This window comes from Haliotis cracherodii, unplaced genomic scaffold, assembly GCF_022045235.1.
Source record: "Haliotis cracherodii isolate W230 unplaced genomic scaffold, xgHalCrac1.p SCAF_7, whole genome shotgun sequence".
Lineage (NCBI taxonomy): Eukaryota > Metazoa > Mollusca > Gastropoda > Lepetellida > Haliotidae > Haliotis > Haliotis cracherodii.
The window spans coordinates 4,851,873-4,923,961 of NW_027266330.1; the positions used below are offsets into that span (position 1 = coordinate 4,851,873).

General features: G+C 39.7%; 2 protein-coding genes and 1 long non-coding RNA gene across 3 annotated transcripts in view; all 3 read right to left on the bottom strand.

Moving 5' to 3' along the window:
* Positions 1–15,912: 15,912 nt before the first annotated feature.
* Positions 15,913–21,346, bottom strand: LOC139449103 (uncharacterized). The gene is made up of 3 exons (XR_011652105.1): positions 21,185–21,346; positions 19,761–19,860; positions 15,913–16,293 (listed from the first exon to the last, which is right to left on the bottom strand). It is a non-coding gene; the product is annotated as an uncharacterized lncRNA (long non-coding RNA).
* Positions 21,347–27,056: 5,710 nt separating this feature from the next.
* Positions 27,057–30,608, bottom strand: LOC139448025 (myotrophin-like). Its single transcript, XM_071229527.1, has 3 exons — positions 30,544–30,608; positions 28,038–28,079; positions 27,057–27,742 (listed from the first exon to the last, which is right to left on the bottom strand). Exons 2-3 carry the CDS (start codon positions 28,075–28,077, stop codon positions 27,327–27,329), a joined length of 456 nt encoding a protein of 151 aa, XP_071085628.1. The 5' UTR covers positions 28,078–28,079; positions 30,544–30,608; the 3' UTR covers positions 27,057–27,326.
* Positions 30,609–65,096: 34,488 nt separating this feature from the next.
* Positions 65,097–72,089, bottom strand: part of LOC139447992 (putative ankyrin repeat protein RF_0381) — a 12,441-nt gene continuing 5,448 nt past the window's right edge. The window contains exons 4-5 of the mRNA XM_071229491.1: positions 66,652–66,670; positions 65,097–66,154 (exon numbers count right to left, since the gene is read on the bottom strand). Coding sequence (XP_071085592.1) covers positions 65,097–66,154; positions 66,652–66,670 — 1,077 coding nt within the window. The remainder of the gene's footprint in view (positions 66,155–66,651; positions 66,671–72,089) is intronic.

The following is a 72,089-nucleotide window of genomic DNA, read 5'->3' on the forward strand; positions in this document are numbered from 1 at the left end:
TACAAAAACAATTAACTTATTACTTGTTATATAAACTTGGATATAAAAAAAACTACACGTACTAATGAAGGTTTGAATAGTGAATATGAGTTGGTCTTAGACATTTCAAACATAAAATAATGGTATTGTTGTTTATAACAGTATCTTAATCCATACACAAACTTAAAACATTGACATTATCAATACACATATCACCAAATCCAGGAGAGCACATTAAATATTTTTACCCTTTGATACCCAATTCACTTTCACAGACTGTGCCGGTTGAAGAACATAATACATATCTAGACACTTGTAAGCTTATTATTTGGGTTCAAATCTTTGCAATCATTTTATAACTACTAATGGATAACATACACATCCACATAAAATATCATGATTTTGACGATTTGGCATGTACAAAGCGTTTACATGCTGCAAACTGCATAGATCCGATTGTATTTACTAGAATATTATCAAAGCTTAGGAAATGACCCATGATATGTACATTTTCTTTAATGACATTATAACCTTGGACATATTTTTTATTATATTAATAATGTATTTTGTGTACATTTTCTCAACATGTATGATACTCAATGTAAAAAATTAACAGTTGCAATAAGCCATCTCATTTGATGTTTTAGGCTATCTGACCGATGCGGGCATGCCTCCATTAGATCTGTACGAGTTACCTCCCATGTTTGAAAAGGACGAAGACACTGTGTGGTGAATACAAACCAGTCCAGTTACAACCTACAGTATCAGGCTGAACATGCTACCACTAAGTACAACCGGGTCCGAATGGGGTCACGTGCTGCTTGTTCAAAACAACTGCCAGTACATACATTCCATATATAATGACATCACACACTATTGTCGCACATGTGATATGTGGCATGTGATATATGTATCCGTGGTGGATAATATTATATTCAGGCATAACAGTCTGTAGTGTAGGGCGTTACATACGGGTACAGTATTGGATGTTGTTGGGGTTTAATACCCACAAACGTTGATGTATAACTTTCTTAGTCCGCGACGCTGAAATCTCGTAATGTAGTCATTCATAAAAAGATCAATGTTAGATTATTTCGGAAAATAGTGAATATGATTTTATCAAAACGTTCTGTAAATAAATAAATTGAAATGTTATTCATGGATTCATTTTTGTGTAAACGGTCGCTCTGAAGCATTCGTCTTCATTAACGTCTTCCGCGAGAAAAGTTATCCACTTCTTATTTGAAAGTTCTGCCCACCACTGTAAAACTAGAGCACAATATGTTTTTGTAGAATTTCTGGAACAGATTATATATGTGTGTGTTACGCATATTTCCACTCTTTCAAATATAGCTGGAACATTGTTGACACCAATGCAAATAAAAATCAATTCACATTCTATTGTCAGAAATCACCATTCGCTGACTGGATAATCTTAGTACATAAATGTGTCTGTATGTTTGTTGTTTCACGTCACCCTTCTGCAACATTCAAGCTATATCACTGCGGCCTGTAACACAATCGAGTCGGGACCAACGATTGGTATGAGGAACATTGATGCCTCGTCATCGAGGTACGATGCCACACTACCCACAAAGTCACCTAGCCTGACCTAAGGATCAATTATGTCGCATCTTATGAACAGCCAAGGTTACTTGGGACATACTCTTATCTGATATTCCCACTTGGGCTATATATTGTTAAAACAATAGTAACTTCTACCCAAATAGAATAATCAGAAGTACTCAGTGAACACGCTGTATAATAATTTCAGTTGAAGTTACTCATACTGCAGGGGCGGTCGGGTAGCCTAGTGGTTAAAGCGTTCGCTCGTCAAGCCGAATACCCGGGTTCGATTCCCGACATGGGTACAATGTGTGAAGCCCATTTCTGGTGTCGCCCGCCGTGATATTGCTGGAATATTGCTAAAAGCGGCGTAAAACCATACTCACTTACTCACTCACTGCAGTTGAGTACACGATGCAGTTCACTTATAAACTTTACATTCATATTTTGTTTGTTTGTTGTTTAATGTGTCAGCAATATTCGAGCTATATGACGACGGTCTGTACATAATCGAGTCTGGATCAGATAATCCAGTGATGGGCATCATGATCATCGATCCATGCAATTGGGGTACAATGACATGCATCAACCAAGTCAGCGAATCTGACCGCCCGATGCACACACGATCCCGTAAGCATAGTCACCTTTTACGGCCAGAATGGGTTGCTGAAGACCAATTCTAACCCGGGACTTCACGGGTCTCACGTCAGTAATCTATCTGTGTACGTTCAAATGTGTTATTACTCCCTCGCGAAGTGATAACCCGTTTTATAACAATACACCTGTATTAAACACTGTGTAATAACATCACGTGCAGATAGGACTATATTTGGGCATCAGGTGGTCATTCAAATGGGGGCGGTAGGTTACAACTGCAACTGTTCTCTGCAACCTCTACTCTAATCCCGATAGACACTACTATTTTTCACTTAACACCAGTGATGAATGTACACACCACGAATGCATCTCAAACTGTATTTTTGACATTTTATATTTGAATATGTGTACGTGGGTTTTTACAGTTGCCTGTGATCTATCACAGGACTAGAGAAACCAATGCGTTGGAAATAGAGTATTCACATTGTGAATGCAAGCATCGTGGTAGTATAAAGGTTCAGAGCATCATCGTCCCAGTTTTCCTCGCTGCATCTATTTACGACCTTTACCTTCATTTTGCACATGAGAGTAATCGCCCTTGATCCAAGTGGACAGCCGTTGGAAATGTCCTGATGTCAAACGATACAATCCAATGACATCTACACTACCAGCTGACACTTATAAAATCATGACATGACTGATTGACTAGGACTCCACTCGTTTACACTGAACCTTATGTTATGAAGCCAGATTTTGTCTTTAAATGCAGGTGCTGCTGACGAGGGAATGTTGGTGTTTATGCAGGGATACACCAGTTGGTGTGATACCCGTGATAGAGTGGATGAACTTCAGCTCGCCATGACCTGTACAAGGGAGGCTACTCCGTGAGGTAAACCATCGTGATCATTAACAGTGTGTTGACAGCTCACATGCCGGATGCAGGTAACGTTAGTCACAATAAGTTCATTCTCACCCACACTTTCACAGTGTGGACAGTGCATGAGAGACTTGTTTATGGACACTACACAGGCAACATGTCAGGCAACAAACAAACACTTCCTTTTAATCCAGATTGTGAGAGCGGCGGGCGTTACCGACACGGCACCAGATACTTACCAATTCAGGGCACACCTTGTGTTATCACTGATTCTCAATCGTCCATTCATGTAATTGTAACCGCTCTTTTTGTCTTTTTTTCGCTAACTGACGGATTATCGAGACTGATTATGCTCTGGTGCGGAAGTGTTATTTCACTGTTAGGAAGATAATACGGATTTGTGCTGGTGTCATGGTGATAATTGTAAACAAGTAACGTCAGCTGTGAGACTTTCAGATGTGACGTGGTGATTCATGCATGTGTGTGACGTGGCGATTCATGCATGTGTGTGACGTGGTGACGTGGTGATTCATGCATGTGTGACGTGGTGATTCATGCATGCGTGTGACGCGGTGACGTGGTGATTCATGCATGTGTGTGACGTAGTGATTCATGCATGTGTGTGACGTGGTGACGTGGTGATTCATGCATGTGTGTGACGTGGTGACGTGGTGATTCATGCATGTGTGACGTGGTGATTCATGTATGTGTGTGACGCGGTGACGTGGTGATTCATGCATGTGTGTGACGTGGTGATTCATGCATGTGTGTGACGTGGTGACGTGGTGATTCATGCATGTGTGACGTGGTGATTCATGCATGTGTGTGACGTGGTGACTCATGCATGTGTGTGACGTGGTGATTCATGCATGTGTGTGACGTGGTGATTCATGCATGTGTATGACGTGGTGATTCATGCATGTGTGTGACGTGGTGACTCATGCATGTGTGTGACGTGGTGATTCATGCATGTGTGTGACGTGGTGATTCATGCATGTGTAACCGGGTTTTGTGATGGCAAATACAAGGTCCAACACAGGCTACGGGTGTGAGTCTTTATTGCCTTAGTAGATAACAATGACACCCTGTAATGTACAAACAATAAGATTATAAAAACAGTAGTACACAGGTTTCATACACACATATATTAATACAATACAAAGGGACCTTTCATTTAATATAAACATAGTCTATATTCATTACATCAACATGAACTTAATAATCAATGATATATAAAATCATTATCTTACCCTGAAGTAAACAAACGATTTATCAAGGGCGATAACTCGATCCCGACATTACTGATAAGATTACAATATATAGATGGTCCACGGTTCTAACATACAATGAACTTTACAAATACAATTACCACTTTGTTGAAACTACTATATTAATTCATTACCTGATCATACATTTGGTATGATACACTATTTACAAGATATACTTCATGACACAACAAACATGTAAATTATGCGTACCCTGTGGGTGACACTGGGGTGTTTGTCCTCTCCAGGCAGCCGCCTTGCGTGGTAGCTATGTAGCTGTCAGCACGCTCCTAATTACAGCATCAACTATGAATAAATGTAACACACAGACTACAATTGAGGAAACATAACTAACTACAAACTATCATACAATGATTGACATTGCATACAAATTCAGTATTTACACAATGATAAAAATCAACGCATTCATTCAAACATTCACACAAAGAAAGAAGAAGGATGAAAAGCATTTATAGTGTTTACTTAGCCTTATTTGATTATTAACTTAGTAATATGGTGACACAATCACCATACCAAAGATAAGCATGTTAATAATACTGAAACAACATTCCACATAACTTAGATAACATAAGTTATATTATTATTTAAATACATACATAGAGATTAGCTAGCAATTTTATAGATTACTAACCTTAATAATCGAATTAGTTATCCCAGATCTGTCCAAGTCCAAATTGTTGACTGACTTCTGAATTGGTGTATTGTCAAGTGCAAGATGGATGAAAAGTGCACAGGTTGAACAAGCCAATGAAAACAAGGCTTGGGTTAGAACAAAGAGGAGAAACAATGACACAAACATAGACCAACCCAACCACCCTCTACATTATCAGTAAACTAATCCAGAAGCCCATAATAGATATTGAACTAAGAACCTACTTTCCTAACAACTTAAAATGATATTACAAACCTAAAGGACCTCAAATAGATAAAACATATGTACAACAAAACTGTATGTTAATACTTGTGTCTGCCACACATGTGAGTGACGTGGTGATTCATGCATGTGTGTGGCGTGGTGATTCAAGCATGTGTGTGACGTGGTGACGTGGTGATTCATGCATGTGTGTGACGTGGTGATTCATGCATGTGTGTGGCGTGGTGATTCATGCATGTGTTTGACGTGGTGATTCATGCATGTGTGTGACGTGGTGACGTGGTGATTCATGCATGTGTGTGACGTTGTGACGTGGTGATTCATGCATGTTTGTGACGTGATGATTCAGGAGACATTCTAATAGCCTGAAATCAATTTCAAATTCAAGGTGCATGTCAGTTTCCACCAAATACAATTACTAGTTATCTAAATGTCGCGACTACACACTATTATCTTCTATTTGAGCTGAAGTTAAGAGTGTCACTGGTACTAATAGACGTCGTCGCCTACCCGTTTCAAAGAAAATAAAGTGCATGCAATTCAGCGGCTTTTGTTAATGTTACCTTTAAACAACGACGTTGCACATTTTGCTGATGGTCAGTATAGAGATGTGTTCGAAAAATCCAGTTTGTCGAAGATTTGTTTATATTTTCTACATGATGGGGCGAACTATATACAGATAAGCTATCACACAATAACTATTTTTGGACGTGACATACCTCTATTACTCACTCATTCGCTACGGTAACACTTTATATCCAAACTCTACATTCAATATCATATGTTTTGATAGCTGAGTGAAAGGGCATCCTCGTTTAAAGTGAAAGGGTTTTCATTATAACATATTTACATTGGATAATCTGTTCCAAATCATGATCACTGCGTATGCGATACACTTACAGTACAACATACGTCCAGCAAAGGTTTCTGGGTTATGAAGAACTGCACGCGTACGTGGACTTGATGCTTCTTTACCACACGACGAGAAGCGTACTTTGTGTCGCAGTGATACTTGAGCAGTAAATAACAACATGACATTATTGCATATTTCAAGTACTTGACAACTCAAAGAGTTTTTCAGAGAATTGATCGTGGTCTTAGTCTCGAAATAAATACTTCCTTGTACAATGTAAGCAGTGTGAATACATCACGATCGCGTGGTATGTGTCAGGTTTGGGTGTTGATGTTCATCATCTGTGTGCCACTGACCACAAACACACACGCAGGCACGCACGCAGGCACGCACGCACATATGCGTGAACGGTGTGAGAAGGAGTTTGAAGCTAAGGTGAGGCAACATTCGGAACCAGTGGAGGTGTGATGTGCATAAAGGGGTTGTTTCCCTTGCACCGTCGACAGTGAGCACGACAACACCTCTCTCACTGCGACATTGTTAATATGACTCATCAAACCGTACTGGCGTAACCCGCTCGTGACTGTCAGTGCGATGTGAGCGGCCAGTGTTGTGTACCTGAAACTGACGGAGTAGTCTCCCTTGTATCGTTCATGCCAAGCAACATACACATAAACACATACACACACGCACGTACACACTAAGGTTTTACACGAAAGTGTGAATGAATGTATGAATCAGGATCCCATTGGTGATGTTGTCACAGCAACACAGGGCCATTATGTAATTGAATCTGTATGGGTTAATATTACTCAAGTTGTGGTCTATGCATTTGTATTATCTACAGGGCCTTGGCGTAGAGTCTTGTGATGGTACATGCAAGTTTAAAACTTGATGATTCATGCATGTGTGTGACGGTGATTCATGCATGTGCGTGACGTGGTGATTCATGCATGAGGTGACGTGATGATTCATGCATGTGTGTGACGTGATGGTTCATGCATGTGTGACGTGGTGATTCATGCACGTGTGTGACGTGATGCTTCATGCATGTATGTGACGTGGTGATTCATGCATGTGCGTGACGTGATGATTCACGCGTGTGTGTGACGTGATGATTCATGCATGTGCGTGATGTGGTGATTCACGCATGTGTGTGACGTGATGATTCTTGCATGTGTGTGACGTGATGATTCATGAATGTGTGTGACATGATGATTCATGCATGTGTGTGACGTGATGATTCATGCATGTGTATGACGGTGATTCATGCATGTGCGTGACGTGATGATTCATGCATGTGTGACGTGGTGATTCGTGCATGTGTGTGACGTGATGATTCATGCATGTGCATGACGTGATGATTCATGCATGTAAGAAGTGGTGATTCATGCATGTGTGTGACGTGGTGATTCATGCATATGCGTAATGTGGTGATTCATGCATGTGCTTAACGTGGTGATCCATGGTTGTATGTAACATTATGTCATGCGTATATGTGTACAGATTGTTATATTGAATGTATATTGCGGTGATAGTGATGTATTTTCTTGTAATTTGCTATACATTACCGGTATATATAGCCCCTCCCCAACCCCTTCTGTTAAGGGATGGTATGTACTGCTTGTTTCCTTTCGTGATTTGGGTGCAGTATTGCTGACTGAAGTGTGATTCACTCGCACAGAAAATAGATAGTCAGTGTAATTTGACATGTTATGTCAGGGTAGAAAATGTAGATAATGTTACAAGAATGTCATATATAGGCAGAAGGCTTTTCCTTACCAAGATAGTATGCAACCGATCATATATGCCACTGTAGTACAGACCCTTGCATAATACTGTGAGGTTATCAGTATACATTCAGGTGAAATTGACATAATGCCATCAGAAAATCCTGTGATTGTAATGTAGATAATAAATATATACTGAGTACATGATGCATTTGTATAGATACATAAATGTATCATAAATTGTATACAATATCATATGATATGTTGACAATGTTATGTTTGGAAGGATGTTAATAAACTTCAATGCTGAGCCGCCTGCTGTCTGACCAACTTGAGAAAATGTCCGAATAAACGGGATCAATTATATACCTTTGTATTTCCAAAAGAAATAGACGAATATTGACCTAATATACCTTGTGTTGTGTTACGTACAAAAGATGAGAATGTGTGAGGGGATTTATTCATGAAGGATTTGAGACATAAAGTAACGCCATATCGATCGCTTCCATTCCTTTGAAGCTCTAATGTTATTTCTTAAATTACCTTAAAGTTTGAACATACGTCTTTCCTGTATGACATTTTTATGAGTTAATTCTTCGTCAGTTTAGCTTCAGATGGTTGGATTCATAATGACATCACGATTAACAAGAAAAGTTAAATGGTCATCATGTATTTTATCCCCGATTATTGTCAGTGTTATAGAGCGGTTGACTGCATGTGACATCTCTACTGTTGTTTCACTCAGTGGTACGTGTCATTTTACTTCACTGAATTATCGATTCAGATAAATATGCAGTCATTCTAATTTGTATATTGTAAGGTTTTCAGGCCAACAACACAGAGGTACGAAAACAAGATATTTGCTAGACAGAGACAACAACGAGTTAGATTACAATGGAAATCAGATCCCGCGTCACGTGCAGGCACACACTACTGTTAGGGAACCGTTGAGGTTGGGCGAAGCTGTCAAATACTGGTAACAACCTCACACACTGTAAAATTCTAACTCTCAGGCACAATATTGTAAACATGAAATAGGTGGAGTAAGATTGAACACAGTTTCAATTGGCCAGCGCTTTCAACTCGTACCGCGTACATGTCTCATCAGGCCATAACTGAATAACGGACATGAAGAAACATGTAGTTATGTGACGTCATAACATTTAGGAGAACTTTGACGTCATAATACCAAAGTAACAATGGACAAAAAACTTACGCCTTAACATTCTACTCAGGCGCGTTACATGAATGAAATGTTGCTCTTTTTTATAATAATATAGCTTCATGATAAACATTTAGCTTTTATAGCGGGAAAACTAAAAAGTATAATATAATGTTCCGCCTAAAAAGCTCCAAATTCCGTTTTAGAAATTTCAATCAGTCATACTACGAACGAGCATTAGGTGATTAATTTATTAATGAATGTAATGGTATCTACTTTCTCCGAAGTCGCCAGGGGCCTACAAGCTATGACGACACAAAATAAATTAAAGTTTCGATAATTCAGCACATCTGGTAAAAATGCTGGCACTTCACTAATATGGTGCAACATTAAACTTATACAAGTAGGTGCATCTTAGGACATTTACATACTATATTTCACTTTATTGACCTTTTTGATGATTTCATCATTTCATATGATTTGTGATTATACCTAAACGTTTACGGTTTCAATGTCGATAGGTGTTGTTGGAATAGTTTCGTTCCTCGTGAAGATACCAATACAAGAATACATTATAGTTATCCACAGCAATTCTCAACGAGAAAGGTGGCTTACAATGGACTAGTTCTGAGCATAGCAGAGTAAAGCCCCCACTTCTTGTTTGTATATACCCTTTGTCGTCTTTTGACGTCATTGAGGATAATCTATGTTCTTCGCTTATACAAATTCATTGGATGTACCATTATAATAATCAGATATAAGGCAGTATTTTGTTTCCGAAAAGCTTTTTTCGTTGCTAAGTACTTTTATCAATGTATTTATGCATCAGGAAATATCTGACAACACTTAGCACATTCTATTTTTCAAACTAGTGTAATATAATTTTACACCATCAGATGGGAAATTTAGTATTTTTCGTCCCCGGGTAATTTTAAAGTCAGAGGTAGATCCAGTTCCGCGCAACTGTACTTCTTGCAAAAGTTCAATTTTCAGAACTTGTGCGTAATAAAACAACTCGGCATCAAGGGGTTAAACTCTATTGAAAAAAATGCATCCGAGAGAAAATTGTTATATGGCAGTGCAATTTGCTGTTAAACAGGACTGGCACTGTATTACATTGTTTCTAATGAGATTTAGCAGAAGCTCATAGCATTGTGTTTTGACAATGGTTAGTTGTCAGAAATGTGGTATTGTTTAATGTAAGCAGTGGTGAGGAAGTTACTATATATATTCTAATGTTGACAGGTGAAATGTGGAGTCTTCTGGAATGTTCTACTACTGCTGAACTTTGTGGGTTAACATATTGTTTCAATTTTGACACGTTACAATACTATATCACTTTCTTTACGTACTTGAACAAACAAATAACGAATGATCTATCAAATATAACTAAGTTTTAAACACTAAACGCATAAATCGAGTGATCTACAGTTTCAAATGGGGCAGGTTTTATCCGGCGGGTGCACTCGGCAAACGGCTTTGGTACGTACCCCATTTTCGTGTTTCGAATTGCATGTGTAATCTTGCAGTGACAACTTTTTGTGATAGGTCGTATTTGTTTCTTGATGTCGCCATGTAGCCTTAATATGAAGACTGAAGGGGCTGGGAATAGTTATACCTAATATAGAGAAGCTTAGATTGACGACATTGCTGATACCGGCGATAGGGTCGTAACAGGGTGGGACAAGATGAATGGGCCAGCTGACGAAGATCGTCAACGGTTGTGACATATCTCTTAGAATATTACGTTTTCGCTTCTGGAAATGTAATTATTAGCATATATATATACACATTCCAAGTGTTATTCTTACCGAGGTGTCACTGGTGGTTGTGGAGATATTGAGTCCGGGTCGGCTGGCACAAGAGGTTGTGCGGGTCTTCTCATGTTCATCGTTTCCATGCCTGGAACTGGCTGATGTTCATTCATGTGCGTATGGCTTTACGATTTCGTGATGGTCAAGGGAACTTCTTCGTAATCAGACAATGTATCAGATGCCATGTTCACGCACCATAAACTGATATTTGATATATTTTGCGTTGTGACTAGACATGGACCCAGTTGAATTGGCGCCAATTGCATCCTAATCTAATGGGTGATGGTATGAGTGGATCGCATACGAAGGCCTCATAACGACAAAACACTTCCACACTAATTATGAGCTTCATATTTTCACTCCGGACGAGAGTTAGTAGGTGTCAAGTTTGCATAAGAAACATATAACATGGTTAAAATATGGTCTCTTGTTTATAGTATTGTAAAACATGAAGGCGATATTGATAAATCAACAAAAGGGAATTTTGGGCTTTTATCCTAAAGGCATGAATAAAATGTAATATTATTGTTTTGTATTATTATGGAAGTCAATTTTGACATACTCGTGCCTTATAACTGATTAAATGGTGCTACATGTATGTTTTCTGCGGCGAAGACGTGAGAGTTTCATGCTCAAGTTTGCGTTATTCTCTATCATTGCACAAGAAACCTATTTACGTCCGGGATTGCCTGAACAACTCTTTACGTGACAAGGCACAAACTTAGTGTAAGAGAGATTGGACAGGAAAGTAGTCCAAAGCATCGAAGGATCAGAAATTCATTAACTGTACAATAACAAAATTACTGATGCTCAAACTATCTGAGTGTAGAAAACTGGTTGGTCAGAAACTAGCAATACTGATGTGCTTTGTCAAGTAAAGAGGTCCTATGATCCCAGCAACTGTGATTATCAAATATGTCACTGCCATCAATCATAACTTAATGTATTTCTGGATAATAGTTCCTACGTTTGCAGCATTCTTGTGATGTATTGTCAATACAGCCAAAAAATAGTCATGCATTTTATACGCTTCTGATTCCTTTTAGATGAAATCCGGCCAAACTATGTTTTAGTGTTTTCTTCTTTTTAACAAAATGTCAATTGTTTTCATTATCTGAATAAATGTAACAGAAGTCTAGAGCCCCTGTGAGGATGAGTTGTGTTTGATACCTCGGATCTCAAAATACTATCTGACGGACTTCTGTGCCCTTCAGAAGCTTTCTTCTGGCATAGAATACTCATGTATATAGATGAAGTTTGTATGCTGGTCTTGTATGGTCGTTTCTATTAATGTTGTATAGTACAGATATGACATTTTTGTCTCTATCTCTTCCAGGCATATTGTTTCGTAAGCGCCAAATTTCTACCATCCCAACCTCTCTGCTCTAGTAGTTCTTCTGGGGGAAAAAGGCATAATGTGCAATGTTCTGAAATCAATAATTGATGAATTTATATAAACATTTCATAAGAACAAAGTGTTTTACACAAATACCACTTGATCTCGTTTTTATTAGTCTCTGCAGTAGATGATGGAGCTCTAGGGATAAGCTGCTGCATCAGGGTCCACATGCCAGTTATGTCACAGCATGTCAGATTACTGGTTGAGGAAATCCCAATGTCATGCAGGTCTTATACGTTCAGTACTTTGGTTGATGTTGGTGTTATTTGCTGTTTTACGCCGCACTCAGCAATATTCCAGCTATATGACGACGGTCTATAAATAATCAAGTCTGTACCAGACAATCCAGTGACTGACATTATGATCATCGATCCACGCAACTGGGATCGATAATATGCGTCAAGCCATCGAGCCTAACCACTCAATCCCGTTAGTCGCCTCTTACTTTGAGCATATTAGCTAAAACCCATGAGCATGGTACGGTGCATAAAAGGACTGTCCCAAACTGAGAAAATAATAGTAAGGACTCTGAACCTCTTTGCATCGCTACCTTAACGTTTGTGCTGTCTCCCTAAGGCGACAGTAATGTGCTGCAATTTCCTGTGTACCGTTGCGTCCCTCTGATGGGCCAAAAGCCGGAGATGCGAGGCCTGGATTTGACCTTTTTCATGTTTCTACATTTATCACATTATACCAAGGTAGAATCTATAATCTGTGTCACATGAAGTCGACACAACACACTCACTATTCAGACAACAGTGTGTTTTGTAATGTTCTTTGTTTAATTGAGAGGAAAAGCTATTGACTTGGAGTTAACAACGAATTTGACAGTATGAGCACATATTATTTTATGGCAATCAAGATGAACACCTAAGTATGCAAGTTATGTATGTATTCATATCTAATTTCAATTGTGGATGGACTTTTTCGGCTTCTTTGTATTAACATTGGATGAACTTTCTGAACGTAATGTATAATCAGCTGAGCTGCAGATCTAGAGCCTCAGGCCTTTATATTATATTGAGGATATGAATATGAAGATATGATATTTAAGATAATGTATTTTTCATCATAAGACGCTCCTTAATATAATCAGGTGTTCAAATTTCTCTGACTTGGTTAATTTTGTGTCATCGCTCCAAGACGGCCCAGATCGCTGCTCGTGCTGCCAGCCAAAGGTTTAAGTGGCACAGGCGTGATTATTTACAAGCCGCCGTAATATAGATGGCTGTGGTGAGGAAAAGTATTGACACATAAGGGCCATGTGTCCTTGGTATAACCTTGTAGACGACATACCGGTCATGTTGTCTTTAAGACATATCTTCCCTCAAATGACCGCCTCCGTCATCTAGTGGTAGGGCGTCTGCCCGGAGAGCGGAAGGTAGGGGGTTTGATCCCCGTCTGCGTCATCAATAATATACTTTCATAGATGGAACTTGTTGTTTCCCAACCTGGCGCTTAAACAACACACACACGTGCATGCACTTCGCTATATAAATGGAATTATCTTGGACGCGTTAAGCTCCATTTCACGCACTTCACCTGATTATCGGTGAATTATTGGAACTTTCAACATTAATTCACGAGAGAAGATAGTCCTTAATCCTGAGTAGGCTGGTCTTCATTTTACCCATAATCTGTGGATTTCCTGATCTCAAGTGTTGACATTAACTCAGGTTCTCTATTGCTTGGTTGACGTCACATTATATTGTCATGACGTCAAGAAAATATATGACGTCATCTACAATTATTTGCGACAATGCAACAATCTTACACGGGATGTTAAACCCCATTTCAGATCACCTCACCACCTCATCCCTCAAATGTTCTGATACAAGTTGTCTTTAACGGGTGTTTTCATCGTGCAAGATGTTCGAGGTCCGATGCCACTTTTTTTACAAATGTAAAGTCGAGTTTAACAAGAAATTAGTCAAGATGTATCTGTCTCTGAATGAATACAAGATACACTTTAGAAACAGACAAAACATGATCACTTGTATATAGAAGCCTGTTAGGGCCATTTGGTTTTGTAGCATCTTGAAATTTCAACATAGCATCTTGAATTTTCAAGTTAGTATCTTGAAATTTCAAGTATAGAATGGCCCTAAAAGGTTTCCATATATTTACATGATTTAGGTCATATGTCAATATGACATACAGACACTGACATTATCCCAGGCAGTGTGTGTTTGTCAAGTCACAAATAAACATGACCCAAGAACACGACAATAATTGTACGCCAGTTTCGTGTGGACATTTCATTTTAGCAAACTAGGGTGTCTCTGGAGAAGTAAGATGTGTCAGTTTCTGATTCACAAGCAAGAGATGTCCCACCAATCCAGGTAATGACATAAATATTTGTATTGAATACGTCCCCGGGCTACATCTTGTACAGCGCCAAATTACAACAAGGAGTGATTCTGGAGACTTTTGTCTGCGACCTTTAAAGATAAACAAGCTCGACGAATTTTAACTGTGGACGTTTACATAAGTGTTCCGTATTTGGTTATACTTCAGACAGGCTTTAGAGTGTGTGTTTTTTTCTATATGAAATATCTTTGTATTGATTGTACTAACACAATATTATGTCTGGTTGGTACGCTTACACTACACTTTATGAATGAACTAAAATGAATTTGCAACAAAATAAATTATTAAAATATGTCAAGAATGTTTCTTTAACACTGTTGAACTGCAGAAACATACCTCAGAATATTTTCTGATCAATCGACCAGGACATCACATACGTTACGTTTTTCTTGCCGTCTCTGCAAATAATCAACACAACTGAACTGAACTGAACTTTATTTACTCTCGGGTTGCTAGCAGCGACATTAGAGACGCAATTCAAATACTGGTTGAACAAAAATGGATGTACATAAAACAATATTACAAACTCATAAACATAACCACCTGTCAAACAAACATAATTGACCAATAAAAAAATCCGTAGTAGCACAGAATCCGTCATTTGGTCAGAAAACTTTAAATCTGTCGGATTTTTGTAAAACGGTAAATGAGTTTCAAAGCAACTTTAAGGAAATTGCTTTCTGTGTTATATTTGATGTGTCTTGCAGTTGCCTGACGAAAGATCAAAATCAAAATGACTTCTAACAGAATATTGCTTAATATGTATCTAGACCTATTGCAGCACACGGTCGGACATCATGCTTGCAGGGACCCACCGATATTCTAGGATAATGAAAGGAGGCGTTGAAAAAACAGTGTTGTCCACAATGATTTTTTTACGACATCCAGCAAGTCAAGTGAACAATTTATTGTCCTCTCCTGCTTGTTGGGGGCATGGTTAATGGGATCGAGAATAAGGCACATCTAGTTAAATTGTGGCAATTATGAATATTTATATTTCACAATTATTCAACAATTATAAGTTGTTAGGGACCTGTGCTATTACCGGGAATCATGTAATGTAAGCAAATATACATCGAATAGTCCTGACATAGAAATGATGTGAAGAATTTAATCCTGACAATACAATAAGGTCAAAGAACAAGATCGTCTTCCACGTACCAATAGACATTCCTTAACTTAACATCAACATTATCCATTAACTCGAGTTTAACTATCCCGCTTCGATTAGTTGGCCAAAGGATTCCATTCGACTCAAATACCACTCGTGTGCATCCAGCTGGGTTGAACCACCATGACGCGTTTCGGGTACTGGCACAACCGTTGACGTCATTGTCATAAGTGCCAAAACGGGCCCCATTCAGGTTCTTGGCAGCATCGCCCGCGCCACCAAACCCATCGAGATATTCACCGTTCTTGGATTCCCTAGAGTTATCCCAATGCCAGGCATAGCCTTCTTCTTCGGAGTCCACTCGAAAGTTGTTATACCAGACCCTACCAAAATTTACATCACGAACCCATAAGAGAGTATACATATCGTATCTACCCTGTTTAGTTAACTGGTGGAGGTTTTCAAGGCCCATAAAGTGAAAATCCGGGACGTGATTTGGCGTGCCAATTTTTATTTGCTTCCATGACACTTTAAAATTATAAGTATGCCTGTCGTCAACTTTCAGCACGTGCATAAACCTTAAAGGTTCAGCATAGCATTTCCATTTAAACACACAGTCCGATCCCAATGGCTGCATGAGGTAGTCAGCATTGCCGCCCGGTGTTTCCGTGCAATCTGCATTTTTAAAGAAACAGATATGACCATGTGTCAACAAAAGTCTTGACTTCTAAATGAATGATTCTGGGCTAGAATCGATCCCCAGTAACCTATGCACAGTGCCCCAAGACATGGTTGATGATTTAGCGTCGTGATAAGCTGCTCACAGTATCCATTACTTCTTTGTCTGGTCTAGATGTATATAGTTAGTAGCCTTTTGGGGCCTTTTGTTTTTATTGTTCTTTTCTTGAAATTTTAAGATACTAACTATTATTTTGAAATTTCAAGAAAAAAAAAGAAAAAAGAAAAACCAAATGGCCCTAAAAGGTTTCCGTTAGGTAGGCTGACGTCGTATAACATGAACATTGCTGAGTGGGGCATTAATGATAAAGATGCCCCATTAGCTGGTGCTAAGGTACCGATATTAATCATGCGTGGACATGGTTCCATGCTAGTAGGGCAATGTGTTCCAGAACATGATGAAGACAAGAACACTGATATACACCTAGTCACTGTTATTTTAGGATTTGAAGTCCTGGGACTTACGCCATTGGAGAGTTTGTATCATATTCTTTGAAAGCTAATGTGGCATCTCCCACATGTGCTTGTTTCAAGTGTTGACTAAAATGGATCATATACAGGGGGAGACTCTGTGAATTGTCTCTGCTAAATGTTCTCATCATTGATACGTAAAAAGACTAGGACATTAAAAGCCTTCGCACAAGGGTGAGCATGTTCTGCCACACCGGTGACATCCATCACATTTCGAAATGTCCTCCACATCTACATAACATGTAAAGAAGGCCTTACTAAGCATTTGTTCCTGCAGCGAAAATGTTTCTTTGTACTCTTGTATCCAGGGGAATTATTCTGATGGAACATATTATACTATGTGTTTTAGGCCCTGTATACATTTACTCGCACAAATGTGCACTAAGCCTAACTTTTAAGAAATATAGGCAAGTTGGAGTTATTTATCGTACAATACAACTGTGCCCCCTCCTGGTGTATTGTACAATAAACAATGACCATGAGTCGTTTACTTTTTTAAATGAGATATCAACATTATTCACATCACCCAAAAGATATTCAAAAGAAAAGGTATTCACTGTGTTGCCCAGCTACATCAATTGGGAACAACTCACTAGACACTTCCATCTCAAAGAAAACGTCATCCAATTCACGACATCATCGAGTTGCAAGCCCATGTTAGAATCTCCAGAAATGACATCATGATAGAACAATGTTTTATCGTGAAATAAAGCCCGTTTCGTTCTTCATTGCTCTTCGCGATTTATCGCGTAGCTATCTTATATACACAAAAAAGGTAAGCACACCCTTAATATATTTCATTATTGTTTAGTCCCAATATTTGTAACAGTCATAAAAGATATAATTATGGGAAGAATTGTTTTTCGAGATGATGCAATCAGTGAGGCTTGACAAAAGCTCACGTGCCATGCATGGTATGCCTGTGCAGCATACTACCCTCGAGTATCTCTAAAAGCAGTATATCCAAACGTTAAAATTGCTTTCTCAAGCTCGGTTTTAAACAGTTATTCCATGCAATTGTGTGACCATGGCACGGAAGCGATTATCAAAAGCCACAAGATGGCAACTAATCGGCATGCATAACGCAGGAATGTCTTGTAATGCCATTGGTCGGAATTTGGGGTATCATCACACTGTCGTAAGCCGTTTAGTCGAGAGATATGCTCAGCCCGATGATGTACAGGACCGTCCCAGATCAGGAAGACCTCCTGTGACGACACATCGCGAAGACAGGGACACTCTTCGTCTCATACGCCGAGAACCCTTTTTAACAAGTGCTCGTCTGAAACAGCTGTGGTTGCCCAATCGTCGTTTCAGAACCAGAACCGTCAGGAACCGGCTGAAAGCAGCAGGACTGAGGGCTAGACGAGTCAAAGAGTCCCTTGTTGAGAGATCATCCCAAAGTTGCTTTTTTAGCATGGTGTATTGCGCGACAGAACTGGAATCTGAGAACTTGGAGACAGATCCCTTGGTCAGACGAAAGTCACTTTCTGCTCCACATTACTGATGGAAGATCGAGAGTCTGGAGGCACAGGAACACGGCCTACACCCACAGGAACATTACACTGACTGTTGCATACGGCGGGGACTCGATAACGGTTTTGTGTGTATCTCTCATGATCGCAGGTTGGATTTGGTGACCATAAGGGGCAATTGAACAGGGGTTCAGTACATCAGGGACGTTTTGAGGCCAGCCTTTTTTCCTCATTTTGACAACCAACCTCTTGCTACTCGACCTCAGTACATGGATGACAATGCAAGGCCTCATCGTTCGCATGCAGTCGTGGATTACATGACGGCCAATGCAATAACGACTCTACCCTGGCCAGCAATGAGCCAAGATTTGAACCCCCTTGAACATGTTGGGGATATTCTTGGGCGATGCATACAGGCACGAGATCCTCCTGCACAAGATTTACGCCAATTGGAAGTTGCATTGCATCAGGAGTGGTTGTTGTTGACCCATCAACAGATCCAACGTCTGACTGGAGGCATGAGACGTAGGGTGGAATGCGTCATCCGGGCACATGGCGGTTATACCCGCCACTGATCTGTTTCACGCGTCATGTCTAGTAGAGACTTTAAGGAACATATTCAATCACAACACACCAAAATCTTCTTTAGCTGTTGTCAAATGTTTGTTCTATCCAATGCCATTGGTATCGCCCAGCTTCTGTGGTCAGTCATCCCATGCCATGATTTTTGCCATTTGTCATGGTTCAGAAATAGGTGCGTGCTTAACTTTTTTCTTTGTGTATATATACATGCAATCACATGGACCTTGACTATACAAATTGATTTCTTCGAAACACTGAAATTGTATTCCTTATGCATGTGTTCGAGATGCATTTACACTGGCAGTATTTGTTTCAAGTGGAACAAATTCCATGTAAAACTGAGAAATATTGTATGACGCTCTTCGTAGAAAATGCCTGATAGTACCTCAGAATTTATAGTACCACCTCAGTGGTCTAGTGGTACAGCTTCCAAGCGAAGAGCAGAAGGTCCGGGGTTCGATCCCCGCCCGCATCATACCGAAAGCCGTTAAAAGATTGTACTTTTTACCCTGTCTGGCGCTCGGCATTAAGGGGCTAAGACAAGCCTGGTCGGCTTTGAGTCAGTATATTGTGTCTGAGTGGGGTATTAATGTTAAACTGTGGCATAGTATCTCCGTGTGCTAGCACAATTAATCGGCATCTTTTCGGACTAGTACAAGAAGACACACACACACACACACACACAAACACACAAACACACACACACACACACACACACACACACACACACACACACACACACACACACGTGCATGCGTGTCGCTATATAAGTGCAAAAATCTTGGACGCCACGTTAAACCAAATTTCACCTCACCCCTTTCACGTGGTTGTAATGGTATGATCTGTTTGACAGTGACTGTTTGAAGTATTACCAACCTCGGTAGCGCCTCTGACAGTAAGCCCCTACAAATCCCCCGACACAGTGGCAGGTCCTGTTCTGCGGGTAGAAGACAGCCCCATTCTCGCATGGATTTATCTGTGAATATTAAAATTGTACAAACATTTATACCGTTGAATGTGTGCATAGATTGATGAATGAGGTGTGAGTGTTGACTCGTTGCAGTGTCTGTGATTTTAATGTATTTCATAACGTTTCGTTTAGTGTGTACAATGTATAATGGGGAAGGAGATGTGTTTTTAAAGAGGATGATTAAGGTTCAGCCAGCACTGCGCAAGTTTCATCACGTTAACCTCCGACACAACATGAATCTGAATCCACACGGGTACATGGCAATCAAGATGAATGAATACACGACTATCAGGGGCGTGACCCAGTGCTATGAAACATCTCAGATAATGCAGAATCATGTCAACTCGCTACATTAATCAAGGATTGATGCGATGGCGTTCATACAATGTTATATGAAGGTTCATACTCTAGTGAACTGACACAAAGTGAAAGTCAGTTCATATAGTTTGTATCGCAAGTTGCTATTTCAAATTATGGAGGCCTAGACATATACACACTTTTATTTAGTACATGTGAGTTCATGTTTACACTAACAGCAATACAACAACCAACTGTGTTGCGGAATAAATTAAGTAAAAAAAAAGAGGTGACAAGAGTGAATATACGAGTGCACAACTTGCTCTTCAGGAACATCTGACACAACACGTGTATTTAAAACATATCACCATCAGCTATCACCATCTTCATCTTGTTCACAAGGGTAGGTCGTCGCGAGGTTATTTGTAAACGGTCATGCAGTCAAACTCTGACGTTTATAAAGGATCAAAATGATTAGAGAGAACGTTTCTGTTTGTATCCGTGGTAGGGAATTCCAAGGGGTTCCCCCAGGAATGTGGAAGAAGTCCGTCAGTGTTTACGTCATTTTAAAAAAAAGGTCTCGTAAAAAAACGTATGAACGTCAAAATGTGTCGTCCATACATACATGTATGAACGTCAATGTCGCAGTCATGTGACCGACCTCTCCTCCAATGGCCGAATATCTTGTAAACCTTCAATTAAAACCTTATAGTCTGTTCACTTACACACGTTCTGCATATTTAGTTTCTTGATAACGTGGATTCAAGGAAACTATTAAATGTACTTGGCGTGTCAACACGCTAGAAAAACAAAATACTATTGATCAGATAAATCCCAAAATGCTATTTAGTGCTTCTGTCATACGTCACACAATATATAAACTTCCCATCGACACATTGTATGTCTGTAAGTGATAATGATACAGGCAGAGTTTCATATTTTAATAGGTGGAAGCAAAATACTATCGGCATGTATGTGATGAATAATGTTGACCTTAGAATTTACATTTGTCACATAAATCAAACCTACTTACTATTGCCGTTTGGCCGCAGTCAGCAGTAGTTGGTGACCCTGAACAGTTTCCCTCTGTGTAAAACCGACTCAGCTGACACGTGTAGCCACCTGAAATCTTGCAGTAGGAGGCTGACAGACATTCTGGGTCATTCAGGCAGATCACCGAGCACTCGATCCTGCTTCGGGCTCGCTTGGTTGTCAAAACGTCACTGTTTGTTCTTGTGAACGGGCAACTCCGGAACGAAACGCGTCTTCTTTCAGCAAGGATACGTCCAGAGTACGCCTGCAGCAGCAGGAAGACCAGGAGTGGCTTCATCTTCGTACAGTCAACCGTTGTCTAACTATGTGACTTAAGCAAGGCGAGGAAAAACACAATTATTTTGATGCAAGGATGACAGAAAACAAGATCAGTTTTGAAACGAATGTGCACACAAATTGATACAGAAAGTTATATATCCAGATGGCGATTTTGATAGCGATGTATATCTGTATAAATGTAATTCCTAAACAAGTGTGCGCACGTACATACAGCTACAACATTGTTTATGTTGCTTGTTACATTTGTGTGTTATAAACAGTTTTGAAAGCTTAACAAGTTGGGGATACACGTTTTTATAATTACTACTTCACGAAACAACGTTTGCCTGAGCCTTTGTTCACCTACTGGATGGATGTCTGTGTGTGTTTGTTGTTTAACGCCGCACTCAGCAATATTCCAGCTATACTGGGGTTATCTGTAAATAATCGAGTCTGGATCATACATCCAGTTTCTAACATCATAAGCATCGATCCACGCAATTGGTATATGATGACATACATCAACCATGGCAGCGAGCCTGACCACCCGATCCCGTTAATCGCCTCTTACGACAAGTACAGTCGCCTTTTACGGTAAGCATTGGTTGCCGAAGACTTATTCTATCCTGGATCTTCACGGGTGTACTGGATGGAAAGAACGATACGAGCAACTTATTTTGGAAGATACATATTATTGTTTTAAATGTCTGTGTTATTCATGCTGAAAGATACATCAAACAATTCAATCGTTCAAGGCGCGTTTTTACAAGTTTCAGCGTTTCTGAAGTCGAATATATTATGACGAAGCATTACCAACTTGTGAATAATAGCTTACTAAATATGATTTAAATATTTATAAATACTTTGACACTTTTCTAATGATAAAAAAGCAAACTTACAGTTTTGTAGTTGAGTGGCCAAGAACTGCAACACTACCGTTTCAAATTTGATGTTTATAGGGACGTATCTCCTAGACGTTCTCCGCGCTTGCTGCTGATCCTCCTTATAAGGAAATAGTAGTTTATCCAAGCGACACAGCTAAAGAAGAGACAGTCAGTGAAGACACAGCGTTTACACAACATTGCCTGGATGTTGTCATAATAAAACAAAGTACTTGTTTGCTTTAATCTCGCTACTCTGTGTTTCCCATCTTCCCACTGCCGTTTGGCATAATTGATAAACCCTTCACATAAGAATTGATTTTCACATTGTGCGAGTTCGGTGGAGTAAGGTCATTGTGTGAGCGCAGCAATGTAGGAAAGTCAGAGCTTGCGATGTTTATTATCACAAAATGTAAGTCAATTCATATTTTTTCATATATTTTTGTTGTTATTTCGTAGGAGATTTACATAATATCATTCCGTACGTGTGACATACTGTGTCTGAATGTGTGGAAAATTACTACCCATATTATCTAGTACTGAAGTAGTAGAGCAAAAGCTAGAGATTCCATGAGTATTTGGACCCAGGTGAAAATTCTTCAGCAACATATTTTTTACTTAAGTGGCGACTATATATGCTTGTCGTAAGAGGCGACTAACGGCATCGCGTGTCCAGATTCGCCGACTTAGTTGATGAATGTCATGTATCCCACTTACATAGATCAATGCTCATGATGTCAATCACCGGTTTGTTTGGTCCAAACTCAATTATTTACCGACCGCTGTCATAGAGCTGGACTATTGCTGAGTGCGGCGTCAAGCAACAAACAAAACAAGAAAAACTATGTTTTGGGCCTGGCGCCTGATCCCGTAGCAGACCATGCTTCACGTTAGGCGATAACAAAGCGTCAGGAGCAAAATTCCAGCATAAACCCAGCGGGGGACACCAGAATTGGGCTTCACATGTTGAACTGCTCTATTGAGAACATTTCGGGGGACTTAGCGTGCCAGTCTCATGTCCGTATGCCTTCTCGGCACAACGTGTTCTGGCTTTGTCATTTAGCATTTCAAGATTTCAGCCGATGATTCAAGAGAATGGACAACGACAGGACGCACAATTTCGGCAATATATGGCTGGCAAGTCAAATGTCCATTCATGATAACCAAATCAGTTCGTCTGTCATGGGTGATACCGCCCCACACCATGACACTACCGCCCAAATACCGATCATGGTCAAGAATTTTTGCCCTGACTACCTCTCGCCGCTACGTCGCCAACAACTTTTTCTGCCATCGGTGTTTCGGAGGCAAAACCATGATTCGTCTGTAAACATCGTGTAATGCCTTTGGCGCACAGCCCGTCGCTGGTTTTGCATAGCCCACCCCAATCTTTGCCAACTATAGTAAGTTGTGAGGGTCACACCCTCAACAGGACGCCTTAATTTCAGGCGGGCAACATAGAGCCGGTGTTTAACGATAGATGTTGAAATTCACCACAGACGAGAACTTACACTTTTTGATTTGCCAAACGTTCAGGCACTATGGGATACTGATATTCCCCCTCGCCATTTTATCTGTTCACTTTGGCTTGTGTGTGCACGTGCATAACGTGCTGTCCATGCCATGATGTAAACTTTCAGTGTGTGATTAGATGTTGAGCTCGCGTGCAACACCGTGGTATTGTAACTGTCGACCTGAACGATAGCTCATTCAAATAATGAGTTCCCTTACTCTTTGTCGGCAGTATACCATGACCTTTAGAGTTTAGAATTTACATGAAGAGAGACATACGGAAGAAGAAAAAGAACATGTTTATGCTCATGATTCACGAAAGTAACAAAGACAAGTTTACAATGTATACACGTTACTCTTATACGTTGTTTTGAAATATACTTTTAACGTGGTGTTATTTTTCAATCAATCCGCCGTCTGTAGTAATTATGTATACGTTGTCATCAGTCATCTGAGATGACGCGTTCCAATACGTCCCAATAAGTAGATATGCTGGCTCAGAAAGTTAATTTGACTGAACCAAGACACTTTCTAGTTATTGTTTTATTGGATAAAGGATGACATGATCGTCAAGGGGAAACAATTCGCTGTACAGAGATGCGTCACTTGGGCGTTCCAGAACTATATAGTCGAAGATTTGAGTACAAACTTTGATCTGAGGATGCTGTAGGTTCTCCACATCAACTGCATTTACATCTAACATGAAACACGCGTGGTTGCAAATTGATTTGAAAAACAACACTCTACTTAAAAGATATACATAAAAGCTACTTAACATTTACTCATATCGTTTGTTCCTAATCATTTGTTGCAATACACGAGCTGGTAGAGTATTTGTCGTGTATGCACACAACATGAACGAGCTAGTCCTGGTGGGCAAACTTACACATGTCACACACATCCTGGACTTTCCAAGGGCTCCAGGATCACGTAGGTTGCAGCTTGTTTCAGATCTGGATTTCTATTAGCAATTTCCCATGCTTTGTGTGTGTGTGTGTTTGGGGGGGGTGGGGGGGATAACCGGATGCATTTGTTTAAAGTGCATTAGGTCTTTCACAACTTGTATGACAGCTGGGGAATGTACCATGGTTACTAAAGCTGTTCAGGAATTGCTCCAGTTTATATTTAGCCATAAAACGTTTAATGTCAGGAACATAACCCATGGACGTGGTAGAACAATAGTAATTTGAGGGGGAAAGCCTAGTACTGAAGATTCTTTTCGGAAAGAAACGCTATTCTGCTATTGCATAGGTTCCCTAAAAACAGAAGTTTTCTCTTGTCTATTTCAGAGTCCAATCGTGTCCCTCCAATTAGGGCATACAAATATCAGTCCGTGTGCTTCAAGGGAGGCCTTGTGCAATTTTTAATGCAGCTCTCTGGGCACGCTCTAATGATAACAGTTCAGGTTTGCTTAAGCCACACCACAATTCACATCCATACAGGGCTCGTGGTACACAGACACTCTTTAAGATGTTGGAACTCACTAGGGGGTTCAAACCTCTTATGTGGACTCCTGTTCTTAACAGCACGATTGTGGTAGATCTCATCTTTGAACAAGCATCTAATGTCTGAGGAGCTGTATTTCGAGTCAAGTAAAATTCCAACATGCTTAATTTATCTTGTAGTAGGGATTTTTGACCATACAATGTTATATTGATGTTAGCAGCACTTAATGGGCCAAAGGTCAATAATTTGCTCTTTGATGGAGAAAATGTAAACCTCCATTGCCCACTGTATGTTTCACAAATAGACACCATTTCTTGAAGATGTGCTGGCACATGAGAGATCAAAGTGATATTATCAGCTTGGGTGGGAGCTGTAATGCTGACGACCAGTACAACAGATCCCTTCTTACTCCTAAGATTCGCAAGAGCTCATCTATATACAGTAGGTATAGTTTTGCAGATAAAATGCTCCCTTGTCGAACACCTCTGTGAAGCTGAAACCAGTATGACTTCTCGTTGTTTGCTAGGATGCGACTTCTAATATCCGTGTAAATATAATCAAGAATTGTCCAGAGAGGATGTGACACTTCCACAGAGTAGAGTTTCAGGAGAAGGCCAGGCTGGTTAAAAGTGTTGAAAGCCTTAGAGCTATCAAGGAAGGCTACATGAACTACATCAGAGCGCTAAGCTGTTTCTTGTACCTGAAATGATGTGTGGAGTGATGACATTCCTTTTTGGAAACCATACTGTTGATTGCATGGGAAGGTGCAAGAATCAGTGATCTGTGGAAGTCTTTTTGATAGCACAAGTTCAAACAGATTAAATATAACTGGAAGGTTTTTAGATTTATCTCCGCCTTTAAATGTGGATACTATAACCCCATTCTTCCAATCTCTTGGGATATATCCTGATTGTAATATGAGATTGAATAGTAAGGCAAGACATCTTGACAAATATTTTCCCCCATACTTCAACTGTTCATAGGTGATTTTGTCTGCACCTGCTGCCTCGTTGTTTTTAAGTTAGCGGAACAAGCGAAATACCTCCTCCTGTGAAGTGAATAGAAGTTCAGCCTAGTTACCTTCTGCTTGGTTGTTTGACGTATTTTATCAACTTCTTTGTCAATGTCCCCTTTGAACTCATCATTAAAGTGTGGTTCAGATTTGTCCATAAATACATCTTTGAGATGGTCTGCAAGGGCATTGCAATTGCATATCTGTTTTGGGTGTCGGACCTGTTTGACTTTAATATTCAAACATGAGATCTGTTGTTTCCTTTTTCCTCGTCGTAGCAGGGCCAAGAAGAGCTTCTGGTCAATGCCACTTATCTCGTCGAGCTTGTTGAACTCATCAGCCTTAAACTTCAATGGAAACCTGAGGAAAACAATGTAGACCCAGCTCCGGATGTCCGCCTAAAAGTTGATATTACTGTATACTGGATAGCGTCAACAAAACTGTTGCCAATTTGTTTGGTTTAGGCAAGTCAACATATATATGAATAAGATCGTCCTTTGGCGTTGGCATTTACGTTCATATGACAACATATTTTCAGCCCAAATTTGCATAGAAGTAAATTTATATTTGCATCTGCTCCAGACATGGGCAAATTTGCTACTGGTGTAAAAAGATGGACATGAGTAAACGAATTCATATGCCAAGTATACTTACGTCCCTTTATTTACACACGTATGCGAATATACACATATGTATAAAGGTGCCTGTAAACGGGGCATTATTAGATAACAAAACTGACAGTAAAATAACTAGCGTATCACATATTGGTATTTATAACTAGCATGAAACTGTAAAAAAAATGGTATTGTTTGCCAGTAATCAAGGTAACGCAACGACACTGAAGACCATGGGGACTTACAGTATCTCTGCTACCTGCATGGAGATCCTCAAAAACAACAAACAATCTCACCTAAGTCTGCAATGAAAAACGCGAGGACGAGAACGGCAAACGCCACGTCAATGTCTGTAACAACATGTCTTTCTTCAATGTCAACACAAACACTACAATCACTTCACTGAGAGACACTTGACACCAGGAGATCCACCACTTCCTGATATCCCCAGAATCTCGCCATGTCGGCCGCTGTCTCCCCATCCACGTTCCTAGCGTTCATTTCCGCCATGTTTTGTGAGAGGACAAACTTCACCGTCTCCATATATCCTCCATCACAGGCCCAGTGAAGGGTGTTGTTGCCGTCATCGTCCACAAGCGAAATATCAGCTCCTTTCCTCACAAGAAACTGTACTATTTCACTACGTCCCCATCGTGCTGCCTCCATCAACGGCGTCCTCCCGCCGATGTTGCTACTGTTGATGTCAACCAGACCTGCTGCCAGGATCCGATTCACAGCTGCCAGATCCCCTTCCATGCTAGCTTTATGGAGTTTGTAGGCTGCCTCGGAGCAATCACGTGCGGCTTTCTGTTTTGCTGTAGCACAAAATTAACTCTGTACACATGTCTGAGGACTTTATCTTACAGTTGCATTTTTCACGTCTTTCAATGATGATAGAAAGGCAGTAGATGTATATTTAGTCTTGTAATGTGGCACACATCATGAAGGTGATTGTAGAGGGAATGTTAAGAGCTGATTTATGTGTTTTAACTGTTAGGTATTTACATGCTTAGAATGTTTCTGAAACATTTTACAGTGCTGACAGCGTTTAGTTTATGTCTGGAGAGTAGTTTGCCAACCACAATACATGGAACGTTGGTTCCAACTCACCGAGTGTATTAAGTCTTCTGGGGATCTCAGACTTGCTCATGACTGTGGAGTGGAATAAAAACTATACTGATTAGGCAGTATGTCTGTGCGGCTGATATTGCCAATATTTAATATATGCTGTCATATTAAATTATGATTATCTACTTCTGAAATTGAAAAGAATATGTGTTTAAGGAAGGGACATCTAATTACAACATCATTTTTTTTATTTTGAGGAAAGCTACAGCACATGGTCGTCGTCTGAGACGTACAAGACTTGACATGAAAGCATCTAAAGATATTACTGCAGTTATATCTGACAACAGCTCCTTAATCTAGGAGTGTCGTTTACAGCAGCCTGTAAAGTATGTTTGAGTGCAGCAATCATATAGTTAGATCTCTAGACGACGGGAATTGAATACGTTAACACCATGATCACTTTATATGTTGCAAGATTTGACTACAATTTATTTCTGTCCATTCACATGTTACTGTACTTCATCAGAATATTTATTACATTTAGAATTGACATTTACAGCAGCCTGTAAGTATGTCCCAGTGTTGCAATCATATATTTAGGTACTACAGACGACGGGAGGTTAAATTAATCGGTTCGCATCATTTTGCTGTCTTTCAGTAAACAGTTCAACGAAACAAGATCCCACCTAACAACGACAAACAAATACACAAAAGAAACTGACCATCTTAAGACTTAAGACTTCAGTAATAATTAACCCTCATTAAACATAATTACACATACCTTGATTTTGCCACATATTGTATTATCTATTTTTGAAATATTATAACAGTAAAGAGGAGGGTTGTTCGTGCTCAAGTATGATACAATGGGGTTGGATTGATCTGTGGTTTGGAGCTGATGCACTTGTTACGTTTATGTCGTATATATTGACATAAAGTTTGTCAAACATAACTGATATTCTCATCACAATGAAGCGGCAAGGACTAAGGGGGGTAACTCGTACGGGTCACGTGACCACGAGTATGACCCTGCCTTTCCGCCGAAGCCAAATCCCTTTCGTACTGAACTCAAACAACAAAGCAAGCGTACTTCAGGAGAGATGTCACGCGTTATAAAACAGGCCTGGCAGACAGCGGTGAAAATGAAGACTGGGGCAGCAGAATGGGAGACATGTCACGTCCAACAGATAGAACAGCGGAACTGGCATCAGAGCCAAGTAGGAACCGACGAACGGGAGACGTCAGACATGCAGGTATGACGAGGTATTTCACCTGTTAATGTTAATATTTGAACATTTTAATCTCCGACAGGACAGGGAAATAAATGTTACTGACAATACCCGCCCTAACAGTTACACCTGGCCAGTCAGAGGTGAAAGCCCAAGCGTAAGAACCGCTCGTAAAATCCTCGCGGCTGATCACCGTCCTGTTGATAGTACCCCCAAGCAGGACATGCAGAGGTGATCTGACGGCAAAGATGTTATGTTATCGGAGAACAGCTTATGGGCTTTTCTTTTAAAAAGTATTCGCGACGACATGCACCAAGGTTCTTATAAGGAGCTTCCGTCAAATTGATCATAAAACAATACTTATATGGGATTGGGTAGATGCTCCAAAGGCATCATTGAAATATTTCGGAAAAAATATCAATGTATGAACAACAGCGGTTCTCATTTTTGGGGGCATATGCTTGGAACGATGTCCAAATTAGAGGCAGCACTTGCTCAAGTACATGAGCACAGTTAGGTTGGCAATACAGAGGGTAAGGGTGTATGGATGGCGCTCGTATCACGAGCAGTTTTGTGCTATATAAATTGGGCTAACATTGACAATGACCATTGGCATATGAACTATTTGCATCAACCAAACTTTATTCAGCAATGTATTGAAAGTCTTACAACCAAAGACGAGGGTCACAATAAGGCACCATGCTGGGAGCTTCACCAAAATGTTGCCTGCTGACTAGATGAAGAGCCCCCTCAGAAATAGTTGAACTCCAGTGCAAGGGCTGTTCTCCAATCAGGATGGGTGTCATCGTGCAGACATATCCACATAAAGAAGGCTCTGCTCTACTAGTGGAGGGTTTTAATTTTTGCATGTAAGTGATTATTCATTATTTAAACATATGTTTTCGTGTCAGCAACATCCATTAATCATTAGAATTTATAAGGAAATATTACAGGGCACAATTGCCCGCCCCTTTAATACCTCTCTATTGCCAAACCTGAAAATTTTGCCTTAACACTGAATACCCAAACAGGAGATAGTGGAATGTAGATTTTTTCAGCATGTATCGTTTCGAGCACATAATGCCATAAATGACTTCATTGTTAAACATGCTGTTTCGGTTCAGTATACATGGTTTGATGCGGCCATTCATATGATCCAGGTGCTTGGAAGAGGTGCCTTGTTACTTTAGGCTGACATAAAGTGTGTCTTTTGAGTAAGTCAAGTCAGGAGACACAACTTCCGAAAACCAATATTTTGTTGATATTTGTCTACCTATGGTTTATAAAATAAGTTGTGCTATTTTTAAACAAATACTTACTTCATTGACTGGGCTACGTCACCAAGGTCAAAAACAGGTCAGGTACAGCTCTATTTGGATGATTTTCACTTTTGCGGCCGAAGATGTATTTATTACGATGCCTGCAAGACAGCATTCTGAACATTTAAACAATGTGCACACATCTCGAAAATGAGGCCATACAACAATACACTAAACTGACATTCTTAGATATAGAAATGGATACTATAAAATTGTAAATCTGAAAAGCACAGGAAAAAGTCGACCATCACTTTAGTTGAATCCAACAGTTTCTCACAAAGCAAAAAGTGCAGCTTTATAAAAATCCAATCACTCATCAGTTGGTCAACTTTGTGGTGGGGTGGCCTTTCTCCCGGCATTTAACCGACATTATAACAAAGCATTTAAGAAGTCATATCATCAGTTACGTGTGACCAATGTCGTCAATCATGATCTGATACCCATAAGATATTTTGAGAAACAGTAACGGTTTCCAGAGAATTTGTGGTATGTCAGCGACCACTTGCAATTGTTTACTGATAGCACAGGAGGACATGGCAGAGGCTTTGGGCTATATTTCAATGTCAAATGGGCACATAAGGGCTTGTCAGTTCATTGTCACTTGAATGTAATGTTCTTACTTTTTGTTTCGCTACTCGCGGCTGTGCATATCTGGAGGATAGCTCTTAAAAATAAGAAACGCCTTTTCAACACTGATAATTATACAGAGCGACCAAACCCTTTCCATATCCAATAAAAATATCTGCATAAATCGGTTGTACGATTCCGACTATATCATGAGCATGTTTTCATGAATCACTATCAAATAGTGATGATACCAGGTGTTCACGAAAAGGTGGCAACCGTCACAATAACATTCAAAGTCAAGTCAAGTCATGTCTTACCTGACACATGAATCGTTGCAATACTAAACACGTTCACCTCTAACTCCACTAGGGTTATGGTATTGGTAACGTTATTTGTCTTAAATTGAATCTATTCATCAAGGCACATCCTGGGAAGCATCAATACCATTGCTGATTCCCTTTCAGCGATTCCACATCTCAGCACCACAGGGCAAACAAACGCGTACATGATTCACCTTTTGGAAGCTTCCAGATAACTTGAATTCTCTACACTTATCAATACTAACTAAGTGAGCATGTGATTATGCTGCCGTGACTGTCCATGTTTGTAGCACTGGTAAACTGATTCACATCATATAAGTAGACTTCTGCTCGCGATCGACCAATAAGTACCTGATACTTGTATTGCTCGCAAAGGTGGGGGTGCAAATTTATTAGGCTTAGAAATACCATATGAAGCAATAATCCGTTCAGTCATATTAGGCATTGTGGATATCATAGGGGATTGATTCCTTTCACTTTGGCTTATCACAAAAGTTACAGGCTCTCGTTGAGACATGGGGTTGACTGTATGACAAGTGTTCTGTGGATCACGAGTACAGATACAGAGATCTCTGATGGTCTACACAAGATTTACTAACCACTGACTCATGAATTTTTGGTAGATACTGTTACCTTGTATCTGAATGGCTACAGTGTTATCACTATATGTAGCATATGCAGTGACGTCATTGCGAGTAGGCTCAAATTCTGGGCATTAGGATTCAGTTTTTTTGGTGACTAGGATTCTGGTAATTCATCATTTTTTCTTAACATGGATTCAGCCAGCTTCATGTAGTTCTCTTTCCAAATTCCGAATCTTTCTTACTTGTAATTCAGCATGCATTCGCTCTCGCCCTTTGGTTGCCTTTCTTTCACCCATTTGCGCCCAGATATGCGTGTTGCATATTTCTTCTTAAGCTTAATGCTGTGCTCACCACGTTGGGCTTGCTTCTTCACACATGCAAGTTTGGCAGCCTGATGATCCGACAACTTACTGGCAGCTGATACGCGACTATGAACAAGCTCTAATGACTGAGACATGACTGATTGGAATCTTCATTTTAATGTCTGCTGTGTTCACCCGAGATAAGTCTAGTTTCTGACGTAGACGTGTGCCTTTTATAAGAACTTACTGAAAATGTCTGATTTTCTATCCGCATGACGTGCATCAGAATGATATGACACTGGGCAATAGGATTCAGATTTGTTTGTTTGGCCTACCTTACCTCTAGGGCTCTGAACGGAATGTGTTTCATCCATATCAACGTCGGAGCCTGGCAATACATAGATTTGCGAATATGAGCGGGGATAGCGTTCTCTTGTTGACGAGAGCCGACGCTCCCTCTTTCAGTTCTCAAGACGATTGTAGGCTTGCATACACTCCCTCCCTCTGTGCTACTGTCTCTTTGGTTTGGGAATCACGATCCATGTCTCAATGCTTCAATGCATTCGCCATGTAATGTAGGGTCAAATAGGTGTCAAAAGGAATCACTCGCTTATGGAAGTTGCCATTTATTCATCTAAAAATAGGATTAACAAAAACCTAGGAATAATATTAATCAAGGCGCTTCAAACACTTTCTTGCAGGTGTCATGTTCAAAAGAAAATCCTTGCTTTGAGAAGGTAAACATAATTATATTGTGTTAAACTTAACAATTGAAAACTAAAAGTGTCATTGGTACGCAGCGGGAATGTAAAGTAACTGTGCCTCATATAAAATTCAATAACAATACAAGAATAAGGGGTGGCATCACAAGTCATGAAGGAACATGACTCATTACTCTCAAATGAAATTTCAATGGTGTACGCTTTCCGGGACCACATTGTACGATATCATGTTCTACGCTTTATGCAAAATCAGGGACGTAACATCACCTTGCAGCACGCCCACATGTTGCATGTGTTGTAACACACTATTTGAGGCGGAACAACATTGCTGTACTGAAACGGCCGACTGTTACTAGATACCTCTCCCTCATAGAACACGTCTCCGATAAGATATGAACGACGCCTGCTATTAACGCTAGCTTTGGCTGGACATCTTTGGTTGACTTTTGGGACAAAATCCCACATCCCACAGGCTGCATTCCACAAGGTTGTCGAAAGCTCTTGGTGTAAACTGGGCTATCATTATACATTAATCAGCCTATTGGTGAGGACGCTGCTCCGATACGTACAGCCACATCCATTTGCAACGAACCCAGTCCTAATGACACTGGCTACCTAAACGACGTCTGTCCACCTGAAGCTTCAGGAATCGCTTGAGAGCAGTAGTAATGATGTCCAGGATAGTCATTAAACGCCCCTAATTTCACGATTACCATCAAAATTTCCTTTTGGCTTGGTGTTTACCAGGACGGAATCTGAAAACCTGGTGGAGGAGATTCCTGTTCCAAGTCACGGAGTGACAGCACAGGAATGCGGCCGATACACCCAGTAACGCCAGGCCAACTGCCCCATATGGAGGAGGCTCAGCAGGCTAAACCTCCTGGAACCGGTTGTGTCCCCCATTTCGACAACCACCCGCCCACTTGGTACAAAACACAGATCAGGTAGGATGATGCCAAAGGGAGAGCCTACCTCCAGTGTCCAGATCTGAATCCACTGGAGCACATTTAGGACATCCTGCTGGGTCATATACTGGAGGCACTGGAGCTTACTGTACACAATTTGCGTCAAATGGAAGCAGCTTTACATCGGGAGATGCTGTTGTTGCCCGTTCAGCAGACACGACGCCGGACTGATTGGATGAGAGGCATGGTGGAAGCCGTCACCAGGGCTCGTGGAGAGTTTACTCTCTCCTGAACCTTTGAACTACGAATGTCATATGGAGACTAAAAGTCACATTGTTGTGCGGAAACGCGTCGAATGAAGTCTGCAACATATTAGGAATATTATGTTTGGGGTTATTATAGTCTAATCTCAGCTGACAATGGTGTTGGTTTCCTTTTGCCAGGATTGGTCTTACAGATCACAGTCCGATTTGTCCTAGGTCATTTTGTCAGTCATGACATCCCAGCACTTGATTTATTTAGCTTTTGAAATATGTTGGGGTTGATTTTTTTCCATATTTTTCTGCCACATTACAAAGTAGTTTCACACACATTTAAACAATACCAAACTCAAAGGTTAGACTTTATACCACAGGTATAAATAAGTTCAGTCCGAATGTAAGCATATACACAATCTGCAATTTAACCGTCATTGCACTCATTGCTTATAGTCTGTTTCAGTGTCATGCCATGTGTTGATATACTATTCTATATGTTAACAGTTATATCATATATCAAGGAAAGGGTTTTGTTTATTGTAAATAGTTTTTATTCAGGAAGTATTTGCATTGTGGGATGGATGCTTCATATTTGAAACACCACCTACATTTGCAAAAAAATAATGTGTGTGTGTGTGTGTGATTGGGCGACCTGAAGGTCAAGGCTAGTCAGTATGAACAAGGGCAAAAACAGTTTGTGTACACGATAACAAGAATCTATTAATAGAATTTGGTCAACCTGATGAATAGCTCAAATGTCCTGAAATTTCGGAAAGATTCATGAAACATCAGATATTTCCGATCAGGGATGATGAACTAACTGAACACTTGTAATGATTGTGTCAAATATCAAAGACGCTTTTAAGGCCACTCATGAAATGACTTGTACATTGTTTCATTCAAGTTTTGTTGATATGGTATGGTATGGTTCATATAAGCGTTATAGGCAGAAAATGTCATTTAGTGAAAATGACAAACTTTACGAATGACCTTGACCTTATAAGCAGGTCACTAACAAACCTTTTGAGATCGCGCCACCACACCAAAGGATGACCTAATTGTACTAACGTAGAGTAAATGCTTATTAAGATCACTTCGACGATGACCTTGGCATTTTGAATGAATGGTCATTGTATCAAACATATTTCCCCTTTGCTTTAAGACCGTGGTCTAGTGGTAGAGCGTCCACCCGGAGAGCGGAAAGTCCGGGGTTTGATCCCCGGCCGCGTCATACCAAAAGACGTTAAAAGATGGTACTTGTTGTTACCCTTTCTGGCGCTCGACATTAAGGGGCTAAAACAAGGACTGGTCGGCTCGGAGTCAGTATACTGCGTCTGAGTGGGGTATTCATGTTAAACTGCGGCGTGGTATCTCAGTGAGCTAGCACTATAAATCGGCATCAGTCCGGACTAGTACAAGCAGCCACACAAACACACACACGTACATGCACGTCGCTATATAAGTGCAATAATCTTGGACGCGACGTTAAACCCCATTTCACCTCACCTCACCTTTGCTTTAAAGGAGATTTCAACGGGATGTCCGTGTGCTGTGTGGTTCCAAAAACAATTGCGGCGACGATGGTCAAATTCAGACAAAACCTTAATGCATCCCCATGTGGCGCTGTTTAGGTTATTTGCAAATTTATGAGGCGTAATAAAACTATTTTAGAAAGCGGCTGATTCATTTGAAGTATCCTTATTAATGCCCCGTGATGACTAAGAGCACCATACAGGTAGCACAGGTACTGTAAGTCCCCATCGTCCATGGTATGGTGACCTAACTTTAGCTGTTGGTGATCTCTAGCCTGTTTTTGTAATGTGTCGTCTGTCATAATCTGATCATTTTATTGTTCTAAAACTAGTTTTACAATTATAATCTGTGATATACTGCTCGTTGTTGTACTGTCCTTCGTTGACAGTTTTTTTTTATATACAATATAAATGCATAACTTGTTCAAGTCACGATATGGCTGAAATATTGCCGATGTGACTTAAAATATTAACTCACTCACTCAGGGTAGAATGTGTCACCAGCACCCTATTGCTTGTCGTAAAAGGTGACTTAAAGTAAGAAGCCATGTGGAATCCGGATCAGAATTAGTCACTAGAAACATCTTGTCATTAGAAGCGACTTAATGGATCGGGTGGTGAGGCTCGGTGAAATGGCTGTTAGCGTACACAAACAGCGTTGATCGTTTTTCAATAGATTGACTGGTTCAGACTCGATTATTTACAGGCGCTGTCATAAAGCTGGACTATTGCTGAACGCAGCGTTAGTTGGTTGGTTGGTTGGTTGTTTTACGCCGCACTCAGCAATATTCCAGCTATATGACGGCGGTCTATGAAATAATCGAGTCTGGACCAGATAATCCAGTGATTGACATCATGAGCATCGATCCACACCAATTGGGACCGATGACATGCATCAACCAAGTCAGCGAGCCTGACCACCCGATCCCGTTAGTCGCCTTTTACGACAAGCATATTCGCCTTTTACGGCAAGCATGGGTTGCTGAAGACCTATTCTACCCCGGATCTTCACGGGTCGAACGCAGCGTTAAAGAATAAACACATAGCCACACACACCTTAATACTGATTCTGAATTCATTCATGCTAAAAATAAACAGCTCTATATTGGTTATTAATATAGTACAGTCTCAGTGACAACGAAAATATCAGTCTCTTTCTAAGTATGATTCATTATAAACAGGTTTACATTGTTGTAAATACATTGTGCATTTGACCTGTGCCCTGTTGTTCTTGTGGTTGGTTTAGCTCTCTGGACCGTACACTGATCATTTTCAGTGAATCTGCATTTGTGTCATGTCGGAATCAAAGTATGACATTGTGTTTAGTGTTTGTCAATTTTACATGAATGAGTGACGTCCAATTGATCCCTTAAGTCACACAACTGTAAGGAGGATCCACGTCTCAGCTGTACACCACACTCAACAGGGAAAATTTTTGTTTGATAGGCATTACACAATTTTATGGATAACAACTTCTTTAATACTGTAAAAGGCGACGTTTCGGTATAGATCCTTATTCCGCTGTCAAGCAAGGATCTATACCGAAGCGTCGCTTTTTACAGTATTAAAGAAGTTGTTATCCATAAAATTGTGTCTACCTGTCCTTGCTTGACAACGGTATACGGATCTATATCGAAACGTCGCTTTTTACAGTTTTAAATAAGTTGTTATCCATAAAATTGTGTCTACCTTGTCCACAGGGAAAGCTGTGCATGCCCATTCTCTTAAATATATCCATGTATTTTCTTCTTTGTCATTGAAATCAGCTGTCAAGGCATACACATCATGTATTGAGATTTTAAAGGGGTTTGTGCGTCAGATTAGTCAGTCTCACAACAAATCCAAAGGGTATTCAAGTGTCCACCTGAACAAATATGGTACAAGTCAAATTAGGAGACATAATTTTTGTCACGGATGAAATAGGAACGCCACAATCCTTGTTCAGTTGAACAGTTGACTTGCCTTTGCGTGTGTTTGTGAGTTGTGCCACCAGCGGGGTAGGATATGGTCACCTTTTCACGAACATCTGGTATCATCACTATTTGATAATAATTGATAAACACATGCTTACAGTCCGAATCGTAATGTCTTATGATTATGGAGAGGGTGTTGTCACTCTTATATACATTAACTCAATCTCACCTTTCCGTTTTATACTCGTTGACGATTCAGATGTTGGTGCCTTTTCTGATTGCGTGCCGTCTTTCTATAATCAATTCATGATAAGTGTATCAAAATATCACGAGAAATTACCAACGTCTATTCTTGATGAACTAAAAACGAAATTAAGTCAAAAATTCAATTTAAAAAATCAAGTTCGGAGGAAGAATTTGTTGGATTTAACGCACATTTTTCAGCTTTTCTGAATAATTAAACAACTGTAAATTCAACGTGAATGAAAACATTAGTATTCAGTATTTTGAACTTTTTGGTTATACAATCTATATGTGAGAAGTAGTGCAACACAGACACAGCCCAGATGAAACAATGAGATCAGTCCTTGACACATAAAGTGGGATAATTCTGAAATAAAGTGAAGACTTTTTGAAATTTCGTACCATGGGCACGGTATTTAGAGCAGTTCCTGTCGTAGAATACGGAAATGTACGTACAATTCAATATTTGCATACAAAGACATATCTTACCTTCGTCGTGCACGTTATATCAATGCCACCTCGCAGTTCAGTTATGTCTGTTGTAAGATACTTGCGACTGTTGGGTCTTTGTGACTGGAAAAATGCATTGTAGCTATTTTTATAATGCCTTTTCAGGACAAGCGCTCCGCGACGTTCATTATTATTGTTATAGTGCAAACCACATGAATAGGTCTTCAGCAACCCATGCTTGCCGTAAAAGGCGAATATGCTTGTCGTAAGAGGCGACTAACGGGATCGGGTGGTCAGGCTCGCTGACTTGGTTGATGCATGCCATCTATCCAATTTGCGTGGATCGATGCTCATGATATCAATCACTGGATTGTCTGGTCCAGACTCGATTGTTTACAGACCGCGCCGTCATATAGCTGGAGTATTGCTGAGTGCGGCGTTAAACAACAAACAGACAAACAAACAATAGGTTTCTTTAAAACTTCATTTATTCAAAATACTTAATAGTTTCAATGTCTCCAAGTTCACAGAAGATCTGCCGCAACCTTAAGGCATGTCCCCTCTAGCCATAAGTTTCCTTCTGTCAGGACCCTTAATCCCCAGAGCCATCTGTAAACATCTATAAATGTCATTTAACACTTCCTTACCTCGCCGGATCTTACATCAGGTCTTTTATTATCCAAAAAAGCGTTATTACACTGCTATTTGCATTGTTCTGTTTTAAGATCACCTACACCTACACTTATTATGTTTTAGTGAACAGTGCGGCATAAAAAAATATGTTAAAAAGAAAAATAATAACTCTACCCAAAAAACGGGCCCCCATCGATCGACACTTTTTATGATAACTAAAACACGGCAAACTTTCGTGTAGTAGTCGCTAGATTTCAGGACTAATGTGCAAATGTGCATTCATCAGATTCTCATGCCCTACACTGTGGCAACTATTTGATATGTGCTGAACTAACAGAAATAATTTTTCAAGCAATGAACAGTTCAGTGTACCCTGCTAAGATTGAATGGGTGATGCTTGTTGTCTTTGTTATATGTGTAAACAGCCTCACGTTATATGGTTTGTGTTTTGTTTAGTTCCATATTCATATGCATCGGAATTTCTGCAAAGTCAAAACAAGGTAATTTGGCCAAGAAGTATAACTAAAGCTTGAGGTATATTGATTATCTGATACCGTTCAATAACCATCAAACAGCCAATTCCCTTCTACTGATCTACCCACCTGAACTAGAAATAAAGGAGACCAGTATCAACATATGTTTCGTTGGTGGGGGTTGTAGATTCATTTTATTTTCCCTGAAACAAGGACACATGTGAGACATTCGAAAGTACGTTTACATTTGCTTGAAATTAAAGGTGTAATTTTAATGTTATCCGTATCACACATATATCTTTGTTAATGCCCATAACTCAGATGTGGGCGATAATTAATAAAGTGAATATAAATAATTTTATCTATCTCCTCATCACCTTTTTTTCTGCCCATCAAGATCTAGTTTAGTATTGTGTACCCTCTTTATTTAACCTATACCGGTAGAGCAGATTTGTCGTCATATTCTTTGACGAGCTACAATTCGTCATCTCGGGCACAGAGTTCATTTTCTCATATCTGGAGAGGAGCTGCATTTCTTTTCTGACTGCTTTCCTTCATTTACACAATGTATTCAGTCACAATTTATTTCATTTTCTTTTTCCTGAAATTAAGACGCATGTTTGACATCATAGAATAGATTGACATTTGATTACATATTAACATTTTTTTAAAAAAACAGTTTCAAATGAGCTTTCAAGTTTCATTGAATTAATCTAAAGGGGCTTATATGGAAATTTCACAGCATTGACTAGTGTGCTTAATAATATGTTGAATTTTGACCCTGTTCACAACGTGGTAAGATCCTTGTGCTCCATATAGTGATTTGTGCAGGGTCATTGTCACGTTTAACATGACAGTTCACAGTCGTCAGTTTATATCGCCAGTGAAACCAGTCGTTTATATCTTTACTGTTGGGTATAACCTAAATGGTAGATATATTTATTGTGTAATGCATATCATGTAGTTACTCGCCCTACCACGACACACACAACTGCTCTCCGTTAAGGTAATCTGTATTCATGACATTACTTATTGGACTTTTATGAAAACTGACGGGTGGAGCTGCCAGAACTATTAACGTATCACAGAAAAACGTCCTCAATTTAGATTAGATGCTACCTTCTTTTGGTTACGTTACTGCAATAAACCTTCATGAAAGATTACTTTTCATCGGTTCAATATCAGTATCACCAACAATTCCTTCCTTCAGTTCAAAGAAATATAGACTATAAGCAAATTATGGAAGAAATATGTCGATAGCTGTCTTCTCACCGTCTTCTGCGCCTCGAGTTGAGGATGTTGTGCCTCACCTTTTTGGCAGTAAAATCATCTTTATTTCAGCATGGAAGTAGGCCATCGGCCCATACACTCCAGGCAACATACATCTTTGAGTTACAAACTAACACTATTGTTTTCTTATTGCATTGAATGAAAAACAAACATTACCAAATGTGGGATGTACATAGATTTCTTGTAAAGACACATTTCACGCATACTCACTTTCTACATATCCCCAGCCGCATACGATTGTATTAATATATATTTATCATATCGACCTGTCTCTGTTTCTATGTTTCTATGTTAGATTGGTCGGAACTACCTCGTAACAGGGCTGGCGCTCAAGGGTACTTATTAACTGTTATATACGCTATATACGTATATGTACGCTCCACATAGAGAGTAAATTTAAACATTGAATAGGAAAATATTTAAACAATGGTGGATCAGATTAACTTTGAGTAGATATCTCATTTATTAATGTTGATGAGCCAAGCATCTAGATGAAGGAAGAACATAGATGCATTTGTGAACTCACTCCTGATGCAATATCTACATGTATGTTGAACTTTTTGAGGAATTGTTACGCTATTCACAACATGGTGCTGAAATATGATACCACTGTGATTTGGGATAGTCTCCATATGTGATGTGCACTGACATCGTCAATTTAATAGAGTGTACAGTCGTCAGCTCACATATCCATGTCTTAACTGTTCGACGCCTGTGCTTGGCCTGAATACTTGGCATATTTGTTGTGCTCTACATATCACGTAGTTACTCGTCCTACCAGGACATACATGACTAATACAAACTGCATAATCCTTTGAGAAAGTCTGTGAGCATTGATGATTGGAATTAAATGACGATTTACTGGTCGTCTGAAAGACTGGTGTTTGGTGATGAAAAGGGTTTAACTTTGCTTTTTACTACAGTATTGATGTGTTGATGACGGCGCAGTTTTTTGAGGTTATGTGTCAGACAGTATGCCTGTTATGCTGTAAGAACAGCCTGAAAGGTGTCAAGGACCTGTCTGACCCTTGTAAATGCAGGAGGTGTGTATTATGAAGAATATTTGTTTGCATACATTATGTTTTCTATACATCACTGTCGATCTGCTGTGATTGTTGCTAATACCAATTATAGAAATGAATCGTATCTGTTTGTCTCGAATGACATCGTTGCTGTGGCAAACGGGAGAATACTACTAACCATGGACATGCAAACTGAACAGTCCTTTGTTTAAGAAATATTATTCATTTTCATAAATAAAGTCATTTGCTGAAGAACTTATGTTAAGAACACATTAGCACAAAGAGGTCCCGAGAAACACCCCCTTGTGACGCCCGTCTTGAGTATTTTATGTCAGGGTCTGACTCAAACTCACCCTTGGCACACAAATATACATCACTCGCCCTTCACTGTTGTCAGCTTGGTATTCTGTGCTGTGTTCAGGATACATTAGTGTGCAATGGAATGCCACCTGAACCTTTAAACATTGGCTCGACTGGTGGCGCGTGTAGTTGTTAAGATAGCAAGAATCTTCTTTAACATCCTATACCCTTCAAACATAAATGTTAAACTATTATGTTGGCTTGGTTATCCTATAGTTTTACGCAAAAGAACTTTGTTTTGTAATAGAATTAGAGTTTTGTTTGGATATTGAAAATACCACATTTCAGAATGTCAGCATGTGTTGCTTACAATTAAGTCTATAATAACAGTTATAGCTGTCACATGTTTTTATAACTACGTGTTGTAGAGGCCTGAGATGTACCTGACTTGCCTGACCAAACGAGATATGACAATGTCGCATTTCATCCCCGTGTGGACAATGCATTTGTTTCATGAAGCTAGCCACGTTATTGATGCTCCTCAACACAATGGACTTACATATGAAGTATGTTGTTTTAAAAAAGAGATTCAAAGCAATGATGTTTTATTCCACACATGTTTCCTTTTAAAGACGGAGATTGGCAAAATATACTTAGTGAAACCAGAGGAGTTATGCTTTTAATGTACATGGAATGGTTTAGTCGGAATTTAGTCGGAATAGTCGGAATTGTACAATCGACCCTGCTTTATGCAGGTATTTCTATTGGATTTGAAAAGGGTTTTGTCGCTTTATGTATTTAGTAGAATATAATAAAACAAATGGTAAAAAAATCAAGCTATTAACTATTATGTGTTGCATTTTGCATTCCAAAGGAATTGGTGTAGAAGTGAGAAAAAACCCAACTACATTATTGTTATTGATCTGTTTTAAAATGCTGTATTTATTTACATCATATTATATGTCGAATTTATGTTAATGCATGCATCAATATATTTACCAACGACATATGGGTATATGTTTCAATGTGTCAGACAATATATTATTTGACTTCACACGTATCTCTATGCAAGATGCAGATGCAGTGGTGAAAGCCCTCCTGCCATCAAATGGTATGTGCAGATCACAATAGTTAACTCCCTTTCTGAAGTGAGTTGATACTTTTCTGAGATCATGATATCCCTCGTCTGATTGAATATTTCATTCGTCGGCTAGTGAAACATATGACATTCTACTACATTGATCTATCAAAAGGAAAGATGTTGCGGGGATTGTGACAAGTAGATGACAAAGGGGAAACGCATGAATGTAATTAAGTGCAAACACATTAACGCGTTGTTCCACTTTTACCATCAATATATACCTATTCAGCCTTTACAGGAATAAAGTACTGATTGCGATGACCGCACCTTAGTGTATTGTTATTACAATCGGTAAGCAGGTGCGGGAGATAATTTATAGATGTCAATTTCTTTGTTATGAGGACCACAACGTTTCGAGTATATGTTACTCCTTCATCAGGTCAATAAATATTACTATTAATGAACGTAAGTATGTATGTATGTATATATATATGTGTGTGTGTGTGTGTATATATATCGTATTACTTTGTTGTTTCGTACAGGTATATATGCATACATACATACATACATACATACATACATACATACATACATACATACATACATACATACATACATACATACATACATACATACATACATACATACATATACCTGTACGAAACAACAAAAGTAATACGATAACAAAGGTGGAAACATAACAAGGGACGCCAGCAGATAACTGATTGGTGATTAGTGTATCACTTCAGAATGCTTTTCAAAGACTTGAGTAAGCAGGTGATCAGAGCTGTTCAGTCTTAAATATATTATCGGAGTCTGCTTCAAACGCATTTTCGTTGTCAAAACGAAGACATTTCGTAAAGATTTTTCTTTAGTTATAATATCTTAACTCTCTAACACGGTAGACGTGATGATATGACTGATGTCTTTGAATTCTAGAATTTACCGTTAACTGCCTACTCTGCTTGCAGTGATATCTGTCCTTTATATGTGTTCATAGAGATCACATAGTCTTCAATATTTACTTCTCGGATTTATCTGGATAAAACTTGACTGTTTTTAAATATGATGTCAAAGAGAATTAACTCATTCAACGTCAAGTTTATAATGACACATAAAAGGCAAGTCAATTGCTCACGCGAAAATAGAATCAGAATTTCTGCTCATATTGGCACAAAAGAAACAGTGGCATTGGCCATGATGTGTAACTGCAGGTATATCAGCTTCATAACTAGATGTTTACATACATATTCAGAGTGACAGACGCTATTTACAAGACTGCATGACAAGAAGGATGACGTCAATTTTCTAACAGTAAACTTTCCAGTTACTTCCTACGAGGTGGGGTGAAATGGGGTTTAACGTCGCGTCAAGGATTATTGCACTTATATAGCGACGTGCTTGTTGTAGTCCGGACTGATGCCGATTTATAGTGCTAGCCCACTGAGATACCGTACCTCAGTTTAACATGAATACCCCACTCAGACACAGTATACTGACTCGGAGCCGAGCAGTCCTTGTTTTTCCCTCTTAATGCCGAGAGCCACACAGGGTTACAACAAGTACCGTCTTTTAACGTCTTTTGGTATGACGCGGCCGGGGATCGAACACCGGGCCTTCCTCTCTCCGGGCTATCACTAGACCGCGGAGGCGTTTTTTTTCTACGAAGATTTCAAAGAGAGTTATATAATTCTTGTTCAAAAGCTCTTTGAACGAGGTTACAACATTCAAAAGGGCACGGGTTGTTTAGTCGTCTAAGGCGACACAATTTGCTGTGCAGAATTAAGCCCACCCGAAGACCGTGGGTTTGAATCCAACTTCTCCCTGATTATGTTTCAAGGTTTGTCAGCACCATACCCGTGCTCGTTAGTTCCACCGATGTGATTAACGTCTGAGACCTGCCTTAAGTAGGGCTTTCCTTCCACATTAAGCTGACACGCCGTGATTTGACTCGAACACTGTTCAAACTTACTCACTCACGATAACTTTCAAAGTGTCAGTAAATCATTCAAGGAATTTTAGGGTAGACACGTGGAGGGCATTTCCAAATTGATACCCGATACTGTTCCCTATTTTCACTTGTTCCCGTATTATTTTCGGGTGAACGATTGCCTTTGCATGTGTTTGTGACGGTTGCCACCGGGTGCCAATTTTTACACAAATGAACATGACTCTACACCTGCCAAGATCACCGTGTTAGTTAATACTCGCAAGCACAGGGTAGAATAGGTCTTCAGGAACCCATGCTTGCCGTAAAAGATAACTGTATTTGTCGTAAGAGGCGACTTACGGGATGGTGTGGTTAGGTTTGCTGATTTGCTTGATACATGTCATCGTATCCCAGTTGCATGGACCGATGCTCGTGATGTCAATCCCTGGATCGTCTGACCCAGCGTGAAATATTTAAACAAAACGAAGCAGAAATATCACCGTCTGTAGTCATCCCACAATCTACTCAGGTAGGTTCAGGTGCAGAACACCTGCCGCTTGAAGTGCACTCACAGCTTGTATGCCGGGTTGCCAGAACAGTCATACCAACACCACCACAGTGTGTGCATAAACTACCATTTACCATGAATGGTATAAGGGAGACTACTCAGGTAGGTTCCGGTGCACAACACCTGCCGCTTGGAGTGCACTCACAGCTTGTATGCCGGGTTACATAAGTCACCGCGAGAACAATCATATCAACACTGCCACAGTGTGTGCATAAACTACCGTTCACCATGAACGTTGTAAGGGAGACTACTCCGTCAGGCTCAGGTACACTTCACTGAACATTAATAGTACATTGACAACACACATGCGGGATACCGTACACGCCAGTCACTGTTAGTTCAGTCAGTCAACACTGTCACAGTGTGGGAGGTGTAATGGTGCTCACTGTGGACGGTGCAAGGGAGACTACTCCTTTATGCACACTACACCTCCCCATGTTCCAAATGCTGCCTCACGTTTCAGTGACTCGAGAACAGTGTGGTCAGTGACACTCAGTGACAGTCAATACAGAGATCATGTGCCGACACTAGACTCGAGGAGTATGTGGTCAGTGACACATTGACAGTCAATACATAGATCATGTGCCAACAGTAGACTCGAGGAGTATGTGGTCAGTGACACATTGACAGTGAGTCAATACATAGATCATGTGCTGACGCTAGGCTCGAGTACAGTGTGGTCAGTGACACATTGACAGTTAATACATAGATCATATGCCGACGCTAGACTCGAGGACAGTGTGATCAGTGACACATTGACAGTCAATACAGAGATCATGTGCCGACACTAGACTCGAGGAGAGTGTGGTCAGTGACACATTGACAGTCAATACATAGATCATGTGCCAACAGTAGACTCGAGGACAGTGTCGTCAGTGACACACATTGACAGTCACTGTCCGTCAATACATAGATCATGTGCCGACAGTAGACTCTAGGGCAGTGTGGTCAAGGACAGTCAATAATCCATAAATGATGAACAGCTGCACCCAAACGTGACACCTAAAATGCAAACGTGATGTATTCACACTCTTCACATGTACAGAAAACTATTCGTTTTTAAAGGATTGATGTCAGGAGGTGAGCGGTCTCCATTGTGCGCCACAATCTTTTCACTGTAACACGCTTTCAGCTGTCAATTAATTCCAGTGTACATTACTGTGGCATCGTTACTCAACGCTTTAGTAATCCCTGCGACCCGTGAAGAGCCGGGATATAATGTGTCTTCAGAAACCCATGCTTGTCGTAAGAGACTCGGTGACTTGGTTGAAGCATGTCATCGTATCCCAATTGCGTGGATCGATGCTTATGTTATAAATCACTGTATTGTCTGGTCCAGATCGATTATTATCAGACCGCCGCCATATACTGGAATAGTGCTGAATGAGGCGATAAACAACAAACAAACAAACAAAAAATGTAATCCCTGCAACTCACTCCATTCTTCTTGTGGCGTGATAAACAAATCTCAATATTCAGTGCATTTGTTGACAACCGAAAGCTTCTATCTGGGATAAATGTGTTGAACTGTAACTGTAGCTTTATTGCACATTCACTGTTCATGAGTTAGAGCTCATCAAAATCTAAAATTTAATACGTTTATATACGAACACTTTCAATACGTTATAAACTTGAATACCCTTTCAATGTTCAAGGCTGCGGGCTGAATTGGGGACATTAATAAGTCATGAGTCATGGAACACACACTTCAAGACATTGTTAGGCGAAATATAATGACGCCACGCGCCTTGTGTTCGGGAAAATGTTTTCTCATTAAATGATAGAAGAAAAGACGTTCAGAGTCAAAAGTGTACAAGAAACAATGTATGTGTCCTATGTAATGAAGTGCTTTTAACATGTATTATTTATATTCCGGATCAAACTGTGCATACTTTATATTTAGTAGTCATTCGAAGCATTAGTGCTAATAATCAAAACTTATAAACTTTGGACTCACATTTTTTCGTCATGTATCGTGATGTATGTTTTTGACATGGCCGTCATTTGTATATTGCCACACTTTATTGTGTTGATAATCAAATTCTAAATGTGGGCCCACCTTTTCGATGGCTTAGTGATTGCAACTGGAGGGCCCACATTTATGCATCACGAAGCTTCATTTGATTACTGATAACCATTTTCTAAACTTTTGGTCAATTTTCTTTCGTCATGCATAGTGACTGAAACAGGTCGGCCCTCACTTGCAATCGCCAGGCGACAATAGTATGACGTAGTGGAGCCCACATGTGTGGTATTTTGGCATGGATCTACAGCAACATATATTATTCTAATTGTTCTATATTGATACGAAATGTGTAAACATTACTTAATGTGACGTAAATGGGCACACATAACGCCTACGAAGTTTTAATACCGTGACCATTGATCACTCAATAACAGAAATTGGTACAAAGTGAGTAACTTTATTAAGTTCAATTTAGAAAGGCCCACACACAACTGTTTTTCTCAATATAAAACACAATTTTCACTATAAAGTCGTGGGCCATATAAGTGAGTGAGTGAGTCTACTTTTATGCAGGTTATATTATTATTAAATCAATATCGGGGGATACCAGAAATGGTCTTTACACATGTTATTCATGTGGGGAATCGAACACGGGTCTTCAGCGTGACGGGCGAACGCTTTAGCCACTAGCTTACCCCACCGCCCCTTGGCCATTTAAACGGGAAATGTAATTACGTGTAAACTTAAAAGAAACTCGAACATGAGGCTAGCGTACAACCTTATTCTTTCATTATTCTTTCACGACGTAATTTTGCCAGGACGTTTGTTCGTTGAAGTATGTTCTGCTTCAGCTCATACACATTTGTACATTCCCATCGACATTCCAGGTTCTTTTCTCCACAACAAATACGTTTAGTTTCGAATGTTTGCCTCCTTGCACGTTCAATAAGGCAAGCAGCTTTGACCTAGCAATAATCTGGTTTCACTATAAATATTCTTACACAGAAAGTAATTAATTATTTTAAAAGATACCATCGTCAACCCACACTGACATACACGTCCGTAAAGTAAAACAATATCCATAACATTTCCACAACATGAACATGTGCAGGTGCGGTGGGGTCACCTACTGCTTAATGCGTTCGTCATGCTAAAGACTCGTGCCAATTTATTTCTACATGTGAGTAGAATATTGCCAAAGGTATAATTAATTCACGACCAAGAATAACAATATCCTCATCTGGCTAAGACACATTTTAGTGCAACATGGCCTTGTTATCAATAGTGTGAATTATTAATCAGTGAGGACTAAAATTAATAGCTACATATATGCTGACAGTATTCTCGCGCGTGTGTGTGTCACATGGATTTTTGTTGAATGGAAGTTTTGTTCAGGTATAACAATAAAGGACGAGTGATGTTTATTTATAGCGTTTACGCATTCATCTAGAAGCTAAATGTTGTGTGAACATGACCTCGCGTTAAAATGTCTTATAAAAACTTCAACGCAACAGAACCAGTCTCGATCACCCGCGGAAAAAGTCCCCACAGGGCGTAAAACAGCGGCGGTGAAAAAATCAATGAAACTCATCATAAACACGTCCCTAATTGCTGTTGAAAAGTCCGACTTGATGTTTCTGCATCTAGCGTTTGCACATATCACGGTTGATCCTGCCTGCAGCTGCTTCAAGGAAACTTGTCAGACTGATTTTCACAGCTATTTTGCCTTTTATGCCAGAAGGAATTTTTTCGTCGGATAATTGAGACTGGTTCCTCTAATCCCTTGCATTGACGTTATATATTTTACCACCGCCACATTCTGGCCAGACGCCGATTGGTGTTTATAGATGATAAAAACTGGAGTCATCGTCGATGTTGCAGATGAAATCATATATTCACTCTGGACTTTCTGGATAGGCGTGGACATGACAGATTTGGGGGTGGGTTTGTAATGATACGGGGCAGGATCACCATGACTGCTAGAACGTCACTGCATAGTTTCCTGGAAGGGTCACTGAATAGTAATACCGAGAACACATACTGAGGCCAATAGTTGTGCTGTTTGCCGCCATGCTGGTCCTTGTTTTGCCTTTCAAGACGATAACGCTTGTGCCCATTGTGCTCGTATCGTATCTAGTTACCCCAGCAACAAACATCCCCAGAATGAGTGCTGACCTTTGCACCACAGAGCACGCTTGGAACATGATCGGCAGACGTGTACGCCGACACCAAAGACCACCCACTACATTACTAGAACTGTGACACGCGCTGCAAGAGGTATGGACAAGTCTCCATCAACTTGAAATTGGGAGATGGATTCGAACCATGCCACACCGTACGAACGAATGTTAGACCAATCGTGGGAGCAAGACCCTTTCTTGATCTGCTTTTCTCATACGTCCACTTTTTGAATATACACCCCTATAGTCTTTCTTGGTTGTTTGCGCACTTACAGTACCTGTTGTGTTGATTGACATGTTACATCCAGTCCTTCCCGTTTCTTTTCTGTACACAACCATCACGCCATACCTCTTTGTATTTCGTGACTCACTATTATTGAATACGCCCTTCTTTTTTGAGAGTATATGTATGGTATTTTGTCACATCTTTCTCACAGCCGGAGTATGACACGGTAACTTTAAAACAATATGTCTGTAGTGATGGAAGTGGTAAGCGTCTAAGACATGCATATCTGACCATATAGCCATCAGATATGTGTGACGAGAGAACAGCGACAATATACAAGGGAACACTTGTCCACGTCCATGTCACTTGCCTATAATGGGAGTAAATGATCAACAGTCATGACGCAAGAAGACTTAATCCTCGACACGGTCCATTCCGTTGTGGAAATACAGTATAGCGAGGCTATCAGCTATCACTCCATCGTATATATGTAAATAATGCGCCATTATTTACTCTATATACGGTATGTTTGTGTGTTGTTTAATTCCGCACTCAGCAATATTCTATAATAAATGCATGATAATAAGTCATTAAAACACTTACTCCGTGGAATTGTTGTACGGAAATACTCTACTCAGCGCTAATAACCGGTGTTCTCTGTTGTTTGATTGGATTAAAGTTCAATTAAATACATCTCGGGTAAACTTCATGGAAATAAGTTTGTCTCTCTAAACTTCCACTTTGGTTATATTAGGAGAAGGCCGCATTTATATTGAGTCATTCATTTGACGAATTGCATAATATGATCTTGTATGGACCAGACACGCCATTTACTGATATCATCAGCGTCAATCTACGCAATTGGTATACGATGACATGCGTCAACCAAGTTAGCGAGCCTCTTAAGACAAGAATTGGTTTCTGAAGCCCAGTTCAATGGCGGTTCTTGACGGGCCTATATGGTATGAGAAAGAGAATATATGGATGTCATCTTCTTTATCGCGAGGAACACAACATTTCGGAGTATATGCTTACTTCTTCATCAGGTGAATGAATGTCTTCCTTACTTACTTACTTTGGAGATTTAACGTGCGCTTTCCGACTGATGCGTATTTCGCACGCGGGCCCGGCCAGGCCATTTAATGTGTTTCCGAAAGGGGCGAAAGTGGTCTGTGCAACCCAGTAGGGGGGTTTAGGGGCTGCTTATATATAATTTGGGAATTTTGAGATTTGGAATAGATCCCGATGGGGTTGGGGAGGAGAACTAAGGGAGCTGGGTATGGTGGATGTTTATTTGTGTGATTTTGATTTGGTAGGTTATTATTTTTTTAGATGCGTTTTATTAGTTCCGTTTTGATTAAGAATACGCTTAAGGCCTTGAGGTTTTCTAGTTTATTTGTGGGTTTAGTATTGCTTCTAGAGTGAGAGCCTTGTTTAGATTGAGGGTGGTTTGTAATGTGGTTCGATGTGTGAGGTAGTGTGTGCAGTGGATGAGTGCGTGTTCTGGGGTTTCTGGTTGTTTGCAGTGTGGACAGTTACCTGTAGTGTGTTTTTTTTATTTTTTTAGGTGGCTATTTAGGTTGGTGTGTCCTGTTTGGAGTTTAGTGATTACTCTGTCGATTTTTTTGGATGGATGGAGAATTTTTGGTTTGGTTAGTGGTTTGCTGAGCACTTTTTTGATTTGGCTATTTGAGTTTAGATATTGGTTATGTCATTTTTTGTGATTTTTTGCTTGTTTACACTTTTAATATCTGATTTTGAGATGGGTTATTTCTTATTTTGAGGGATAGTTTAGCTGCTTTATCGGCGTTGTCATTACCGTATATTCCTACGTGGGCGGGTATCCACAAGAAGGTTATTTGTTTGCCTGCCTTAGTTAGGTCGTTGGAGCTTTTAAGAATTTGATTTATTAATTTAGGTCGGTTTTTGGTATTTTTGTTTTGGAGGGCTTGCAGTCCACTTAGGGAGTCGGTAAGTATTAGGATTTTTTTTGTGGTTTTTGGATTCTTGATTATGGAGGGCTGAGGCCATGCCCATTAGTTCTGCCGTGAATATTGATATGTTATTTGGGAGTCGGAAGGATTGTGTGGTTTTAGTTGGATTATGTGGTATGGACTCCGAAACCTGTGTGTTTGGAGGTCGGATCTGAGGATCCGTCCGTGTAAATGTGACACCAATTTGGCCAATTTTCGTGTATGTATGCTAGTGCGGTAGTTTTAGCTATGTTTGGGTCGGTTTGTTTATTTATTTGGCTAGGTAGTGTTGTGTCTATTTTGGGTATTTTAAGTTTAGGGGTGAAGATATTTGATTGTTTGCAGTTTTGTTTAAGATTTTTAATTTGGTGTTCATTTAGGTAGTTTGTTATTCTCTGGGATATTGGGGTAAGTAAGGGGTGTTTACGAGCTAGAGCTTGGTTTTTGGGGCTGATATTTTGGTTTATTAAGTTTTGGATGAGAGGGTTTGATTGGGACGCGGCCCAGAAATTTAAGCTCAGCTGTTCCCTGCGTAGACTTCGTGGCATTTCTCCTGTTAAGGCCTGAAGTGAGGTGTAGGAGGTGCCATGTGGGGTGCGTGTAATTAGTTTGAGAGCCTGATATTGTATTGAATCAAGTTTTTTAGATAGAGAGTTGTTTAGGGTATTGTACATGGCGCAGCCGTAGTCTAGTTTTGATCTAATTAGTGATATGTAGAGAGAGAGGAGGGTATCTTTGGAGGCTCCCCGGTTAGAGCCAGTTAGGTATCTTAGGGTGTTTAGGTCTTTACTGCATTTAGTTGTTAGGTTTTGGATGTGAGCATCCCAGGTGAGATGTTCATCGAAAATAAGTCCTAAGAATTTGGTTTGTTTTTGAAATTTGATAGTTTGATTGTTTAGCTGGATGATTGGGGAGGCGGGTTTCATGTTTTTATGTTTGAATACTATTCCTGTTGTTTTTTCTGAGTTAAGGGAGAAGCCCCATTTGTCAGCCCATTGTTGTATTTTATTAAGAGATTTTTGGAGTACATTTTGAACCATTTTCATGCTTTTAGTGCGGATCCAGATGGCTCCATCATCCGCGAATGTTGATGTGTTTACTTTAGGGGATAGGCCCTCGAATAGATCGTTTATCATTTTATTGAAGAGGGTGGGGCTGAGGATACTGCCCTGTGGAGTGTCATTTTCTAGGGGACGAAAGAATGTCATGAGTTACTTACTTACTTTGGAGATTTAACGTGCGCTTTCCGACTGATGCGTATTTCGCACACGGGCCCGGCCAGGCCATTTAATGTGTTTCCGAAAGGGGCGAAGGTGGTCTGTGCAACCCTAAGAGGGGGCTTTAGGGGTTGCGTATATATAATTTGGGAATCTTGAGATTTGGAATAGATCCCGATGGGGTCGGGGAGGAGAACTAAGGGAGCTGGGTATGGTGGATGTTTGTTTGTTTATGTGATTTTGATTTGGTAGGTTATTATTTTTTTAGATGCGTTTTATTAGTTCCGTTTTGATTAAGAATACGCTTAAGGCCTTGAAGTTTTCTAGTTTATTTTGTGGGTTTAGTATTGCTTCTAGAGCACTTTTTTGATTTGGCTATTTGAGTTTAGATAAAGGTTATGTCATTTTTTGTGATTGTTTGCTTGTTTACACTTTTAATTTCTGATTTTGAGATGGGTAAGTTTAAGCTTATTTCTGGGATTTTGAGGGATAGTTTAGCTGCTTTATCGGCGTTGTCATTACCGTATATTCCTACGTGGGCGTGTATCCACAAGAAGGTTATTTGTTTGCCTGCCTAAGTTAGGTCGTTGGAGCTTTTAAGTATTTGTTTTATTAATTTAGGTCGGTTTTTGGTATTTTTGTTTTGGAGGGCTTGCAGTCCACTTAGGGAGTCGGTAAGTATTAGGATTTTTTTTGTGGTTTTTGGATTCTTGATTATGGAGGGCTGAGGCCATGCCCATTAGTTCTGCCGTGAATATTGATTGGTTATTTGGGAGTCGGAAGGATTGTGTGGTTTTAGTTGGTTGTGTGGTATGGACTCCGAAACCTGTGTGTTTGGAGGTCGGATCTGAGGATCCGTCCGTGTAAATGTGACACCAATTTGGCCAATTTTCGTGTATGTATGCAAGTGTGGTAGTTTTAGCTATGTTTGGGTCGGTTTGTTTATTTATTTGGCTAGGTAGTGTTGTGTCTTTTTGGGGTATTTTAAGTTTAGGGGTGAAGATATTTGATTGTTTGCAGTTTTGTTTAAGATTTTTAATTTGGTGTTCATTTAGGTAGTTTGTTATTCTCTGGGATATTGGGGTAAGTAAGGGGTGTTTACGAGCTAGAGCTTGGTTTTTGGGGCTGATATTTTGGTTTATTAAGTTTTGGATGAGAGGGTTTGATTGGGACGCGGCCCAGAAATTTAAGCTCAGCTGTTCCCTGCGTAGACTTAGTGGCATTTCTCCTGTTAAGGCCTGAAGTGAGGTGTAGGAGGTGCCATGTGGGGTGCGTGTAATTAGTTTGAGAGCCTGATATTGTATTGAATCAAGTTTTTTAGATAGAGAGTTGTTTAGGGTATTGTACATGGCGCAGCCGTAGTCTAGTTTTGATCTAATTAGTGATATGTAGAGAGAGAGGAGGGTATCTTTGGAGGCTCCCCAGTTAGAGCCAGTTAGGTATCTTAGGGTGTTTAGGTCTTTACTGCATTTAGTTGTTAGGTTTTGGATGTGAGCATCCCAGGTGAGATGTTCATCGAAAATAAGTCCTAAGAATTTGGTTTGTTTTTGAAATTTGATAGTTTGATTGTTTAGCTGGATGATTGGGGAGGCGGGTTTCATGTTTTTATGTTTGAATACTATTCCTGTTGTTTTTTCTGAGTTAAGGGAGAAGCCCCATTTGTCAGCCCATTGTTGTATTTTATTAAGAGATTTTTGGAGTACATTTTGAACCATTTTCATGCTTTTAGTGCGGATCCAGATGGCTCCATCATCCGCGAATGTTGATGTGTTTACTTTAGGGGATAGGCCCTCGAATAGATCGTTTATCATTTTATTGAAGAGGGTGGGGCTGAGGATACTGCCCTGTGGAGTGTCATTTTCTAGGGGACGAAAGAATGTCATGAGTTACTTACTTACTTTGGAGATTTAACGTGCGCTTTCCGACTGATGCGTATTTCGCACACGGGCCCGGCCAGGCCATTTAATGTGTTTCCGAAAGGGGCGAAGGTGGTCTGTGCAACCCTAAGAGGGGGCTTTAGGGGTTGCTTATATATAATTTGGGAATTTTGAGATTTGGAATAGATCCCGATGGGGTTGGGGAGGAGAACTAAGGGAGCTGGGTATGGTGGATGTTTGTTTGTTTGTGTGATTTTGATTTGGTAGGTTATTATTTTTTTAGATGCGTTTTATTAGTTCCGTTTTGATTAAGAATACGCTTAAGGCCTTGAAGTTTTCTAGTTTATTTTGTGGGTTTAGTATTGCTTCTAGAGTGAGAGCCTTGTTTAGATTGAGGGTGGTTTGTAATGTGGTTCGATGTGTGAGGTAGTGTGTGCAGTGGATGAGTGCGTGTTCTGGGGTTTCTAGTTGTTTGCAATGTGGGCAGTTACCTGTAGTGTGTTTTTTTATTTTTTTTAGGTGGTTATTTAGGTTGGTGTGTCCTGTTTGGAGTTTAGTGATTACTCTGTCGATTTTTTTGGATGGATGGAGAATTTTTGGTTTGGTTAGTGGTTTGCTGAGCACTTTTTTGATTTGGCTATTTGAGTTTAGATAAAGGTTATGCCATTTTTTCTGATTTTTTGCTTGTTTACACTTTTAATTTCTGATTTTGAGATGGGTAAGTTTAAGCTTATTTCTGGAATTTTGAGGGATAGTTTAGCTGCTTTATCGGCGTTGTCATTACCGTATATTCCTACGTGGGCGGGTATCCACAAGAAGGTTATTTGTTTGCCTGCCTTAGTTAGGTCGTTGGAGCTTTTAAGTATTCGATTTATTAATTTAGGTCGGTTTTCGGTATTTTTGTTTTGGAGGGCTTGCAGTCCACTTAGGGAGTCGGTAAGTATTAGGATTTTTTTTGTGGTTTTTGGATTCTTGATTATGGAGGGCTGAGGCCATGCCCATTAGTTCTGCCGTGAATATTGATTGGTTATTTGGGAGTCGGAAGGATTGTGTGGTTTTAGTTGGTTGTGTGGTATGGACTCCGAAACCTGTGTGCTTGGAGGTCGGATCTGAGGATCCGTCCGTGTAAATGTGACACCAATTTGGCCAATTTTCGTGTATGTATGCAAGTGTGGTAGTTTTAGCTATGTTTGGGTCGGTTTGTTTATTTATTTGGCTAGGTAGTGTTGTGTCTTTTTGGGGTATTTTAAGTTTAGGGGTGAAGATATTTGATTGTTTGCAGTTTTGTTTAAGATTTTTAATTTGGTGTTCATTTAGGTAGTTTGTTATTCTTTGGGATATTGGGGTAAGTAAGGGGTGTTTACGAGCTAGAGCTTGGTTTTTGGGGCTGATATTTTGGTTTATTAAGTTTTGGATGAGAGGGTTTGATTGGGACGCGGCCCAGAAATTTAAGCTCAGCTGTTCCCTGCGTAGACTTCGTGGCATCTCTCCAGTTAAGGCCTGAAGTGAGGTGTAGGAGGGCCTTGTGGGGTGCGTGTAATTAGTTTGAGAGCCTGATATTGTATTGAGTCAAGTTTTTTAGATAGAGAGTTGTTAAGGGTGTTGTATATGGCGCAGCCGTAGTCTAGTTTTGATCTAATTAGTGATATGTAGAGAGAGAGGAGAGTATCTTTGGAGGCTCCCCAGTTAGAGCCAGTTAGGCATCTTAGGGTGTTTAGGTCTTTACTGCATTTAGTTGTTAGGTTTTGTATGTGAGCATCCCAGGTGAGATGTTCATCGAAACTAAGTCCTAAGAATTTGGTTTGTTTTTTAAATTTGATAGTTTGGTTGTTTAGCTGGAGGATTGGTGGTGCGGGTTTCATGTTTTTATGTTTGAATACTATTCCTGTTGTTTTTTCTGAGTTAAGGGAGAAGCCCCATTTGTCAGCCCATTGTTGTATTTTATTAAGAGATTTTTGGAGTAAATTTTGGGCCATTTTCATGCTTTTAGTGCGGATCCAGATGGCTCCATCATCCGCGAATTTTGATGTGTTTACTTTAGGGGATAGGCCCTCGAATAGATCGTTTATCATTATATTGAAGAGGGTGGGGCTGAGGATACTGCCCTGTGGAGTGCCATTTTCTAGAGGACATTGGTCCGATAGAGTTTGGTCTATACCCACGGTTATTTTACGATTGTTTAGGAAGTCATGGATGTAGTTTATTATCTGACCTTTGAGTCCTATTTTTTTAAGTTTTTGTATTAGCCCGTCGTGCCATACCATGTCGAAAGCTTTAGAGAAGTCTAAGAAGATGCCTGTGGTATATTGTTTTTTTAGTTGTCCTGTCTTAATATCTTGCTCTAGTCGGCCGAGGTTATCTAGGGTTGAGCGGCCAGGAGTGAAACCGCTTTGATCTGGGTTTATGATGTTATTTTGGGTTAAGTAATGTTGTAGTCTATTTTTAGCCATTGATTCCATTACTTTGCATAAGTTTGAAGTTAGGGATATTGGTCTATATGAGTTAGCTTGATTAGCTGGTTTATTAGGTTTAGGGATTGGTATGACTAGGGCCTGTTTCCAAGGAGTAGGAACCTGTCCGTTTAGGTAGATGAGATTGTATAGTTTGAGTAGTGCCTGGAGTAGTTTTAGGGGGAGTTTTTTAATTATTTGGTAAGAGGTTAGGTCTAATCCTGGAGCTGTGCCCTTTTTCCTGTTTTGGATTACGTAGAGGAGCCCCTCCATTGTGTAGGGTTGATTTAATTCTAGATTGTTATTGTTTGATTCTTTTGTGTTTTTGTTTTCTGTTTTAAGTTTATCTTGGAATTTTTGGCTGAAGTTGCTGTTACTGCTAACGGCCGAAAAGTGGTTGGCGAGATTATTTGCTTTTTGGGCGGGGTTGGTTGAGTTGTTAATGTTAGTTTTTTTTATGTCGTTTTAAGCCTCTAATGGCGTGGATTTTGCGCCAGACCGTTCTGGCATCTGTACGGTTATTTATACCTTTGCAGAATTTTTTCAAGTCTCTACTTTTGGCTATTTGGACTAGTTTTTGAACCTGGTGGTTTAGTTCGTGGGCTATGTTTAGATATTTGTAGTCGCGTTTTGCTTTATTGAAGGCTGATTTACGTTTTCGTCTAGTCTGTTCTATTTCCTCATTCCACCATGGTACCGTCGGTTTGCCTGTCTTAGATGTTTTGAAGGGGATGGAGGTTTTGGCTGCGTTTATTATATAGTCTGTTAGGTTTTTACAATAGGTTTCTGGATCCTTATTTTAGTTTAAGTTAGCTTCGTTGCAGATATCTTGGAATTGGTCCCAGTTAGCTTTATTGTAATGGAATTTTGGTTCTTGGTTTTCTGTTTGGATTGGTACGTTTGTATTTCCTATGGTTATGTTTATGGGGAAGTGGTCACTACCTAGCGGGACGTCGTGCACTTCCCATTGAGTGCTTTGGGCTAGATCTGTGGTGCATATGGTTAGGTCGATAGCCGACATTTTTTGGTTTATCTTATCGTACCTTGTGGGTTGGTTGCTATTAAGGAGTACTAGGTCGTTTTTTTCTATCCATTCGGAGATTAATTTGCCATGATTATCTATTTTATCATCTATGCTCCATGTAGGATGGTGAGCGTTAAAGTCTCCTAGGAATATAGTAGATTTATCGCTTATTTGGAGTAGTTTGTTTAGATCCTCAGGTTGGACTTTTTGCTCCGCCCAGTGGTAAATATTTATGATGTTTATGTTTCGGTTATTTAATGTGATTTTAATGCCGTTGGCTTCTAGGTTTGGCGTGTCTATTTTTATTTCTTCGTAATTTATATCTTCCCTGATAAATATGATTAGTCCTCCTGCGGCTCTTCTTGTTTTCGGTTTAGCTCTGTCAGTTCTAACTGAGTTGTAGTTAGGTAGTGTGAATTTGGATTTTTTTTAGAATTTGGTTTCCTGTATACAAGCAATGTGAGGGCCTTTATTTAGTTTAAATTTAGTTTTTAGTTCATGGCCGTGGGAGGTGAGTCCGTTGGCGTTCCACTGAAAAATATTTAGTCCTTCCATTATTGGTTTCGGGTGATTGGTGATTTGTTTTTTATTTTATTTTTTATTCGGTGAGTTCTTTTAGATGGAGGTTAAAGAAGAAGAAGGGAAGATCTGTTAATTTTAGATTGAAAGCTACTTTGTGGAAGGATTTCATACTAGCTTTTGGTGAGATTTGACTATGCATGTATGCTAGGAGTAAGGTGAGATTATTTTGGTTTGGGGTGTTGGCTGGTTGGGGAGTTTGGTTTGTTTTAGTTGGAATAGTGTCTATTGTTTCGTCAGTAGTGGAGAAATCTTCGTCATCGGTTGGATTAGGTTTAGCTGATTGAGTTTCCGTGGGGGAGGCATGTGATGTGGAGGGTTGTGAAGGTGTTTGCGGGATGGGTGTACCTGATGTTGTCTTAGTGTTTGTGTTTTGTTGTTGTGCTTGCTTGTGGGAGAGTGTTGTTGCCATATGGGCTGTAGGGTGCTTGGATGAGGGTCGTGTTGTGGTGGTCATTTTGAGGTTTGTTTTGCATGCGGGGGTTGATGTTTTGGCTATGTGAGATGTGGGAGGGTTCGTGGTTGGTTGAGTGGCTGCTTGTGTGTGTGAGATGGGTGCGCTTTCTCGGTAGGGGTCCCAGACAGAGCTGTCGGTTATGGATGTGGTGTTTGTTTGTGGGATGGTGTTTGGGTGTGGTGTAGGGAGGAGTGGTTTATATGCAGGTGTAGCAAATTTTCGTGTTTGGATTTTAGCCGTGTCTATGTTTATGTGTTTGTTGGCCTGCTGGGTGAGTGTGTGTCTGTGTGGGCATTGGTTTGAAAGTGAAGTGTGTTGGGTGGATTTGCAGTGGATGCACCAGGGTGTGCATGTGCCTGGGCAGTCTGTTTGTGCGCATTTTTTACATTTAGTTTTAGGGTATGTGCATTGGGAAGCAGTATGGTTGTATTTGAGGCACTTTGAACATTGCTTAACCTGCTTTATATAGGGTTTGACTTCTAAGTTGGTGTGGGCTCCGAAGGATATGTGTTTGGGAGCTTCGGGGAATTTAGCGGGTTTTTTAAAGTTGATTATGACAATGGAAGTTGGGACCCTTTTTCCGTTTCTAGTTGAGGTTATTCTGCGCGTGCTGATGATTAGGGGTTGAGGTTTTTGGTCTTGGTTTATGTTAGCTTCTAGAGAGTATAATTGTAAGTCCTCTGTTGTTTCCCTTGGGTTAACCCTAATTACGCCTCGAGTATATTGTTGCCAATTAGGTGTTTGTTTGATTACCGTGACGTGGAATATTTGAGTTATTTTATTTGCTGCGTTGTAAGATTCTCGGTTAGGAAAGATTATCTGGTATCCTTTGTTGGCTTTTTTAATATTGTTGTAATGAGGCAGAGAGCATACATATGTACATGTAAGGACAAGAAAATTAATAAGATAACAAAAGGTGGAAAAAAACAAAGGGTACAAGCTAACAAAGGAAGCCAAAAGATGATTGGCGCTGATATGTGATTAGCAATAGACAATGGAAGCCAACACTTAAGATATCACAGCTAGGTAATTAGTAATGAACACTGGGCAAAGATCAAAGCAATAAGTCCCAAGCACTAGGAAGATAGGTTCCCTGGTCACGGTTCGTCGCTGGCAGGTGTCTCCTGATGCTATGGCTTCTTGTAGTTACATATGTCGCCAGTTATTGCTGTTGGTAGACGTGGCTTCCCACACGATGTTATGGTTTTCGTTCTTCATGATGTGTTCGGAAACTACTGGCTAATTACCATCTACCCCCCCCCCCCCCCCCCCCCCCCTTACACACACACACACACACACACACACACACACACACACATTTGCCCAGTGTCCAGTACCAATTACTAAGGGGTTTCAGAAGTTGATATCCATATATATTTTTATTAACCAGCTCAGCATACATACTATACTCCACGGCAATGAAGATTAATCTTCCTCAGACAATGAATACATTATAAAATCAGTTCACAATTACATCATTGAAACAAACCGCTTTACGTAAGTTTTGTGTCAACTTAAGAATATAAAATGCATTTGGTATCTTGCTTTCCATTTTATTTCATGTTGTGTTACTCATTAAATAAATGTTAATGTCTGCTGTATAGACTTCATTACAATCTACATGTATAATGTACAATATTAGGAGAAGCATTAATATAGGCCTTTTTGGCCTGTTTGCTAATCCTTTTTCCATTTTGTAATGCTATTTAATGAAAAATCTGAACATTAATGGAAATAAAATACTGTTTAAATCATATATTTTTTGCCTTATGTGTATCACTTCTAAATGCCTTTCGAAGACCTATATGGTATTGTTCGTGAGAAGAATCGGTTCAAAACTCCACATGCCTAAATGCAGGATCCTGTGCTGCACGCTTTTCACAGGCGGTTGCGTTTGAAGCTGTAAAATTGATCCCCAAACGCTACGTTTATGTACTTTGCATGTGTCTTCGCGAATTACAGACACATCATCTTTCTGTTTGACTTATTTTCTTTTCATTTAATGTAATTATTTTAGATATTTGGCAACAAGTGGTTTTACATCTATGTCAAGTTTCTTTTTTTGAAGAGTATAGATATGTGATTCCGACTCTACATTCACATATTCCAGCAAACAGCGTCTCAGTGCACATGACAATAGAAAGTGTATTCTATATGCGTTGCGTGACAAAGGAGTACAGCTAGGTGATAGATTGATGTCAACAGGAACCCAAATAACCAAATCAAATAAACAATATAAATGATTTAAACAATATTTATTTCCGAGAAAAAGGAATGGGAACAGGTTCAACCTATTTAAGCACCTCTCCCTACAAAGAACAATTAACAATCAATAAGAGTAAACTGTACATAAAATAATAAATTTAGATTGGTTGTGCCTACTGTTGCAAATATTATGATGATATACAAATCACACACAAATACACAAATACATGCACAAACACACAAATACACGCATACATATATCGGTACATAAACAAACAGCATACCAGCATACCACACATACAAACAACTATTTGATCGATGTAATTAGTATGAAGACATATTTATATTTTAAATCGTTTTGATTTTGCAAAGAACAAATTGACAGATTGTAAGGTTAGTATCAGTAGATGTTGTAGCATTTCCATATAATACTGAATCCAAGTCATAACCCTTTATATAGCAGTACATATTGTTCCGAAGATTACAGTAGTTGCGACATGGAAAGAAGTAATGTGTAGGATCCTCATAATGATATCCACAGGAGCAGGTAGTAGAATCATGAATATGTCTATGATATTTGTGTGCATTTAAATCACTCCATCCTACTCTGAGGCGGCAATGGATAATTGGACAGAAACGGGTACCATAGTGTAAGTTAAAGCTAAATACTTTAGGATTTTCTGTCTTGGTGATATATTTAGTGAAGTCATTTACAGTATATTTTGACTGAACATTATCCGGTAATTCATTGTACATTCGCACTGTGTCGGGTAAAAATGGTTTGTGGTAGTTAACTGTTCTAGCATTTACAGTCTGTAGCTGTGAAGAAGTTCTTAAGTTGTAACGTGATCCCGCTTAGACATTAGGCGGAACACGATTACATAGATATTCAGGGGCCAACTTGTTAACCATTTTGTAAAATGTTTTTAATTTATGAGATTGCCGTCTTTGGTGTAAGGTTAGTTTCAGAGTATAGAGACTCGTGGCTGGTACCATGAGTAGCTCCACATGTTGTTCTCAGTGCGTCTAAATGTAGCCTTTCAAATACCAACGCTTGTTCTTGAGAACAGTTATCCCATACCTGGTCACAATAGTCGAATATTGGAAAAGTAAATGATAAATATATATTCTGTAACGTATTTCTGGACAGGCAGTATTTGAAAGTTCTAAAGCAGTTAATCATTGGGCTTACTTTATCTACTATATTATCTATATGATTTAACCAGTAGCCATCTCGCTGTAAAATTATCCCTAGGTGTTTGTGCGATGAGACCTCTGTTATTGGAGTACCTTTCATTTTAAGAACAGGTTTTTTACTTGGGTTAATTTTTCTTGAAAACATAATGGTTTCGGTTTTGTGTGGATTACCATTTATTCGCCCATACGGATATCCTTTCTAGGTCAACATTTAAATTAATGGCTGCTGTGTTAGGATCATCGACAATGATATGAGGTGACGTATATATATTACTGTGTATCATCAACCAGGTCATTTATAAAGATAAAAAATGATAATGGTCCTAGGACCTATCCCTGTGGAATACTTGCGATACTGTGATTCTTTACCATTAACAACCACTTTTGTAATTCTATTTGATAGATAACTGTCAAACCATTTCAACAACTTTCCTCGTATTCCACATTAGATAATTTATAAAGTAATCCTTTATGCCAGACTTTATCAAAGGCCTTGCTAATATCACAAAACACTGCCCTTACTTCTTTTCCATTGTCCAGAGCCTTTGAAATAAAATTATACAGATCTAATAATTGGTAGCTCGTGGAATCGCCTGGTATAAAGCCCGACTGCAGATTGCTCAGAATAATGTTGTCTTTGAAGAAGTTAAACACATGTTTATGGATACATTTTTCAAATACTTTTGCCAAACAACTTGTCAGTGTGATTGATCTATAATTACTGCATTCATTTACCTTTCCTTTTTTTTGTGAATTGGCAATACAGATGCCAATTTCCATTTTGATGGAAAAACAGAATATCTAAGTGACATGTTAAAGATACATGATGACGGGAAGGATATACTTTAAGCATTATAAATGAAGCAAACTTGTCAAACATAGACGTTGAAATGTCACATTATGATTATATCACAAACACGTTCACGTGTCAACTATAATAATACTACACATATGTAATGAAATTAAAACAATACGAAACATCTGAATAGTGTCATTACTTGTTATGAGAGCATAGCCAGAAGATCGACATAAGGTACCACAGTAAACAGTAACCATAAAAGGGTAAAACTGTACATATTTACAGGTAGACATCTTATGTAGACACAGTTCAAGTTGACATGTCAGTGACGCAAGTACAAGCTCGTAAGTCAAAACTCAGATGACGCGTGACAAACAGGCACGCTGCAGGACTGGCTCAAAGACATGGTGACGCTAATGCGGGTACATAGTACGTTCAGCTATTCTGACTTAGATTTCGTAAGCAGTGAAGGACAGTTTTGCACATAAAGATCACATTCAGATCACCCGTGATCATGAAGATGATTTAAACCATACAAAACATGTACCTGAATGTAGCCTCTCCGTCTGTGGAACAAATAATATTTAAATTTGAAAAGGATCTTAATGTGGAGTAATACAAACAATATATCGTTAGAAATCATTTGCTCGAAACATGAGAACAGTCAATGTAGCTCACCTGAGACGAGTATGTTAAAGTATGCACATGGTAGTCATAAACTTTACGTTTAATAAAAAACCCGTCTCCCGGGCCAAGTGCGAGAGTTATGTGTATTATTATGATAGTTGAATTCATGCGAATTTATTTTCTAAGATGTGTGGTCAATCGAGCTTTTAAATCATTTATTGAATTTATTTCTGAGTTCAAATCCCAAAAAGAAACATTGAACACATAGTAGATACATTTAACTAGAGACAGATGGTTTGTATGAAACTAGAGCGCAGCAAGTAAAGATGACATCTACCCAGTGGCAGTGACTGAGCATGGAGAGAAGTTATTAATAAAATATTTTGTTTGGCCATATACACTAACTTAGTCCAGAGCAAAACTAGTAAATGCAAACATTTAAATATGAAAAATGTTTTCTTCAGACGGCCTTCAAAATACAATGCACGGATATGAAAGTCACAAGGGTATCGTACAACGTTGACCTCTTCTACGGATTGTTCAATCCTCTAATTTGCACTCGTGTAAGGCCATGCTGGAACTATGCTTTCATTTTTAAGATCTGAGTATAGTAACCTACAGACTTGTACAACCATTTGCTACATTTTGATTTCATGTAACATTCTGTACAATGTCAATGTGTCCTCAACGGCATGCTGCATGGAGTATATTGTTATCTTCATCATCTTTGTGTGATGTGTCACTGTCTTTCCCAACAAGTAAGTCAAATACATCTTTATGTCCGCACGTAGCTGCTACCATTAATGCTGTTCTTCCATGTAAGTCTCTAGTGTTGATATCATTGGTGGTATTATCGATGACATATTTCACAATGTCAATGTGTCCTCCGCGGCATGCTGCATGGAGTATATTGTTATCTTCATCATCTTTGTGTGATGTGTCACTGTCTTTCCCAACAAGTAAGTCAAATACATCTTTATGTCCGTACGTAGCTGCTTCCATTAACGCTGTTCTTCCACGTACGTTTCTAGTGTTGATATCAATTGTGGTATTATCGATGACATATTTCACAATGTCAATGTGTCCTCCACGGCATGCTGCATGGAGTATATTGTTATCTTTATCATCTTTGTGGGATATGCCACTGTCTTTCCCAACAAGTAAGTAAAATACATCTTTATGTCCGTACGTAGCTGCTTCCATTAATGCTGTTCTTCCATGTACGTTTCTAGTGTTGATATCAATTGTGGTATCATCGATGATATATTTTACAATGTCAGTGTGTCCTCCATAACAGGCATAATGAAGGATAGTGTCTCCATCATTATCAGCTAATGAAAGAGTTGCTTTTCTAGCCAGGAGATACTCAAACACGGTTGTCTTCCCATGCCATGCAGCCCACATCAACGCAGTTCTTCCGTCGGTTCTCGTTCTGTTTATAAGGTTAGGCTCACGTGAGACTACGTACTTTACTATATCCATATTTCCCCCTTCACAGGCCATGCTAAGAATGTGATCCCCGTCACTATCCTTAAGTGTCATATCGCCTCCTTTTCTTTGGAGATGTTCAAAGACATCATAGCGTCCGTTCTTTGCAGCCAACATCAATGGTGTCAATCCATACAACCCTCGGGTGTTGGCATTTAATAAACCATCATCCATGATCTCGTTCGCGAGGTCCAGATTCCCTTCAGCACTGGCCTTATGGAGTGGGGTGTCAGGAATTTTCCGTTTCAGTAACCCTGTGTTGAAATAAGGATAGGATAAGATATATTATTGTCCATGCATACAGGGTGTTGTTGATAATGTCTTTCAAGCAGTTAATGCGATATCAAACGATGTTACAAAGAAAGAGTCATTAAGGAATTCGCGATTTCATAGTGATAATGAAGGGTTATTTAATGCTTCTTGGAGCATTATTTCAGTTACATCGTGGCGTTTGAACTCAATGTGGGAGCAAGCCCATGCAGATCCTAGTTGTTTACCAAAGCAATGTAATCAGGCAAATATGTGATGCGAATCGAAGGCCTGTCACTGTCAGGAAGAATGGACGCCTTTGGATAGTCAATTGTGGCGTGGTGACTGGGACACCCATGTCCCCGTATGGTCATATAACGTCATTGAAATGTTTTACCCTTAACCAACAACACCAATCTCAATCTCCATTTGAGGCTTAATATAATATCCATCATAAAGCAGGGTTTGTTTTTTGTTTTTCATCTGTGATATCACGGGACACGTGTCATGTTCCTCCTTTGCTCACTGAGGAGACAAGTACGATTTTGAAATATGAAATCATCATTACTTCATATACCTTCGACTTCTGCATCATCACTCAACAGATGGCGATGGGCAGACGAATGCATTGAGGTTTATCATCTATTGTTCCATTCATTTAGGCATTGAGTTAACAATACAATACAATACAGAATATAGGCATATCCTTATGGACTTGACCAAGTATATGAACACATCAGTCAAATTATTTAAAGGAAGGGAAGGATATACATTTGAATACCTGTATGTACTCACACACTATATATACATGTGGCTTTGTCTTTATTGCGAGTGATTTAGAGCGGATTCTCCTTTGGCAAGAATTTCAAGGCCATCCATTGAAATGGGCTAAGAAGGGGGTGTTAGGGGTCTGTGCAAAGGAGGTCCAGGTCGGTAAACTTCCTCTTGGCTAAATAAAAAGCTTATTTAGTGACAAACGCAAAGGACTGAAAGAATCGCACTGAAATATACCTCTTCTAATAAAAATGTGTTCCGAAGTCACTATCGTCCCGTGGGAATACATGTTAAGTTGATTTGAGCATAAATTCATCAACGACTTCAGTTAAACAAGTAGCCGCTAGGGGATAACAATACATTTCAGTGGCTTCCAAACCCATCTACGCATTCTCACTGAGCATATCTATGCCTGTATGTGTTAACTTAACATTTAGCTATGTAGAATGGCAGAGGCACAAGCAGTGTCAGTCCCAACCCCCGAAGATGTATATACCAGACCCTCTGCAACTGTGGCCACCAGTACATTGGAAAAACCCTCAGACCCCTCAACACCAGACTCAAAGAACATCGGATCTCTGTCAACAAACTAGACCTGAAATCCGCTATTTCCGAACACATCCTCAGAACCAGGACCGTAACATCATGTTGGAAGCCACCAAAATCCTGCGTACCACTAACAACAACTGGCGACAGAGAAAAATGAATAAAAACAATGACATCATGAGACATCAGCCAGCCATGAACCATGACCAGGGATCATATGTGCCTAGTGCTTGGGACTTATTGCTTGGATTTTTGTCAGTGCCAATTACCTAGCTGGCTTCCACTGCTTATTCCATTTCCTTTACCTATCAGTGCTAATTACCCCAGGCCTGCCTTTTCCTCATTGTTCATTGCTCTGTAACTGTCAGTGTTAATTTAGTCCTGGCTTCCAGCTGTCCATAACTATCAGCGCTAATTACTTTTAAGTGTTGGCTCTCATTGTATATTTCTAATCGCCTTCAGCTCCAATTATCATTTGATTTCCCTTAAGTTTCCTCCTTTTGTTGTCTTTTTACTTTTTGTTGTTCACACACACACACACACACACACACACACACACACACACACACACACACACACACACACACACACACACACACAGGCGCCGCGATTCGCTGTCCAGAGTTGCGTCCCTTGAACACGCCAGAAACCTATGATTGTAGGTTCGAATCCCGTTTCGCCCCAATTACGTTTCTAGGTTTGTCAGCACCATACCCGTGCTCGTGGGTTTCAGCGAAGTGGTAAACGACCTGCATCACTTCGGGCTTTCCTCCCACATTAAGCTGACACGCCGTGTATTAACTGGAATAATGTTAAAGGCGGCGTTAAACCCAACTCACTCACTGCCTCATACCATTCATCACCTGATGAAGGAGTAAACATTACAAAGCGTTTTGTTCCTCATGATAAAGAAGTTGACATCCATAAATTCTCTTCCTTAATCTTGACTTGACTAGTTGAATTGCCTTCTACTCTTGTCAATGTATAACAAGACTGTGATCGTCAATACATGGATTCTACGCTTACCTGCCATAGAGTCGTTCCTTTCCACACCTGTAAATAAAGAATACAAAGGTGTGTGTGAAAGGTTTGTGTACATAGCGTCATCTAAACCGTTTATATTAACTGCTATTGAATCCACACTAATTGTGCACGAACCGCACATTTGTCTTAGCGGATTTCTGAGCTAAATAGGCCTGAGTTATCTCCCTTAGATTATGACGTAATTGATGATAATTTAACTGGGCCCCAGTCTTGTCACAACGCAAAAGATATCGTTACGAGTGGATCCACTGTACACTCTCCATAGATCACAGGGAGAGACCAAACAACAATTTGAAAACAATTTAATACTGGCAGTCTAATCAAACTTCATCTTATACACAAACAGCAACAGCAAGTACTAATCACAATAAAAAAACAGGCTATCTTTATGCTTTATTGTTCCTTCATTTCCCAACAAGATCCATTGAATGTTTCACATAATCCATTATTCTCCATACTTTACACATTGCCGACATGGCACGTCAGTTTACACCTAATCCTGAACTTGGAACTGACCACTTTGTCTTCATCTGGCTTGAAATAGCCAAGATGCAATTGCGTAACATCAGGCTTTACTTGGTTGTGAGTACACCAGGGCTTACATATAGACAATGTGAAGGTGTGTTTTTGGTCAGTGTTAATCACTGGAAAAAGTCTACACAAGCAAAATAATATACTCAACAACAAAAGTTCCTGTGACACCAATATTTTAGTGTATTTTTCAAACAAGTAAAGCTTATACACATGACTCGATGCATCGAGGCGAGGTCAACCTTCAAGTGCAGATTTATATATTACGTCACCTGAGTTTGTCAAGGGGTGCATTTGGAGTCGAACGGGAGCATGAGGATAAATGTCTACTTTACTGCTGTTGAAAGTAAAGCCTATTGACAGTTATGGAAAACACCCCGACGCATGAACCCTCCCATGGCTCTAGCAAATTGGGAATATGACGGATGTATGAATATGTTGCTTGTGTTTGGATAATCGCAAACCAATTCGACAATGTTGAATGGACTTGTGGGGATTGAAGGGAGTGCTCTGAAACTTGTGTGTTTTGTGTTAATTTTCAACGTCAGGTTGTGATATATTTGAAGTTTGGGATGTGTCATGTGTTCTGTAATACTTTGCTAAGCTGGTGTTTCTTGTCACCTGAGATGGACCTACTGTATGGCCTGATGCCAGCTTCATTTCTGTACCCCGTCCTTCCTGATGTGCCGCCGCTTCTTGGTCTAGAATGCACGGAGAAGGTCGGCCAACTCAGAAACCGGAATGGTAATTCGCCTACGGGTATTTTCACGTCTCCGATGACCAGTCGGTTAATTATACTATATATGAACAGGTAGGCAAGTTGTTTGTTTTGTTTAAATTTTAGGTTTCTTTCCTTACCTTTTTATGTCTTATTTTTTTTAAAAGCTAGATTCAATTTATTTGGCTTACCATTGAACATTTTCAGAACCTATAAATACAATGTGTTTCATTGTAGATTTGCTGTGTCTTGGTTTCTTAAAATCTTGTAGGTATTTTTTTCTGATACGATTGTTAATCGAGTTTTAGTTTGGGATTGATCAGGAGCAGTCGCTTTGATCAGTGTCGGCGGCCACATCTGAGCAGGGTACAACATTGTGTTCATTCGCAATTGTCTTGGTGCTAGATTCCTCTTATTTCCGAAAACAAGGCATCTACGTTAGTATCGCTCAAAAAATAAATTTCGTTCACCTCAGTCATTGTACAGTATTCATTAAGTTATTAGTAGTGTAAGATAGCCATTCCATATCCAAAACATGTTACCATAAGGATAAGGATCCATTTTGTTTCATGTAGTAGCTAGACGACACCAAACATAGATGAAATCAAAAGTCAGATGAAATGTTACAAGACCAGGCTAAAATACTAAATTAATTATCGTGCTGATAAATGCAGGGATTAAAAGGAAAATAGAAAAACGAGTTGATTGTAATCACCGATCGATAATTCGGAAAAAACACGGAAAGTAGTTCCAGCATAAGTTCACACGATCAATTTCACAAAAAAAAAGGTTCCAATCGTGTGAACTTGTCTGTCCGTTCACAGGTGTGTGAACTCCAAATCACGTGACTACCCATTCAGCCAATCAGCATGAAACAGTGTAAACTAAAAAGTATGAAAGTATTTTCGTGTGAACATGCCCTTTAAGAGACAGGCCACATTCAGCGAATCAAATTATATCATTCTTTCGATACAAAAGCGCACATATGAAAACGATTTGTTACATTGTCGCGCTTGTAATATTTTTTATTTTCAATATTTTGATAAAGCGCTACAACGCGACAATGCGACAATTAATCAAAGTTATCACGTCACATTGTCGGGTTATCATTAGTTACAGTAACTGCGTATTTTTATAATTTTTATACAAAACATGATCTTTCATCAATGAGGACTGCGCCCAGGGATCGAACTCAATCACAACAATAACGCAAGCATTTGTCCGTACAGAGGGAGCTTAGCTTAGCTGAAGTTTGATGTATAACGAATCGGATTCAAATAAAGCAAAAACATTATTGTAAACTACGCTCTTGATTTACAGGAGGCTCTGTAATCGCCGCTTCGTCAAAAAAGGTTGGTTGGTTTGTTGTTTAACGCCGCACTCAGCAATATTCCAGCTATATGTCGGCGGTCTGTAAATAATCGAATCTGGATCCAATGATTAATATCATGAGCATCGATCCACGCAATTGGGATCGACGACATGCATCAACCAAGTCAGCGAGCCTGACCACCCGATCCCGTTAGTCGTCTCTTACGACAAGGTCAAAAAGGGATATCCTGAGTGAGTGACTATTTTTTTATCGCCGCTTCGAACAGTATTTTCGTAATGTCACGGCGTGTAGGCTTGATGAGAGAGTAAAGCCGGAAGTGATGTAGATCCAAAACAAAAACATGAACAGGATGAACCGGAAATGCGAACCCACGATCATAAGTTTCTGGCACGGCCAGACGCCACTATGCACAGCGAATTCATCGGTTGAGCGAGTAGGCGAGTTTGGTGCACCGCCGATTTGAACAATATTTCAGTTATTTCACAGATTATCAGCTTCCCTTAGTGATGTGTGTGCTTGGATTTGGACCCAGGATCATAGTTTTTATGATGCGTCTAGAAGACACAACTCTGTACAGCGACTCGCGCCGTCTAAAATGATAAGGCCAACCGTGTGCCCTTATCAATCTGATGAGATCAGTAAATAGAGATGCAAAGAATTTATAAAAAACGCTACAGACAATTACGATAGATGAAATAGTTTCTAAAGCAACGATGGAATGATGAGAAAAAACAACCCACATTGCCATTGGTACTTTTGTTTCAGAAACCATTGGCGTATAACAATTACCTCACTTGCAGTAAACTACATGTGTACACCATTAATAAACAAGCGCGACAATGCAACAACATTATGAGAATAAAAACAAGGTTTTTTATGCTTATTGAGTTTGTGTACTGTGCTAAAAAGGTAGGGGATATTATGCTTTGTGGTGAAACTACTGGAAAACACTGGAGATAATATGATTTGGTTGATTAGTTTTGTTTTTTGTTAG

Coding starts and splice junctions, on each gene's coding strand:
- LOC139448025 (XM_071229527.1), bottom strand. CDS start 28,077: ATGAGCAAGTCTGAGATCCCCAGAAGACTTAATACACTCG. Junction 27,743..28,037: donor CAGAAGACTTAATACACTCG/GTGAGTTGGAAC, acceptor TTTGTGCTACAG/CAAAACAGAAAGCCGCACGT.